This window comes from Trichomycterus rosablanca, chromosome 25 (genome assembly GCF_030014385.1).
Source record: "Trichomycterus rosablanca isolate fTriRos1 chromosome 25, fTriRos1.hap1, whole genome shotgun sequence".
Lineage (NCBI taxonomy): Eukaryota > Metazoa > Chordata > Actinopteri > Siluriformes > Trichomycteridae > Trichomycterus > Trichomycterus rosablanca.
This window is the reverse complement of record NC_086012.1, coordinates 2,100,327-2,171,020: the sequence shown is the minus strand read 5'-3', so window position 1 is coordinate 2,171,020 and position 70,694 is coordinate 2,100,327. Positions and strand designations below refer to the sequence as shown.

At 39.1% G+C, this 70,694-nt stretch overlaps 7 protein-coding genes across 10 annotated transcripts in view; 5 read left to right on the top strand and 2 right to left on the bottom strand.

Moving 5' to 3' along the window:
• The window catches only part of LOC134302665 (SH2B adapter protein 2), a 15,978-nt gene extending 6,047 nt beyond the window's left edge, over positions 1 to 9,931 (top strand). Inside the window, exons 2-9 of the mRNA XM_062987839.1 lie at positions 1 to 327; positions 2,767 to 2,868; positions 3,824 to 3,915; positions 4,858 to 4,958; positions 5,571 to 5,720; positions 5,857 to 6,059; positions 8,113 to 8,284; positions 9,191 to 9,931. The exon at positions 1 to 327 is cut by the window's left edge and continues 568 nt beyond it. Coding sequence (XP_062843909.1) covers positions 1 to 327; positions 2,767 to 2,868; positions 3,824 to 3,915; positions 4,858 to 4,958; positions 5,571 to 5,720; positions 5,857 to 6,059; positions 8,113 to 8,284; positions 9,191 to 9,474 — 1,431 coding nt within the window. The 3' untranslated portion in view covers positions 9,475 to 9,931. The remainder of the gene's footprint in view (positions 328 to 2,766; positions 2,869 to 3,823; positions 3,916 to 4,857; positions 4,959 to 5,570; positions 5,721 to 5,856; positions 6,060 to 8,112; positions 8,285 to 9,190) is intronic.
• A 2,924-nt stretch (positions 9,932 to 12,855) lies between these two features.
• Positions 12,856 to 15,173, top strand: dnajc30b (DnaJ (Hsp40) homolog, subfamily C, member 30b). The gene is made up of 2 exons (XM_062987706.1): positions 12,856 to 13,350; positions 14,053 to 15,173. Exons 1-2 carry the CDS (start codon positions 12,874 to 12,876, stop codon positions 14,566 to 14,568), a joined length of 993 nt encoding a protein of 330 aa, XP_062843776.1. The 5' UTR covers positions 12,856 to 12,873; the 3' UTR covers positions 14,569 to 15,173.
• A 1,048-nt stretch (positions 15,174 to 16,221) lies between these two features.
• On the top strand, positions 16,222 to 21,387 carry bud23 (BUD23 rRNA methyltransferase and ribosome maturation factor). Its single transcript, XM_062987601.1, has 12 exons — positions 16,222 to 16,375; positions 17,221 to 17,258; positions 17,593 to 17,688; positions 17,926 to 18,008; positions 18,099 to 18,195; positions 18,311 to 18,407; positions 18,502 to 18,552; positions 18,633 to 18,718; positions 19,346 to 19,391; positions 19,924 to 19,985; positions 20,434 to 20,523; positions 21,071 to 21,387. Exons 1-12 carry the CDS (start codon positions 16,328 to 16,330, stop codon positions 21,123 to 21,125), a joined length of 849 nt encoding a protein of 282 aa, XP_062843671.1. The 5' UTR covers positions 16,222 to 16,327; the 3' UTR covers positions 21,126 to 21,387.
• A 1,407-nt stretch (positions 21,388 to 22,794) lies between these two features.
• On the top strand, positions 22,795 to 53,965 carry LOC134302372 (syntaxin-1A-like). Of its 3 annotated transcripts, none has more exons than XR_010007521.1 (10): positions 22,795 to 22,939; positions 27,854 to 27,931; positions 34,030 to 34,129; positions 40,370 to 40,444; positions 40,952 to 41,025; positions 41,671 to 41,779; positions 46,730 to 46,803; positions 47,173 to 47,310; positions 49,513 to 49,858; positions 51,069 to 51,159. XR_010007521.1 is itself a non-coding variant. In XM_062987452.1 (10 exons), the coding sequence occupies exons 1-10, from the start codon at positions 22,910 to 22,912 to the stop codon at positions 52,405 to 52,407; spliced, it is 867 nt and encodes a 288-aa protein (XP_062843522.1). In that variant the 5' UTR covers positions 22,795 to 22,909; the 3' UTR covers positions 52,408 to 53,965. The 3 variants fall into 3 exon arrangements, 2 of the variants coding, with proteins under 2 accessions (XP_062843522.1, XP_062843520.1); XM_062987452.1 differs by lacking the exon at positions 51,069 to 51,159 and adding an exon at positions 52,330 to 53,965 and having other exon boundaries at positions 49,748 to 49,858; XM_062987450.1 differs by having other exon boundaries at positions 49,513 to 49,623; positions 51,069 to 53,965.
• Positions 31,786 to 32,531, bottom strand: LOC134302310 (gamma-crystallin M2-like). The gene is made up of 3 exons (XM_062987369.1): positions 32,513 to 32,531; positions 32,177 to 32,427; positions 31,786 to 32,070 (listed from the first exon to the last, which is right to left on the bottom strand). Exons 1-3 carry the CDS (start codon positions 32,529 to 32,531, stop codon positions 31,786 to 31,788), a joined length of 555 nt encoding a protein of 184 aa, XP_062843439.1.
• A 2,563-nt stretch (positions 53,966 to 56,528) lies between the features above and the next one.
• Positions 56,529 to 62,747, bottom strand: dnajc1 (DnaJ (Hsp40) homolog, subfamily C, member 1). Its single transcript, XM_062987869.1, has 12 exons — positions 62,415 to 62,747; positions 61,310 to 61,411; positions 61,140 to 61,186; positions 60,836 to 61,001; positions 60,334 to 60,431; positions 60,026 to 60,116; positions 59,854 to 59,944; positions 59,371 to 59,531; positions 59,147 to 59,266; positions 57,814 to 57,862; positions 57,323 to 57,735; positions 56,529 to 57,237 (listed from the first exon to the last, which is right to left on the bottom strand). Exons 1-12 carry the CDS (start codon positions 62,568 to 62,570, stop codon positions 57,169 to 57,171), a joined length of 1,563 nt encoding a protein of 520 aa, XP_062843939.1. The 5' UTR covers positions 62,571 to 62,747; the 3' UTR covers positions 56,529 to 57,168.
• Positions 62,748 to 69,393: 6,646 nt separating this feature from the next.
• Positions 69,394 to 70,694, top strand: part of bmi1b (bmi1 polycomb ring finger oncogene 1b) — an 11,779-nt gene continuing 10,478 nt past the window's right edge. For both annotated transcript variants that reach the window (XM_062987537.1, XM_062987536.1), the window contains exon 1: positions 69,394 to 69,762. The gene's annotated coding sequence lies outside the window, so the exon portion shown is untranslated. The remainder of the gene's footprint in view (positions 69,763 to 70,694) is intronic.

Genomic DNA, 70,694 nt, shown 5'->3' with positions numbered 1-70,694 from the left:
GTGGTGGATGGCGTGAGGGAGATCTGGCAACGGCGGGCACCGTCTGAGCTGGAACCCGTAGGCACCGGGGTCAGGAAAGTTAACGGAGCGGAGGCCGCTGGAAACGAGCGCTGGAGTCAAAAGTTGAGTTTGACGCGGAGCTTGAAGAGCAACCGTGTCGAGCTGCTGAACATTCAGAGGGAGGGTACGCTGCGCTACATGGTGGCGGATGATACCAACTGTATGGGCGCTGCGCAGTGGCAGAAGTGCAGGTTGCTGCTAAGGAAGAGCAAAAATTGCTTGGAAGGGAGTGAAAAGTTCCTGCTTGAGTTCTATGTACCACCAAAGGTAGGAACAAAGCTACTGTTTCTATAACAAGGGGAGCAGATGCTTAGATATAGCCAATTTATTTACTACAGCGATATGTTCCTGCATCTTTTAATTCATGGCAGACATTTGTACTGGTGGTTCTATTAGGAGGACGTGGCCACAGTTTTCCCATCTGAAGGTTCATATGGTTTAAAAGGTTAATTATTAAATGCTCCATATATTTAGATCCTGTAATAAAAAGTGAGGAATCACACACACACACACACACACACACCAGGTACACAACAAGTACACAAACTGCAGTAATGTGAGAACGGCTTTGCTGAGTGTGTGTAAATCTGCCAGCTGGTTTAAGATCCGGTCGTGAGCCGAGGCCTGGCATTCCTTCAGCTGGCAGGATCGTACCGCAGCATTGCTCCGGATCTGAGTGGGCTGTGCCCAGTCGTCTGAATAAAGGGGGGTAAATAAAGAGCAACACAGAATCAAACACTGAATTTTCCTTCCTTTGTTTATGTCTTCTTTGTTATGTTAAAGTCAGGAAGTTGCGTTATTACCGCTGAGACGGGCTGATTTACAGCATAACACAGGATCACTATATGGCCAAAAGTATGTGGACACCTGACCACGGGCTGGTTGGACATCTTGTAAACCCCTGTGTTTATAAATTTTAGAGTTTGTCTGTAAGAACTTTAAGACTCCATACAGACGACTGGAATTCTTCCACACCAAACTGAAAATTAAACCACGTCTTCATGGACCTTCCTCATTAAGGGCGTTCCTCAAACTGGTGCCTAAAAGTTCTTACATATAATTGATTGTATGCACCGGCAAGCAATATGTGTAACAGAATCCCTGAACTCAGTAATTAAGACGGCTGTCCACTTACATTGTCCACTTGGCCATTTACAGTCTCAGCGGTGTCACCAGCCTATCCGGGCGCTCAGCGGGCACATTTGGTCGTGTCTAGGTGCAGAAAGCTCGACCCAGTTAAACGTGTGAATATTCAGTGGAGGAACAAAACAATGACCTAAATGTAAAACAGTGGCACCTGCTCACTGATCTATTATTCATGAAACATGTTTTTATTCACCTTCATCCACCCGCGCACACACACACACACACACACACACACCATTAATGACTTTAGACATTTATTTATTCATACTGGTATTTTTCCACCTCACCTCAACTCACTTACTCTTTTTGTTGGGTTGTTACCCTCCAAGGGTGCTTTTATACCATTCATGTGGGCTGTTATACTTATAACACTGTTATATTTTGGTTATAAGCGTTGAGGGTGGGAGGAGGAGTAATCGGTCGTGTCTGAGAGACTAAGAGAGCTTATAGTCTGGATTTAGCGCCATCTGGTTTCCACTTTTTTGGACACTCGGAGAAGCTTTAAGGTAATTCCACAGGAGAAATTAATAAATAACAGAGCTATCTTTCTACAGTTAAAGCGCGTTATGTTTTCTTACATCTTGCTGACGCCACATTACCGTAACATTGGTGTGTATTGGGACCACACCCACCAGACAGTGATTGGCACAAAGAGGGACATTTTGTACCTAGTTAGTGGTGCAATTATTTGGGAAGTCTACCCTTTTCCAGATAGATGTTTGTTTGGGGGGTTGTGGTTCGTGGTACGGACGCTGCATGTGACAAATAGCCTACGCTACAACACAATACAAACTAATAGTACAATATGTCCACCCCCAAAGGGTACCATTAATCATTAATCAGATAGATTTTGTGCAGTCAGGTCTGATAAAGCTTTCATAAACATTAAGATAAAACGTCTCTTTGTGTTCAGCTGTTGCTTGTCGTTAAATAATGCACGATCTTGAGAGGCCTGTAGAGTAGTGAGATTTGTCCATTGGTAAAAATAGATGTGTATTAGATCAATAAACTAGGCTAGATGTCATGTTCTCAATCTCTTACACACACACACACACACACACACACACACACACACACACACACACACACACACACACATGCAGAACTCATTACAGGAGTGGAACATGCTCAAATAAATGCTTTCATCTACGCCAGATCGATTTCATTCATCAGCGCACTCCAAAATGTGTCGGAGCATAAACGGCAGCAGACGCTGTAGTGGCTGTATGTTATCTTTTATACCTAGAGTGTGAGTGTGTTTATCTCCTGTCTGTCATAGCAGAGCAGTTTAATACAAAAATCACTTCTACATTTATTCTATAAAGGAAACTGTCGAGTAAATGATGATGTGATAGTTTCTAATGATACAGTCTGAATTTTACACACATGGGTGGTAATAATAATGCACGATTCTGTGCTGTCCATTGTTTGTGTTTTGAATTTAGCTTTTTTCGGATTCTTGTACTGCTAGAGGATAAACCCAGCTTCTTGGCGAAGGAGCCAGATTTTCGTTTAAGGTTTTGTACTAACCTAACCCCCTTAACCTCTCTTGACACCTAGACGTCCAAGCCCAAGGTGAGCGTGCCCCTCTCTGCTGTTGTGGAGGTGAGAACCACGATGCCTCTGGAGATGCCTGACAAGGACAACACATTTGTGCTTAAGGTACAGTAATGCTATCAGTTTTTATTATGTGTAGATTTTAATGACATCGTGATTTCATTATTTGCTTTATATTATTATTATCATTATAATTATGATCATTATATGTTTTTAATATATTGTAGGTGAAAATAAATAAAATGTAATCTGATATATCATGATAATGATTATACAATATATGATATGTAATACAGTATACAGAAGAGCTGCTGTAGCTTTATTTACTACCATGTTGCTGTATATACAGAATATTTTGGCATTTTGTCAATAAGGAGTTTTGCAATCTGCCCATATGTCCATGTGTGTTTTATTTGGGTCCTCCCAACATGCACAGGGTGGGTTGACTGTGCTAAATTTCCCATATGTAAGTCAATGTGTAATGAACTGTGATGGATTAGCCCCATGTAGAGGGCGTATTTGTGCCTGTCCAAGTGGTGCTGGACCCACCACAACCTTGACTGGAACAAAACAGAGAGTAAACCTTCAGTAAATGAAGGTATAAAAAAGATCGATATAGAACAGTAGTTCTGGATAAAATGTGCAGTGTGACAACATTGAAGTATATTTAATTGTTCTGAGTAGGCTCAGGACTTACCGTAACCCTGGTCAGGTAACATGTTTACTAAATATAAATAAATTTGTATTGTGATATTATTTTATAAGATGTTTCTGGTAGGACGCCCACTTCTGACCCAATTTGATGTATGTATGTGCTTCCTCCTGGAACTCTCAAAACATGCCAGCAGGTAAACTGGCTACTAAATTGTCCCTGTGTCAGTCATTCAGTCTGTCTGTGTGTCATGTCACCTACAACCACGCTCACCAGAATGAAGCAGTTAGTGCAGATGAATGAACGGATGAATAAATAAGAGAATAAATAAATGATGGTAACTATGGTAAATAGTTCTGGGATGTGAGCCAGTCCCGTAAACAACTGCGTCTCTGTGCTGTGTTGCAGGTGGAAAATGGTGAGGAGTACATCCTGGAAACCATCGACTCTCTCCAGAAAAACTCCTGGGTCGCTGACATCCAGGACTGCATAGATCCGGGGTAAACAGGATAAATATTTACCTTTGAGTGAAATGAAGGATGGGAGGGGAGGTGAGTGAGGTGGGCACAGTCACAAACATAGGTCGGGAAGGAATTGCTTTTGGCTGCTTTTAGAACAGAACTTGTCTATTCGAGGCATGTTGTGAGGGATGGATGAAGTAAAGCTAAGGTCTGTTTCCAGGAACTGGAACCGCCGTGTTATCAATTACAACAACAAACACAAGCCCTCGGCATAATGTTGTGACTGAATATACATGATTTAAACTGTAAACAGGGAAGTTCATAGTTAAAGTTTCTCATCTGCCTATGCTGTCATTCTGTTGGTAGATTTTGGACTAGCCTCATGGCAGCCATCACACTGTGAGAATAAAAGTTATGAAACCCTTTTTATTTGCTGTCTCATTTTGCAACAATTCTTAATCTAATGAATTAAACTATTTCGGTGTACCAGATTAGATCAGCCACTATACTATATGGTTATTAGTTGTCCATTTATTGTAGAATAAATCACTCATTAGTACCTTATTAGAAGTCTCCAGACTTTTCAACCTGGATGTCCATCATCACGGGTTCCAGCTTCAGCATTACGTCTTCTTTAATCTGTTTTTTGTCTACATCATCTGTGATGTAAATTAGGGGTTTTATATGTAGCTGCAAGTGTGTATTAGTATCTTAGAAGTTGTATTTACAGTATATAACACCTTTCACAAACTCAGTGTCACTTTACTACTGCAGTGCAGTAAGTAATAAACAACTATAAGACAGAAGAAAGACAGAAATCCTGCTGGAAAAGAAATGTCTTCAAAAGAGACTTAAAACATGACACAGGTGTACAGTCAAAGAGGGTTTGGGGTGAGAAATTCAGCTTGGAATTGTAATTTATGCAAATCCATGAAATACTTGCTGTAAGCTCCACTCAGAACGGCGTGTTGTGTGTTGCAGGGACAGCGGCGATGACATTGAGCTTGCATCATGTCCACACGGTCATCCTTCCAAAGAATTCTCCCTGGTGACCTCCTGCAGCTGTGAGCTTCTATCTGAAGGTGGATTTTCAGATTTTTTATGTATTAGAATCTTCATTATCTCCTGACGTTATCACTTCTTTTTGTCACGCACTTCTATTTAGACTAAAGGCTGGAATGGTTGTAGCTCACTTGATGCTGAGACGCTGACTCCAGTCTGATAGAAGCATTGAAACGTGCAGCAAAAAAAACAGTGCTTTCTGTATGTTTGTGTGCAGCCAAATTGCTTAGAAAATTGTAAATATTCAAACTAGGATGATGAAACAGAGGAAGCAATCCAAAACACTTTTAAAAAAGCCCAGAATGCCATGAAGCAGGGTTGAAACTATACTATAATGGTAACGTGTTAAGAAACAGCTTGGACGAACCAAGCATATAAACTCATCACTTGCAAAACAATTCCTGACATTCGAGCTCTGTCGGGTAGACTCGCCAACATCCGATAGCACAAAAGTTCACCTGAGTTCAGAGGGCAGCTCATTAGGAACGATCAGCCCGAACACGGAGCTGAAATCAATGAATATCGCTGCACGAGTACTGCGCATGTCAACAGGTGATTAATGGCAACTCGATGATCCCAGACCAGTTTCATGCCTCAGTTTATCACCGTCTGTGTGTTCACGTTTCTCTCAGGTGTACACCGGGCTCCTGAGAGGTCATGTGCTTCTGCTGGTGATCCTTACAGCGCCCCCACTGTCCGCTGCAGGGAACCGCCGCCCACACAACACCCCTCTCACGTGCCCTTAGAGCGCTTCCTGCAGTCTACAGAGGCTCCATCATCAGGTACACAGAAGCAGTTTGTACAGAATAGTTTTCTATAGGTTCACAAGTTAAAACCAAGTGTCTGAAAAGAAATCAGAGGTAATGCAGAATATAGGAAGAATATTGGTAAAACACAAACCCTCTCTGTGTACCGCAGGTCCTGGTGATCCCCCAGCAGAAGCCGAGGGTGCCGCTACCTTAGTCGGTTACCCGTGGTTCCATGGGACATTATCACGTGTACGGGCAGCTCAGCTGGTACTGGCTGGCGGTGCCCATAGCCACGGCCTGTTCGTGATACGGCAGAGTGAGACACGGCCGGGAGAATACGTCCTCACCTTCAACTTCCAGGGCAAAGCCAAGGTAAAAATGAACCTCTGGGTATAACAACAAAGCCAATCATCAAAGCCAAGCCTCTGTGCCACCTGAACGCCCAAATGCTAAATTAAAAAATATATAAATTATTAATAATACATTGACTGATATACACAAAGAGTTTATGGAATAATAATCTGCCTAGAACTTTAATTAATGGTTTTGTAAATGTCCCTGGCAACACCATCTGCATCTCAGATGACCCCAGGATGGGTCCTGACCTCAAGGATGAAATTTACGTATAATTTAGGTAATAATTTACAGCAGCATCAAGGATGCCAGTGAATCCTTGTTGCTAACTGTGATCCAAAATCTTGAGCAGCAAGTTTTCACTTTACGGTGCTTGCAGAATGAATTTTTAGGCTGAATTGGTAAGTGTATACCGTCTTAAACTGTAATAAAACGTCAGAGGGGATATCGGGTTAGTCTGGAATATCCTGCTGCCTTCCGTGTTAGCATTTATCCCTACCGGTGGCTCTGAGCCACTGCGATCTGGACGAAATTTGATCTTTTCACATCCTGCCATCCAAGATTCCATCTTTCTCCAGTGTCCGTGCTGGAAATGTGAAGCTTTTTCATAGTGCTGCTCTTTCTATCCATCTGAGACCCTTCTCTCTCTCTCTCTCTCTCTCTCTCTCTGGCTTTCTCTGTCTCATTCTATATGTTAACTGATCTCTCCGGGTGTGGAGGCGGAATGTTCCCACTCTGCCCCTATGTCCAGCAGTGATATACTGCATTATCAGTCCTAAAGACCAGAGGTGTGTGTGTGTGTGTGTGTGTGTGTGTGTGTGTGTGTGTGTGTGTGTGTGTGTGTGTGTGTGTGTGTGTGTGGATCTGCTAAATACTCCACCATATTTCACATTTCAAGCATTGCTGCTACAACACCAAGATCTAAAGAGCTCCTGTGACCTGGACTGCTGGATGTGAACTGAAAGGTCATTAGGATTTAAGGCTCTCTTATTACTTCCTAATACACACTGGTCACACTGGTGACAACTTCTGCTCTTGACAGTTGGATGTTCTCGAATTACATTTGCACTATGCAGCAGTTCTACAGCAGTTAGTGAAACTGGAAGTCCAGACCATGATTAACGGTAACTGTGAGTGACGCAGAGTACCGAAGTTCTGATACAGAATGAAACTTAATTTTTTACCAGTCGGGACCAAACAACTTCAGAGAGATATGTTTCAGAAGGACGTTGTTTCCCAATCATAGGTTCTGCTTTCAGTTTTTCCTCACCCAAAAATAGTCCAGTTCCAGGTTCATTGTCCATAGTTCTTTTGTATTTTTGGAAGAAATTCCATTCATACAGGACTGAGCCAAAGGATTTTTAACATGCTACTCAGAACAATATTGTGTGCAGTTAAAACCTATGAATGCTATATCAAATCCAGGGGAAAACGAGGTGCTACTGTAATAAGTGTTGCAACATTTCAGTACTCATTACAGCAATCCGCTATTTAAGCTTGTATGATTCTATGGCCGTTGTTGCTCCTAGAGGTTTCCAGTTTACAGCATTAAAGTTGATTGGTAGAGCTGGGCAATAATTTCATCAAAGGAAACATGTATAGTTGAAAAGGATGTCAGATAAAAATGTCAGATAGTATTGTGTTGAAAGGTCAATTGGATGGAAAAATGTAAAGAACACATAAGCTACAGCCTAAGACGGCAATTTATTTACCTGATCTCCTAATTCATTATTAAACTTCTTATCAAACCATTAAAAAGGAACAATGATGTAAAATACTGTATCTTTAATTCTTTGACCAGCGTTTGTTCATTTTCTGCCTCGTTCCGTTTTTGCTCTGCTAACTGAAAGTAAAACAATCAACAAAATCCTGTTTTGGAATCTGAGCGTCAGCAGGAATCTCCTCACCAGTTCCTCACGAGTTCTCAGATGAAACATCATGTGGTAGCTTTGTGTTATTACCCAACACTCCAGTGCATACTTCTTTAATATGATCAAATGTGATGTGACCACAGGAGCTAAAGCAATTTGCAGCGCTGCAGTTTAATCCTGTGTGTTTTTGTTTTCTGCAGCATCTGAGGTTGTCGGTGAATGAAAACGGTCAGTGCCACGTGCATCACCTGTGGTTCCAGACGGTCTGCGACATGCTCAGGCATTTTCACACCCATCCCATCCCGCTGGAGTCCGGCGGCTCCTCTGATATCACGCTGCGCTCATACGTACAAGTGCAGCGCAGTCCCGCAGGTAATATGAAGAAGTATTTGGACACCTGACCATGAGCTTGTTGGATGTCCCGTTTCAAAAACAAATGCTGTTAAAACAGAGTGACCTCTGCGTGGTCTATTCAGCTAGAACAACAGCCGCTCTGCTGAGAAGGCGTCCCACAAGACTTTAAAGTATGTCTGTGGGAATTTGTGTCCATTCAGCCATATGGCTGATCACTGATTTTGGTCAGGAAAGCCTCAGTTGATGTTCTAGTTCATTCCAAAGCTGTTCAGTGTGTTTGTGATCTGTGCAGGCCACTTTTTAATCTCTACCTAGACTTAACAGGGGCACAGGAAACAGGAAAAGGAAAGGGCCTTCCCTAAAAGTTAGACGCATGTAATTTCCTTTATATGAAAGATTTATTACACCTGTTAGCAATTGTTTAGAGTGTACATATAGACACATCACCTTTACTACAGGGTTTTTATTTGTATTTTATTTCAGTACGGTTGGCTAGCACATGCTTCCTTCACACATGAAGGACGTTCTTACTTCTCTGTGCCAGGCTGGCCAAAGCAGATGAATGCACTCCATTGGGCTCAGATGCAACACAGACCCCCTCTGTTTTCCCACGGGCCTCAGCATACTCCATCTTACACACTAACATTCAGAGCGGTTCGCTGATGCTGCTTCTAAAAGCTCCATTAATATGCTAAGCTGATTAAAAGGGCTGAGGTTGTGTTAACTCAATTTTCCAAACGCAAACAGCAGTGATGTGTCTTCATCCATATGGCTCGTTTTTGGTTTCACAGTCACTCTAAAGCCACTCTACAGTCAGTGTGACAGATTTTTATGAAGGCAGTCAGGAGAGGGGGCAAATACTTTTTCTTCACCAGTGTATCTATTAACCCTTTGCTTGTCTCTATATTTTCATTATTACTGCAGATGTTCCCAACCTCCCCGTTCCTCCACGGGAGCCCAGCTGCCGGAGCGAGACAGGCCAGCCCAGCCTCCATCTCCCCGGGGCCTCTCAGTCTCCAGCGACCCCCGCGCCAGACGCACCTCCGTCCTCCAGCTCCTCCTCCTCTCCCACAGCCCAGGGAGGCCTAGTGAGGAGCAGCAGCTCGGAAAGGCTGCTGGATCCCCCTGCTGGTGCTTCAGAGGAGTACACTGATACCGAGGCCACAAGGAGGACCAGAGCTGTGGAGAATCAGTACTCGTTTTACTGATATCCAGTCAGGATGAACGAACAGTAGTGATGAGACAGGACATGGACAGTTTTCATACACACATATATGGATTTTGATGGATGCTTCTTAGGAAATGGATCAGGCTCTAGATAGGCTTTTAAAACACCCAGCTACCATTAGAAGACCTGAAGTACCCTTCAATACATATTGTGTTTATGTTGACATATGTTTTCAGATGACATGACTGTTGGCATAAATGATCTACAGGAACAGAGAAACATCGAAGCATCAAAAAGTACCATAATACTCAACCAGAAAAATTGAGCTGGAAACCTGAAGCACCCTTTAAACACTAACTACCTCCTTTCATTTAGTTTTTTGTTCTTGTCAAGCACACAGAGAAGGAGCCTCAAATCTTACATTTCTAAGCAGATTTTAGTTGCTGCATAAGGTTTAGTTTCACAGGGCCAGACAAAACCATGTCTTTAGTGAGCAACAAAAATCTTCAAACAGATTTATGTTTCATAGGCCTATCATTTAATTCAATTTTCTCTGAGTTGTTAATCACGTGCTGGTGTTCCTTTCCCCATAGTTTCTCATGGGTGATGGTACAGCGCTTAGCTCTGATTCTATTTCTAGCAGTCATATTTTTATCAATGTAGCTGCAAATTTCTTTTGCATCTATTTACTCTGACTGTATTGCTGTTATTTACTTTTACTCTTTGTACAGAGATTATCTACAGCACCTGAGTAATTTATGCTCTTTCGTAAGTATTTATCTTTTACTACATTTAACATGTTCCTTACACTCTCAAGATGTGAATTCAGACTGAACTAAAAGTTAGTAGTTGATAGTTAATATAATGGACTGTGAAAGCATACATTCATGGTAATGTGGTAATGATAGACAGGCTTTGTTCATGCAGCACACTTGAGTGATTTTATGGCAAGATCCTAAATCCTAAAAAGTCTTGGGACCTTCTACATTTGTGAGCTCAGCCCAGAATTTGAACCCCAGTAGTGTGGTAACCATCACATCACACAAGAATGTCATCTTAAAAAAATCTTATTATTCTAAACTGTTCTTCATTCCCAGCTTCCCATGTTAAAACAGGTAGGTAAAAAGGTCAATTCCACTAACGTTTATGTTCAAATATCTTTAGTGCTTTTAAACTGTGCCAGGTTTAAGTCTGGTGTAATGTATATGATGTATATGGGCTGCAGCCTAATGTAAAACAAAGCGAGGCACAAATGTTAGCGGATAGTAATGCTTGCAAATCGTGGCAAACATTTCAGCACAGACCATGCAATACAAACAGGAGAAAAAAGTTACTAGCTGCTCTTTTACTCCATTTTCAAAATATCATGTTGTATTTATGGTAAATACTTAAAGCTGCCTTTGATCACTCTCGGTTTTTTTCAAATGTTCGTTCATATGTTTGTTCTTGCAGCTGTTACTGTGTGACACTAAAAGCTACAGAGTGAGAAAATGAACATCGGCTCTAAATCCAGTTCAGATTCTGGATATTCAGACTAATCCACATGAAGTCAGTTGAGTCAGTTTATTGTTGTTCTGTTTAATGGCCAATAAAGAGTATTGTTGTTAAACAATACATTCAGCAATGCAGTTTCCCTATAGAACATTTAAAGAAATAATGTAAGCAAATTAATCTTTCAGTTGGTCCTTATTTTTTTAACCCTAGAATTGTTGGTTGGAGTCCTTTCTACTGGCTTTAGGGATTCTGAAGTGCTGTTTCAACCCATTGTTTTCCTTTTGTCAAATACACAAGGCCTTTGGCCTAAAGGAAGTATTGAAATTTTTATTTAAGGAGATGTGAACAAAACAATAAAAGTTTTTTGCAGAAATGTATCCTATGTCTGCTTGTTTTTTTAAAGCCTAAATTATAATTATATATTCAAGAAAACTTAGATTATGGACAGAATAGAATATGAAACACAGTTTTGATTTTAGCCATTAACCTGACCTTTGGTCATTGTAAAGTATAAAAGCAGTTCTTGTTATGTTGTAGGTCTTTTTTTTTTTTTTTGGTCCTTTTTAAACTTCTTTTTAAATTAAAGGCCCCTTCAGAAACTTGAAAGATCTTTTTTTTTTACGTATGTCCACGTGGCCTTTAGCTGCCAGTACAGAGAAGTAGTTGTCTTGAAAGAGATTAAAAAACTACACTCACGTACAAAAACAAAAATGATTGGGCTCATATCTACCAACCTTTAACTGTATACTTTCATTCTGGTTTCTCTTTTCTTAATGCCATGGAGAGTGGGCTGAGCCAGCCCTGGGAATTTTGATATCAAGAATTGCCATTCCAGAGAGGAAGCTGTCGTGGTGAGACATCTGCCAGTGGTTAACCTCCCTTAAGCTATTTCCTGCTGATGCCCCTTGTTTCAACCTATTTTAAAAAGAGATTTTAAGAAGTTTAAACCTCCCTGGCTAATATGTGTTTGTGAAGCGTTGAATAAAACATTCCAGATATCCTGGACCATTAGCTTAGAAGAGATAACGTCCCTGGTTCCCACAAGTCTTAGATAATTGGAGAAGGGTGATATGTAAAAATACTCACGCACTAACATATTACTCTAAATAATTAGTTGTACTGATGTAGTTAAAGTAAATAAAATAAAAAAGTTAAAATAAATAAATATTTTTAGGGGTTGTAACAATGTCAGTCTTTTTACTAATCTAGTCTAATTACTAATTTGGTGGCCTGAACATTTCTACTACTTGTAAGTCAAATTAAGAACAGAGTGAAATTAAATTTTTGTGTTTAACGCTACACAAAGTTCATTTTTATAAAAAAGTGATTAAAAAAATGTAACACATCTGGAGTCATGTTACCTACTATTAATTACCACAGATCTGTTATTACCCAGCTAACTGGGAACGTTCCCTCAACTTTCACTAACGTTATGTAAACGTTCTCCTAATGTTATGAGCAAACGTTCTCACCATAACGTTAATAGAACGTTCTGTAAAAGTTACATGACATTGATAAATATTCAATTCAATGTGTAACGTTATATGAACATTCTTTTAACGTTTTTTGTTTAAACAAAAATGTAAAGGAGTATGTGTGATATTGTTTGGACACATATTAGGCAAAATTTTCATCTTAATTGCTCCAAAACAAGTTGTATTTTATCAAGTGTAACCCACATTACACACTACAACTCTTATACTGACACTTTTACCCTTTATTACATAATAAAAAATAGATTTAGCATTTAAAGTATTCAGCATATTAATAACTTCAATAGCTTTTTACATATTTATCAAATTGCTTTTATTTTATGAAGGGAAAAGCAACTATAACTTTATTAAATATCCCTGGTTGACAGAACTATGACCAGATCCGATCAGAACTAGCAGCGATTGGTTTATAGCCTCATGGGCGGATGTTTCACCTTCTCGCCCGAGCTGCAATGGCGGAGGTCGGTCGTGATTTAAGAGCCGGTGTTTTTGTTTTTAAAAGCTATTATGTTTTAAATGTAACAGAGAATCTGTGTGTGCGGTTCACTCCGACATTAAATAACAAGAGTGTATTTAAAGACGATGAAGAAATAGTTAGGAAACGTTGTTTAGAGGAGCCGGTGAAGCACCGCAGTGACAGTAAACAGAACGAATCAAAACAATCCCCAGTCTTCTATACGTTCGCTCAGGATTCGACTCATTTGAATCGGTTCGGTTCTGTTCGGTTCATCGGTACCAGCAGAAATGCTCCTGTATGCTCCCATCACCCCGGACTGTGCAGGACTTTCAGTACATTACAGTCACCGAGAGAGGAACCGCAGAGTTCTGCTCACACCGTGTTCACAAGCCGGTCTCACAGCTACAGCACGAACGGTAAACCGGACACCCCGCTGTACCGGACCAGAACCGCATATTATGATATTCTACAGGTATAAAAACATCCTAATGTGTTCATTATTTACTGACCATTTTCAAAAGAGTTCAGAGAGCTGGTAGAGTGTGTGCCACGAAACAGCATGGAACCTGGACCCCCCTTTCTGTATGGAGTTTGACATGTTCTCTCCATGTCTTTCATCTGGATCCTCCGGTTTCTTCCCACCTCCTAAAAACATTCAGAAGTTGCAGAATGACTCAGATTGTCGTTTTGATTTTAAATAATTAAAAAAATTCCCTGCTTTAAGTACCACCGCTGTCACGATGCCACTATTGGGCCCCTGAGTAAGATTCTTAGCTGCCAGTTGCTTGCCATGTATTCATAACTAAGTCGATTTAAATAAAGCATCTGCTGAATGCCTTAAATTTAAGCCCTTGCTTCTTGTTACTGTTTGTAATGAGTTTGAATGTGTTCTCCCCTGTCCACATGGGATTCCTTGGGGTGCTTCATAGTGTATTGGTGTGAGTGTGTGTATGTATTTGGGGCTTGCCCTTCTTTTAGTGATTTCCTTCCACCAACAACATATCTGTCGATTTTAAATGACTCAAAGGAGTTCTAAAGATGGTGTTTAAATAAATCAGTACCATCACTCGAGCTTAAAAACTAGTAGAAAGTGACACAGAGATGTTCAAAAGACATAAAAAAGCTTAACACACAACCAGAGGGCTTTAAACAGATCCTATGTTTCATTCTGCAGGTTTCCCCAAACGCCACTCAAGCCCAGATCAAGACTGCGTATTATCGGCAGAGCTTTCGGTACCATCCCGACAAGAACGCAGGCAGCGACGAGGCCGTGCGCCGATTTACAGAGATCAGTGAAGCCTACACAGTTCTGGGCAGTGTAAGCCTGAGGAGAAAGTACGATCGGGGTATACTGAGCCTGTCTGACCTTCAGAGCGCCGGTAGACCCTCGACCCGCAAAGACAAAGCACCTCCTCGAACCACGGCCAGCTCCGAAAAGCACAAGCAGAGATTCTCGGGCACGAACTCGACGACAGGAAGTGGAAAGACGATGTTTGACTTTGATGCATTTTACCGCGCACACTATGGTGAGCAGCTGGAGAGGGAGAAGGTTATGCGCCGGTGGAGAGAGTTACGCAGGCAGAGCCAGCAGGAGAATTTCCAGAAGTGGAAGATGGAGAAGCTGACGGAGATAACGATCACTGCTATGCTTGCTCTAGGGATCGCCATTCTGTTCAGCCTAAAATCCTGAGATTACACTAAACTCCTAACTTATTAATTACACCTAATAAACGTACTACAGCATGTAGCGGACTTACAAATGTGACCATATACAGTCCAAGCAATTGAGGTTTAAGGGCCTTACTCAAGGGCCCGATAGTGGCAACCTGGTAGATGTGGAGCTTGAAGCTAAGCTACCTGTCATTGTTTCCATTTTATGAACTTTGATTGCTCATAGCAGGTACACTTACTACCTAAGTGCACTTTAGAGGTACTCTGTATGGCCAGAAATATTCCAAAACCATGTGCAGCTATAACAGGCTTTACTCTTCTGACAGGGCTTTTCACATGAAATTGGAATGTTTGGAAATTCATGAGGATTTTTCAACTCATCATCAAGGTGTTCAGTGGTGTTGGTCAGCCCACACAAGCTCGCAGAGGAGGACAATCATACTTAAAACAGAAAGACTTCACCCAGCTGTTGCATATCATTAGTTTTAAGTAACTGATTTTATACACCTGTTAGGAATTGGTGTGATTATTAGATGTGTCTACATTTTATTGGCCACATTTGATTTCTGACAGTAACCCATCAGTTTGTGATGAGAACAATAAATTAATCTGAAGGTGCTAGTATTGAGGAGGGTCTCTTGAATGATTCTTGAATTTCTTGAACGATTGGTGGTGGGGTGTTGGAGCTCCCTTTGAGAGTGAATAAAGAAAGTGTAGATCTTATTTACTGTCTGCACTCCATAACTTTCTATAAAGGTTTAATAAGATTACCACACATCCAGGTTTGAAACTCAAAAGCTGTGCTATTGATTGGCCTGGCATCCACACAGACTATGTTTTTTTTTTTTCTTTAAAAAAGACTTCAGAAGGGCAATATGAAGTGAAGATGTTCCTTAATTAGGATTCAATTATTTCTGCAGTTATATGTTGTTGGCCACTTTGAAGTGCCCTTAAATCTGCCTACAGTCATGAAAAAAAATAGAATCAAGGATTAAAAATGAAGGATTTTTACTGTAATGGAAAGTGAAGCCTGATTATGAATGAATGAACTTTACTGATCTATTTATGTAAATATGCAGACAGTGTGAAGAAGTATTTACCAGTAAACCATCAGGTATGTATTAACCTCCAATAAACACCAGAATATAGAATAATAAATATACAGAATAGTCATGGGTGTATGCAGTATATACTTTAGTAGTATGTACTATATATTTGGGTAGAAAATGCTTGAGTATTATGCAGTTTGTACTATATACTTGATCAGTATACAGTATATACTTAAGTACTCTGCCTTATTTACTTGAGTAGTATGTACTATATTCGTGGGTAGTATGCAATGAATACTACAAAAGCCTATTTAGTTCAGTATGGAATTTACCAGTATGGTACCAGTTTAGTGACCAAATAGCGAATATGAATGATAATGGTGACATCTGTTGGTGGGATGGTGGAATTGCACGTTTTTAATTCTGCCATCCACACAAAACACCTCATTGTAATAGATTCTGATTTTATAACAGACCGTTTAATGACACGAAACACGTTAAATTAAATGAACACGATTTTTTATGATCACATTATTAAACCACAGCATTCCTCTTTAAGAAGTACTCATGTCGCGTGGATCTGACGTCATCGCGCAGGCCACGTGGGTGCACAGTGTGTTGTTTTGTGCTTGTTGATTCTATTAAATCAGCCGACAGATTATTAGTGATCCTAACAGATCATTTGGGAGCTTTACTGATCTGGTTTAGTGGAACTTAATCAGAGTAAACATGTCCTCTAGCTGTCGCAGACCGGAGCACATGGCACCTCCAGAGGTGGTGAGTAAATCCTGGGTGTTTTGTGGGCAGATCTGTTGGGATCTTCAGCAGTCTCAGGAGTTCATACAGTCAGGATGGAAGGGTGGAGGTTATAGGGTGACCATATTATGGGGTTTTTGGGTTTGGGTAATCATGCAACCATGTTATTTAAATGTTATAAATGTTATAGGCAGTTGTAGCCTAACGGTTAAGGTACTGGACTAGTAATCAAAAGGTTGCTGGTTCAATCCCCACCACTGCCAGGTTGCCACTGTTGGGCCCTTGAGCAAGGCCCTTAACCCATAATTGCTTAGACCATATATTGTCACAGTACTGTAAATCGCTTTAAATAAAAATAAAAGAGTCCTGCTAACTGCTGAAAATGTAAATAAATAATCTGTCTGTCAACCCAAGACTTAGAACTTTACATTTGTACTTTGTCCTTTATAAATATTAAGGCATAACCTTTTATTTAATTTATAAAATTATTTAATTTCATGGCCATATAATAATCCAAATGTCAAATGAAAAGAGGATGTACGGTTAGACCACATTAAATATTATGATTGTGTGTTGTGAGTTTGTTTTGCTTAGTGCCTTTGCTGATATAAGTTATTATGGTAGATATTAGTAAATAATACAATGCAAATGCATTACAGTACAATTTTTGTGTGTGTAAAGCTGTAAAAACTCACGGTTAACACACTGTTAATGGCATAATTCTAAACAACTTCATGCATTGGTGGAGCGCTCTGGAGCCAGTTTCTTGTAAAAGCTTTTTTGTAACTTAAATCACCCAGCAAACTGCAATTATTCATTCATTAAGAATTTTCCTCTTTGTGTTTGTTTTATCTCTGTATTTACAGTTCTACAATGAGAAAGAAGCAAAGAAATACTCTCAAAAGTAAGTGTTTAATCACATGTAAAAGAATGCAAAAAAATGAATTTAAAATGCCAGTTAAAAGGTCATATCTCAGCTCTGCTATCGTCTGGCTGGGCGCCTACATGCAGACATGATTGGCTAACATCTGCCGGATAGGAGGACAGAACGGATACGGGGTTGCTGGCGCTTGCACAGAGATGGGGAATAATGGAGATCAGTGTGTGACTCTCCGTACTCAATACAGATCCCTGATGTTGTGGAATGATGATTTAGAATAAATATAAATGAAAATAAATTATTTACTGTACTTGTTGCTACGCATGTGGTGGTTTAACACGGTTTTTGTCCTGTAAAGCTCTCGCATGATCGAGATCCAGACTCAGATGTCAGAAAGAGCGCTGGAGCTGCTGAGCCTACCTGAAGATCAGCCGTGCTATTTGCTGGATGTCGGGTATGTACCTGCAGGACACCGGAGTTTCTTTAGATCAAGATTTTCTTCATGTATTTATAGAGTTTGCTTTCTGCACAGGGGCACAGTCATTCTGGGACAGGGAAGGGTTCCCTAAACTGTTGGAAGCATATTGTTACCTTTATATAATTGATTTATTACATCTGTTAGCAACTGTTGTGGAAATGATTGTGTGTTTAATAACTGAGGTGATTTTTACTGTATCCTGTATCTCCTCAGCTGTGGCTCTGGGCTCAGTGGTGATTATTTATCAGAAGAAGGACATTACTGGGTCGGTGTGGACATCAGCACTGCCATGTTAGGTAAGTATGCCAGTATTGAGCAAGCTATAATTGTACACTTTTTTTTTTTTTTTTTTTTTTTTTAACCATTATTTTTCATTTGTTTGTCAGATGTTGCTATAGACAGAGAAGTTGAAGGAGATCTTGTACTAGGAGACATGGGACAAGGAATGCCTTTCCGACCTGGCACTTTCGATGGCTGTATCAGGTAAAAAAAAAACAGACCCTAGAAATAGACCCTGGTGTAAAATGCATATGTATTTTAAATTCACAAGCTGTTGTTTAATAATGAAATAAAAATGATCAATGTCTCATGTTCTCAGTATCTCAGCCTTGCAGTGGCTCTGTAATGCAGATAAAAAGACACACAGTCCACCAAAGAGACTCCACAGCTTCTTCAGCACACTGTACTCCTCACTGGTAAAATCTCTTCTAACTAACATCATAACTAACATTATTTATTATTTTTGCTGGATTGCTTAGTACATTTTGCTTTGTTATTGGATTATTTTAGGTAAGAGGTGCCCGTGCGGTTTTCCAGGTTTATCCTGAAAATTCAGAACAGGTAATCTAATGCAGGTAAACACTAACACATTCTGTTCCGAGTACCGTGCAGGCAGATCTTAAGCTTGTTCTCTCTTTTAGCTGGAGCTGATCACAACTCAGGCCATGAGAGCAGGGTTCACAGGAGGCATGGTGGTCGACTACCCCAACAGCAGCAAAGCCAAAAAGTATGTGCTGTTCATTTTACAGTTCAAGTCACATACACATGGTTTATGGTGGTTTTAAAATGTAAAAAAGAAATATTTTTTATCTGTTGGGTGAGAAACATATACATCATTTAAGGGATGTAATTAGGGCTAGTTTGACTGTTTTTCATTACAGATGACATGACTCTTACCAAGGTTGGAATTGAAAACCTGCTCCTCTTCATAGTCAGGTGTAATCTGAAACCCACCACCAGGTCTGATATGAACATGATTGACACTGTCCACTGTTAAGCTTTTATTTCTGGCATGACAGCCTTTTATCTTAGGTTGATATAAAGCTTGCTTAACTGTGGACAGAGTCACTCATGTTTAAGTATAAGCAGACAATTTGGATTCTTCCTGACTTTGTCAATAGACCACTGCCTTGTGTACTTTTAAATATGTTCAGTCAACCTAGCCTTATTTATACGGGCACAGAGAAGTCACCAGCTTTTAATAAAGTTTATTATTATTTTTGTAATCTCATGCAACTCTTAATAAAGAAGTGCAAATAAAGAAGTACAAAAGCATTGTAATATATACATTTGCCTTTATTAAAACCATTCTAACATAAGTCATGCTTACTTATCTGAGTGACTGTTTTTAAAGATTCTTCCTCTGCCTGTTTGCCGGCGTGTCCGGTGTCCTGCCCAAGGTATGTCATTCATTTCACATTCTGTATAATAGAGATAGTAACGATGAACTAAAACTGATACCGGGGTCGTCGTTTGATTCATGCTGTCTGTTTAAAAAGGTCATTTCAATTAATTTCCTCTCAATATAAATTAAAAACAGAATTGTGTATCACACATTTAAGCAAGGTTGACTGTGACTAGTGCTGAATACTGACTCCATTTGCACACAAGCCTGGGCTCACGGGGAGTCAAACTGAAGTTGATATTATAGGAAATTCCACATATGATGATCTGATAATATTCAGTGGGGGGCAAAATATACTCACTTTAACAAATGGATACATTTATACAAACATAGAGGGATGAATGTAATAACACACCACATCGTTTAGGGTCCCCATAGGTAGAAGTCCAGGGGTGTTAAATCAGGGGAACATGGTGGGATTACTCATTTAAGTGTGTGTCCATTTTTTTTGGCTCCCTTAATAATTAATGGGTTGTTTTTCAGTTAACAGTTAAAGTCAAACTTATAATTTGTTTGCTGTGTTTAAGGGTTTGGGGTCTGAGACTGTGGACAAAGATGTTTCAAATCAGGCCCAGTTCACAGGACAGAGGTACAGTGTTTCACATTCCATTTCTGTTCACTGTGTGTTTCATTTAACAGCATGTAAAGAGCTCCGATTAGTAGAACCTGTGAAAGACGTTCAGCTTTATTGCTGTGATGATGGGTCTTGTCCTCGACTCAGTGCAGGTTTAAAGTCTTGCCTTTTCTGAGTGGACGTGGACCGACAGAGACAGAGGGCAGTAGTTCAGTCGGGCTGTAGACACGCCCTGGCTGATTTTCCTCCCTCTGACATGAATACATCTAACAGTAAAGTTGTTTTGATGAGGTTAAATGACTAAACAAATTAATTACATGTGAAGTCGGAGGCAACCTGACAAACACAAAGAACTCGCGCTCAAAGCTTTTCTGCCCTGGATGTAAGTCATAAGAGAAAAAATGGCATTAAAAAAGTAAATAAATAAATTATTTGAGCAATTTGATCGTGTCTTTCATCATAGGTCTCGCTTCAAAAACATGAAGGGCAAGTCAGCGAAGAAAAGCAAGGACTGGATCAAGGAGAAAAAGGAGAGGAGACGACGCCAGGGCAAGTACGTATTCCAGGTTTTAATGATATTAACCCCTTATAAATGAAAAAATCAACAAGCTTTAATGGTAAAATGTGGCTTATTTGTGTAATATTGAACAGTAAGAGTAGCACGAACATTGTGAACAGATGCAGTTCATTACAAGCGCTGCCTAACATGATCATTATTAATAAAGATGCAGCCAACATCTTAGTGCTTTTCCTGACAGTATTAATGTAGTTATTATTATACAGTATAATAAGCATATGCAAAATATCCACATCACTTAAATAAGATAACTTTATTTTAAAAAATGCATTGTTGGCCTCTAGAGTTCCTCCAAGCTAAACAACATATTAAACCATGTTCTTATGGACCATGCTTTGTGCACATGGGCTGAACCAGGAAAGAGTATTCCTCAACCTGTTCCCACGAACTTAGATGCACCCAACCAGTAGGTGTGGCTGAAACAAATGAATAATTAAGCAGGGTGTCCACATACATCTGAGAATACAGAGTAGATTTGGAAAGTGCTTCATTGTGGCTGTTGACACACACTGTTCTTTTTCAGGGAGGTAAGGGCGGACACGAAATACACCGGACGCCACAGAAGACCTCGATTCTAAAAGCCCCCTGTGGTTTTGGGCTACATCTGGATCAGACCTGTGTGTTCAGATGGACTTGATTTTAGCCGTGTGGATCTGCTCTGGTTCTCTGGCTCATATAAAAGACTTCATACAGCTTTATAAATAAATGTGGCAAAACTAGTCGGGATAAATGAATCATCTGACTGGTTTTATTTACCCTGTAAACAATTTCAGGATGTTTTATTGTAACGTTAAAAGCATAAAATCCTTGTCGTGAAATTAAAATCTCATGCTGCTTTTCTGTTTTGTTTGGTGTTTCCAAGCTAATTATTATTTACTGAAAATGAAGAGTTGGATAATTATGACCGTGTGCTGCTGGTCTGGCTGTAATAGGCTGTGTCTGAGGAACAGAAGGTCAAAAAGGGTTTCCCCTCATTACTGCTTCTACTGCAACTCCCGCTGTCTGGTCAGGGTGCTGACTCAACTTCTGTCTGGTGTAAAGAAGCATCCAGCTACTTCACATGTATAGGGGAATAGGGACTTAAAATGACCAAATTGGAAGAGAAAAGCACACTTAGGTTCAGGATTGAGTCTTAGTTGGTCAACTGATCAAATGGTTGACGATGCAGTGAGGGGTATTGGACATGTTTGGATTATTGGTCTGCATTTAATGCACATTTTTCATTCATTTTAAACACATTTTCATCATCCAATTCATCTTGACAAGGGTTGCAATGAGTCCACCCTCAAAGGAAAACAATGGACCATAAAGTAAAACGGAGCCAATCCATCACTGGGCTTTTCAGATACACTCCGTCACACCTCAGCCAGTCCACCATGTGCTCTGAGTTTCTCCCCATTGTGTTATTATTGATGCGTTGGCGCATCTTTGCATGTGGATTGGCGTCACATTTACCGAAATCCAGACCAATACAAAGCTGTCAGTGGAAATGAGTATAACTGAGCGAATATCGTGCATTTGGGCGGCACAGTGGCGCGGTGGGTAGCACTGTCGCCTCACAGCAAGAAGGTCCAGGGTTCGATTCGCAGGTGGAGCGGTGTGGGTCCTTTCTGTGTGGAGTTTGCATGTTCTCCCCATGTCTGCGTGGGGTTCCTCCCACGTTCCAAAAACATGCAAGTGAGGTGAATTGGAGATACAAAATTGTCCATGACTGTGTTTGACATTAAACTTGAAATTATGAATCTTGTGTAAGCAGTAACTACCTGTCCTGTCATGAAAACATGATGTTAAAATCCTAATAAATAATAAATACATTTACATTTTCGGCTTTTAGCAGTTTTAACGGTTTTATCCAAAGCGACTTACAGTTACAACTGAACATGATTTGAGCAATTGAGGGTTAAGGGCCTTGCTCAGGGGTCCAACAGTGGTAACTTGGTGGTGGTGGGGCTTGAACCTGCAAACTTCTGATTACTAGTCCAGTACCACTGAGCTATCACTGCCCATATGCTGCCCGTATTGTATATTACACGGGTATTATCGCGTAATGGCCTATTAACAGTGAATCACCTGTTGTGACATCTCCACGTTTACTTCAATTACAGGGTTTGAGACACAACCTTGTCCGTGTCCCGCCTTCCTCTCGAACCAGAGCTGAATAAAAAGATCCCACGCTCCTTTGACGCGCCCCCTGCCCACTCCGAACCCACTTAAAGCCCAGTCCCTGCCCACTCCGAACCCACTTTAAGCCCAGTCCCTGCCCGCTCCGAGCCCACTCCCACCCGAAACACACGGTGCGCTCGGATTGTTCTGGGCTGAGCGTGTCTTCTGCACGGAACGCTGCTGGAGGTAGTTCAGAAATATGAAGGACCGCACACAGGAACTGAAGCATGTAAGTACCTGGAATATTTATAACAGGATCTAATGCGACTTTTATTCATGTCTTATGTCGCGTTTGTAGTTGCGCGTCTGGTTCGAGCGCAAGTGGTGCTTAATTATAGGGCGATAATAACGAGTTCTGATGCGATCAGATTTAATTGGAAAATTCAACCTGTTTGTAATCAGATCAGTATGAGACAACGTGACTGATTTATGTGACAGTTTTATACTCCTATTCTCCAGATTTTAACCACATCTATGCGCACATGGCAAAAAAAAAGACCATTTAAAGCAACGTGTGTGATCTGTTTGTCTACAATCTTAATGTGGCTAATTTCGCATTTTGTTCAGTGAGTCGTGCCAAATGACTCGGCTCATTAATAAGAGTCGACACCTTCAGCTCCCAAATTTATTTATTATTTATTTATTAGGATTTTAACATCATGTTTTAAACACTTTGGTTACTCGTAACACAAGATTCATCAGTTTAATGCCACATATTTAATGTCAAACACAGTCCAATTCACCTCATGTGCACATCTTTGGACTGTGGGAGGAAACCGGAGCTCCCGGAGGAAACCCATGCAGACACGGGGAGAACATACAAACTCCACACAGAAACCACATTACCCTCCAGTAAAAAAAATGACACATGCTCCATCTTATTATTATTATGCCCCATGTATTAATTTGTCCCAACCTAAGGGGACGACAAACCCTGGAGAACATTCCCCTACTCCTTTTCATTTATCACTGGTGTGTAAAAATAAATGACAAACCTGCTCAAACAACAGACGTACACTGGTTTATTTACTTATTTATTTTTTTAAATGTAGCCTACCGGAAATGTTAAATCCATCTGGTGTGACCATCTGCTGTGTCTGGACATAAATATGTGCCAGCGTTTTGCATTTGCAGTCACATTTTATTATTATAGCTTTGAAATTTGGCTCAGCAGATCATCTAAGTGTACAGGCATGTTTAAGGTCTGGATCACATTTAAGAGGATCAAATGCAATCATAATGCAAACATTATTTGGCACAGTTTTTATGCCGGATGCCCTTCCTGACACAACCCTCTTATTTCTATCCAGGCTTGGGATCAGCACTGAGAAGTGCCCCTCCCAATGGCTAGGCTGTTTCGGCTGTCAGGAATACACCCCTGAGCCTAGTGTTTAGGTGGTAACGGCCCACTGTGACCCTTATATTAATAAAGGGTAAATGAAAATGAAAAAATATAAATGTTTTTCCATGTTTTAAATAAGTATAATAACTGAATATTGTTTCTGCAATGAATGACCAGTCTAGGTTTATTTCAGATGACCAGATAAAGCTTTGGATACCTCTGTGCTAGAATGATTGCACAGCTCGGAGTGCAGTCTCTGTTTTTGTCTACAGATTTGTAAGATCGTTTGAAAATCATTGACTGTCTGTTTGACTGAACAAATATCAACCATCAGTCCAGTTCTGTCTCACTGATAAGGGGGCAAAAGCAGGTTTCCCTCTGGCCTTTGGAAATCCAAACGGCGCTCTGTTGGCACTGTGACACACATTGATTTTTGAAATGACATCGTGACTGATTTTCCTCGTGGCTGCTGTGTGTTTTTTATGATATTGACTGTTTAGGACAAAAACTATTTGGTCTGTTCCTCCTCGTGATCAAGAGTGTTTGTGTTTTTGTGTTTGTGTGTAAGTGTGTGGGTAGTAGGTGGTAATGTGTAGGCTTTTTGAGTTGGTTAGTGCACTTACTTACATGCACACGAATATTCAAGTATTAAGCAGTAATCTGTGATGTAAAAAAGTAACTGCCCCCTTTCTGATTGCATCTGTTATTGGATATTTGTCATACTGAGAGTTTACAGATTATTTCACAAAATATGGGTTTGCTGTGACCTGGTCTGGACAACTCAAAGTTATTGAGGGAACAATGAGTTTTGCCGTCTACCTAAAATAACCAGTTCATGCTTGAAAACCAGCATCTGTCTGGCTTCTTGTTTTATTTCGTGCAAAAAATAGTGACTGATATGAAAGACTAATATTAAATAACAGATATTTAGTTGCAGTCGGTGCTGTTAAACATGCTGCAAGCATGCAGTCATTAAGGCAATTACATTTTCCACAAGGGTGATTTATGTTTATATGTGTGTACGTGTATGTGTGCTGCTGTCAGAAGCACTGAATGACCTTAGTTCTTGGACGGGACAGAAGTGAGGTGTAGAGGGACCGTGAGACATAGTGACGTGTCTGACAGAAATGGAATGAAGTCATTTAACAGCAGCAATTTATGTAAATTAGTCCCAGGGGGGCAGTTCACTCCTCCTCCCTCATACCACTACAGTTCACTGTAATCTGTCATACTCAGGAGCACAGCAACTACATGATTGTGTCCATTTCTGCTTTCTTCAAACTGTTGCTTTAAAGATGGAAGCTTATAATTTATTTTATATTAATAATTTGTAAACAATTCATCTATTTATTCAAAGCTCCAAATAATTTGGCCTTATAGTGTACAGGTGTCATATGGACTATATTTTTACCCCTTGTAATTGCAGAGCTAGAGAAAATAGCTTGAGTCCAGACGGCTGTTATTTGTAAATACGATATTAATACCATACTGCCGTTTCACAGAGTCTGACCGTCTTTTTGCCAGAATAGCTGTGTAGAGCAATTTCGGATGCAGGATTTAGGATGATTGTAGTAAAGCCTGGTGCCAACTGACAAGTTAATAACAGTTTCATGTCATGCTTCCACACACCACACACCTTTCAGTAGTTGTGATTATTTGCCTTCTAGTGTATTTTTTTTTGCAGGTGGATTCTGATGTGTTTCTTATTCGAGTCGGTGCTGCATTATTTGCATCTAAAATTGTAATTTATAAGCGTGAGCTTTCCTCAAGCCTTAAATGAATTGGTTTAGTGATCCTAGACTAATGGGAGCCATTAGGTGACTGGCGTCCAACTTTACTTGCTGCTGCTTTTTTTGTCTGTTGGTCAGACAAAAAAGTTCTGAGGATGGATGATAGATAGATAGATGGATGGACGGACGGACGGACAGACAGATAGAAATGAATTGTCACAGTCGGTCGGCATTGGTTTGTCTTGTAACTCATTCAAAACGTCTGGCTTATTCAAGTGCCTCTGCCTAAAGTCAAGCGAGCTATTCGCTGGCACTGGCATAATAAACACTTATTTTGATTTGTAAATTTAGAATTTGAAATTAAATAAGAGCTGTGCTGCCTCACATATTCCATGTAGAAAATGTGTGCAGTGTTTTTGTGGTCAGTGTCTGATTCCCTCCATCAGCTGAGCATGAGGCTAAATGTCATACTGTGGAGGGGATGATGGTGATTGATGAAGATGCAAATGCCACAGTCTGGGGTCTTTTTTGCCAGACAATAAGGACGTCAGTGCAGAGTAATTGGATTTGTGTCGCCACACATTTCAGCGCAGGTCTGAGAAACGCTCCATGGAAAATCCAGAGGGAGAGAAAGGAACGGTAAACGACGGAGCATCGCTCTCTCCTCGCCCGCTTTCCATCATTACAGGCCACTACAGGCTTAATGACATTTTCCTCTCAGACTGAAATCTAGTTGCTCCTGTGGGAAAAATAATTCCCTGTTTCCCTGGGCAACTACATTACACGTGCAAAGCGAGATGGCCGAGCTGGTGCAGAGGGACAGGATGGTGAAACACGTTTATCTTATATGTGTGAGGAATTGAAGACGTGACTTTCTAAATCATTTCATGCTTGAGCTGAACACGGCTAATCCTGAACACTCGTCCTGTTGCCTTATCTTTATGGATTTAGCTGATCTGGGTTGAAGGGTGTTGATTGTAGCTAATTCAATTTGCTCTAAGTGAAACAGTCATGACCGCAGGTTTTCGTTTGACCTGTGTGGGCTTGTAGAGGGTCCCAGAGGGTCCCAGAGGGCTTGTAGACGAATGAATCATGTTGCGATCTGTTGGAGATTGGCTCCGCACCACACTTCCCTAGAGCGCTGCAAACAACAGGGAGGGAGTCGATGTCCGCTGGGGCTAAGTGCGGTCTCAGAGCTGCTGAACTACTTTTTCATTAAGACGCAGATAAATGTTCATTCTAGTATGAGCCTAATGATCAGTTAATTACCCTAAGTGGCTGTGTATAGGTTCCAATAAACAGTGATGTAGTGCACTGGCTAATTCAGAAAGTATTTAGATCCCTTGGCTTTTGCACACTTTTACTGTGTTGTGGATTTCTTTTTTAATGAATATAACTGCCACTTGTACCAATCAGACCATATCCCCTTTACTCAACAGTGCCCTTCGTACTCACATGGACTGTTTGCTTCATTCTTACTTCCTTGACCAATGCGACCAATGATCTTGTTGCCCAAAAACCCAATTTGTTTGGACAGCCAACTCTAGCAAGGTTTTACCATTTCCAAATAAATCTATTCCGCTAGAATCTTAGCAGTGCTATTGACAAGACAGGTGTCTATATAGACATGATTGGCTATTTCGGAGGATGACCAAAGCTTTGCGATGGATTGGTGGCTTGTCCCGGTGAAACATGACCCACCATGATCCTGACCAAGTAGAAAATAAAATTTAATAAAAGACAGTTCAATCAAGTAAGAATCATATAGAATACTCAAGGGCCCAACCTATTAGTGGTGGGGCTTGAACCAGCAATCTTCTGATTACTAGTCTAGTACATTAATCGCTGAGCTACCATTGCCTAGAGAAATGTCATTTTGTCATTGTCACACTGAGTCCTGGCACCGCCCAGAAAAGCTTCAGAAAAATGTCACTTCATTCATTTATTTATTTACTTTATTTACTAGCTGGATTCCTGAAGTGTTTGCTGTGTTTAGATGAAGATAAGTGGTGCCCTGTAGAATCAAGAACATAGAAGTAATGTCGTGAATTGGATGTTATTTGTCTCTCAGGGGAAGGACACTGAGGAGGAGGAGGAGGAGGTGGCAGTGGGAATGGAAAAAGGCTTCATGGACGAGTTCTTCGAGCAGGTACAGTTTCAATATTTTAAACACTTTCTTACTTACATCAAGTTATTCTGGTAACTAGAATAAAAGTCAGATAAACGTACACACAGGTGGAGTGAGTGATTGCTGCCATTTCTTTTTCATCTCATAAATAACCAATAAAAATAAACCTGATAAAAATAACTTAGCAGTGCAATACTATTCATACAGAACCACAACCACTTCCTGTTGACTTTTCTTTCATCACCACACAATAAACCAGCGCAGGTTCTTCTGTGAGAACAGTTTACATAATGTGATTATAATGGAGCTGTTTAACAGAGGTGTAAGAGTCTACCTCTAATCTTTATATTGGTAGGTAAAATCTAAATAAACCCGAATTATCAAATTATTATGTTTGATTTTTGGTTCCTGGCCAGGCTTCCAAATATTCAGCATTATTTAACTGTTTTGCATTATCCTGATTTAAATATACCCCCATTTATAGCACTGCATAGGATTCGAACCCAAGAGCTCGAGATCTCAGCCTGGCAACGTACTTTTAAATAGAAACAGTCAAACCAGCCCTATTTATATTACCTTTATAGTACAACAAGTGCATATATGAAATATGCAAAGCCTAGAAATGACTGATAAAGTAACTTGGTATTTTTAGTAGACAGAGAGAACACATGGGTGCCAGTGTGCGCCTGTAGATACGGTTCTTTCGTCAGCTGGGGTCAAACAGTGCATTTATACTGTCCATTCATTCAATGATTCATGGGTAATTGGCAATTCAAGGGTGGATTTGACAGGGTGACAGACAGCAGGCAGACCAGACCAGACTGATCGTCCCTCCCTGATGTTTCCCACAGCTGGAGAACATTTCTGCAATGACGTTTCAAATTAGAATGCTCTCGATTTCAGAAGGGGTTCAGACGAGGCCAGTGCTCGAGAGTTTGTTGTTGTTGTTGAGGGTTTTCTAATTAATGCTCAAGTTGTGTTTACTTTCTACCGAAAGATCTCAGTGTAGGTGCACTCCATGGCTCAGCAATCTGTGTGATGGATGAGAAGCTCAAAGACAAAAATAAACCATTAATTTCTGCGATGGCAGGCTGTTCACTGTAAATACATCTGTTACAGTCAAAAGTTTAGATACAGTTTTATTTGTGGCAATCTCGTAATTCTGCAACTGTTTTTTTTCTGTGACTGAATTGGACTGATTGGACTGCACACTTTTTTACTCAAAATTGTAATGGCAAAATTCTTAAACAATAATTAATTTGGTGGTGTAGAAACTTCTAAAACATTATTACAAAGACTTAGATAGATAGATATTAGATATTAGATGTTATGATTGATAAGGTTGGTGAGTTCTCTTCGCCCATATAAAAAAAAGCTAGTTTGATTGCACCTACAGTCAGGTGAGCTTCATCATGCCTTGAACTTAAATGTGTAGAAACTTCAGCTCCTGCTTTTTTCTTGTCTACATTATAGCAACAAACCTAATGTGCTGATTTTGATGGCGGGGCTTATTTCTTGCATAGCAGTCATTTCAGCTAATGTTTATGTAAAGCTGGCTTGACTGTGAACAGTGTCACCTGTGTCATAGCAGCTTCTTATTTCTGGCAGACCCTGGTAGAACTGTTCTTGGATGACACCCAGCTTTTAGGTTGTACTCAATCTGGGGTTTTACTTTTAGAAGTACAGCTTTATAGAAAGGTAAACAGAAGAGAAATGTTGGCGCTGACCTATTGGTGCCAGCAGGACAGTAAAGCACTTTAATATTGGGAATGCACACACTGCATGCAGAAGAAGACTGCCGTGACTGGTTTGAGTGTTGATTAACTCGCATCGTTCAACGTCTTATTAAATCAGAGCTTTAAGGAGGCACTGGGCTGATAAAAAGATCGATGAGGTGGGCAGATGAGGGCCCGAAGAGTGACTTGCGTGACGGTATGTGTTTATTAGTTCAGGGAAAACTCGATATTAAACCTGGAGTGAGGCAGAAATTTGCGGCTTGGCATATTAAGGGCACAATTTGTGATATTCTCTACACCTGCTCAACACTCACCTCTGTACAATTACCGTTTATTACAGCTGATTTAGCGCTGATTCATTCATCATTTATTTTCATTTAGTTGTGTGTGTGTGTGTGTGTGTGTGTGTGTCTGTAATAACAGGTAATAAAATAATCTCTTTGCGGTTAATTAGCTCACTCTCTCAGTGAAAACTAACCTATTAAGTCTTCTTTTATCATGCCTAATAAATTGGAGAATCCAAAGCAAGAAACTTGAGAATATTACAGAATACAAAACCTCTTCAGATCCTCCAGACGTCCAGGTCTTCTTTTATAGTCTCTTGCTCAAGCTATATATCACCATGGGCTTGAAGGCAGCTGGGCAAGGAAGAAACTTAACACCTTAATGCTTTTTGTTATGTGATCATATATCCTATATGGCCAAAAATATGTGGACACCCGTTCATGAGCTTTTTGGACACTCCATTGCAAAGATGTGGACAATAATATAGAGTTGGCACCCCATTTGGAGCTATGAAAGACTCACCCAGTAGTGATAAGTGTGATTGAGGTCAAGACTTTGTGCAGGCCACTGAAGTTTCTTTGCACCAAACTCATCAAACATGGTACATGTTATTATAGACATTTATTTTTGCACAGGAGTGCAGTCAAGCTGAAACAAAGCTTATAATTTATTTTATATCATTGATATTCAACATCTCTTAACAGTGGGTGAAACTCCTCAACATTTAGTGGATGTCTCAATACATACATATACTGTATATATACTGTATATATATATATATATATATATATAGATGTATAGATACAAAACATGTTAGGTGGATACTGCAACTTGCTTCAAATGCATGCCATGTGTAAATGTCTCTGATATAAAAAATATTGATACTCTACGAGTGCGTTTACGTAATGGCCCATAAAGTACATCAGCTTTCAGATGTTGCTGGAGGCTGGCGTGACGCACCTCCGCATCTCCTTCAGCTCCCAATGGAAACAAACTAATTACCCGTGTATTAGAAATGCAGATGCACTAGGTAGGCTATTAAGAATATCATGAGTGATATTATATGGGGAAGTGACGGTAGGTGAGAAATGGAACGTGATGTGTGTTGCAGGCACACAATAGAAAACTTCCGAAAACTCTATTAAAATCAAAAACTTCCGAAATTTATCTAGTTTGTTTGAATCATTTGCTGGTTAAGCTGGTCCAGTTAGCTGATCTTGTGCTTGTTTAGACTATCTGGTGATGGTTTAGCTCTTCCAGTGCTGGTTTAGACTATCTGGTGCTGGTTTATCTGATCTTTTGCTGGTTTACACTATCTGGTGCTGGTTTAGCTCTTTCAGTGCTGGTTTAGACTATCTGGTGCTGGTTTATCTGATCTTTTGCTGGTTTACACTATCTGGTGCTGGTTTAGGTCTTTCAGTGCTGGTTTAGACTATCTGGGGCTGGTTTAGAGAATCTGATCTGTATTTAGCTGACCCAGTGCTAGTTTAACGAGTATAGGGCTGCATAAGATGGTTTAGTGCTGGTTTATTGGTTACTGGTTTACCTTGTCCAGTTCTGTTTTAGGTGATTCAGTGGTTGGCTCAGCATTTGAGGTACTTCCAGGGTTTTAATTCATCTTAAAAGTCACAGCTTTCCCAGGTCACTGGAGTTCTGCCACACCAAACTCTGACTATGACTTGGCCTTTTATACAGCTTTTAGTAATAGGTGTGGCTTCAACACCTTAAGTGTCATAAAGTGTAGATCTGCATGGTATCACCATGGTACAACCACTTTCACTACCAGAAAAAACTGGACAGAATTTCTTTTTTAACATTTTATTCCACGTTTACACACTAAATGTGAATAATTATTTAATACCAGGAATCCATGATGCGCCTCATGCTCATGAACCTCATGCTACTCATTCCCATCATCTCTCTGAAGCTACGGTACTCTCCTGGTCCAAAGTGCCACATCCTGCCTCGGTGTTGTGGATGTTCATACACGAGCCAGTGCCCGTCCATAACATGGCATGAGTGGCATCCGCTTGACCAGTGGTAGCGATCCATGATGGAGTCGCAGTCGTCACTCACCTCCATCATCTGTCCCATGTAGTTCTCCTTGTCGTAAATCCTCATTCTGTACGAGCCTCTGTGCTGTTAGTGGAAAGAGAACCGTGTAAGAGCATTGGGTATAAACTTTTGACTTTAACTACCGCTATCGTATCGAAAGGCTACGTTAGGACAAAGCTGATCAGCGTACCATAGGAATCATGCGGCAGGACCTGATCCAGTCGTTCATGCCCCAGCCCCACATGCTGTGGTAGTCGGCGTACTCGCCTTTCCTCATAAAATACTGATTCCCCATGAAGTTAGGCCGATCGTACACCATCCAGCAGCCGCTCTCCACCCTGCACGAGTGGCAGCGGCTCATGTAGGACGACATGTCGGAGCAGTCGCTGCTGCACTCATAGGTGCGACCCATGAAGTTCCTGTCCTCGTAAAAGATGACCTGTTCCAACAGACACAAAAAATTCAAAAGAAATAATTAACACACTAAAATATCACATTCTGAAACACGTATTCGGTATGTGAGGTTTGGTACTTACTCTGCCCATGGTGATTCCTGGTTCTGGATTCTTAGAGGCTTCGGTTGTTGGAACAGTTTCCAGCAGATGAGCTGATGCTCTACACCCGGTTTACCCCTGTATTTATACCTGAGCAGAACCAAAACCACAAGCCCCTATTGTATAAAAGCCCTGAGTAAGCAGCATGCCAGAGGCCTATAGACCGCTGAAATGGCTTTCTTATCATTTATACATGCCTCGTTTTTCCAGAAGATTAATTGTTGAATAGATTCTTTCTTTTAAAACACAATTTAAAGTCATTTTACTATTGTTGTAACATGTACAAAGTACTAGTGATAGACATTCTGGATTGCATACAGTGCTTTTTTAAAAGTATCTAGCCCCTGTTTTACAGCAGTACACAGTAGTCACAATGAGTGAGTTGAATCAGTTTGACTAATTTTATGTTATAATTATTTAAAAATATGAACATTCCTAATTGATAATATTTCATACGAATTCTTACATTAGACTAATACCAAATTTAGTGCTTGGCAGCTGTATAACAGCCAATAACCATTTGGTATTTGACATATTTAATTTAATTATTTTTAAAATAAAAATATTTATCGTGCCGCTCAGCTGGCACAGCGGTAAAACACACGCTGAACACCAGAGCTTGGATCTCAAACACATCGTATCGAATCTCAGCTCTGCCTGCCGGCTGGGCTGAGCAGCCACATGAACAACGATTGGCCTATTGTTCAGATATAAATAATATCTTTCCATTTATTTTTTAGTTTTCTGCTTTTTTGCCCAATAGTTCCCTTCAGTGTCAGACCCAGAAGCTCATTTCTTCTTATTTACTGACTAATGATTTGCTGTTTGGACCATTAAAACGAATTTCTAGTTTGGCCTTTTGGCCCAGGAGTGTACATGCTTCCTCAACCCCTTTACAAAGCTATTCCACTCTATTGATTTTAGGTAAACAGCCAAATTTTGAAGTTTTACCATAGAATGGTAAATCATATCTCTCTTGATAGACGGTATAAATACAGTGGCTGAAAATATTGTTACTCTTGCACTCAAGACTGGATGAGAAGAAAACGATCGGATCGAGTCCTGATGTGCTGAATGTGTGAAATATGTGCAGACATGAATACAAGTGTAAGCGCTTTATCTGAACAGTAATATGAATCCTGAAACGATGTTCTTATGTTATTGTAAACAGTGGTACAGGATTAAATAAAAATGTTATTCTGTACACACGTCCACACAGATTTTCAGCCGTCTGAAGCTTACTCTCGCGGCACTTCGTTAAAACGAATTTACAGACGCCGGGCAACGCTGTTTTATCTTTGATATTTGAAAGACGGGGCAGGTGAGCTGGTGTTTTGTAATGCAGGCAGGCAGGATGGTGGGGTCAGATGAAAGAGACAGCTAGACAAATCCATAATGTTTTTATTGGACTCCAAAAAGACATTTCACTTTCAGTTTGACCAATAAATCATAATAATAATAATATTAATAAAAGTTTGTGCTTGTTTAGGTGGAAGAGATCCGCGGCTTCATCGACTCGCTGGCTGAGAAGGTTGAGGAAGTAAAGCGAAAACACAGTGCCATCCTGGCCGCCCCCAACCCAGACGAAAGTAAGATGCTGCCAATTTACATCATTAATGTCTAATTAAGCTCCTGTTTGTCGCAAACGTTTGAAGTCAAATGTTTACATACACTTGTATGACACATGCAATTCATTATTACTCATGTTCCATGTGCTTTCCTGTGGGTGCGATCAACCGTCCCTGTGTGTATGGGCACAGAGAATTTACCAGCTATGGTCATTTATAGTATTTAACAGTATTTAAATGAAGGCCATGCCATGAGTGAGTGTGTGATGCCCTGCAATTAACTAGTGCCCTGTTCAGGGTGTATTCTCACCCTGTGTCCAGTATTTCAGGGTGATGCGGACCCACCAGACCCTGACCAGGATGAAAATGTTAAATAAATAAATTTAAAATGGTGCAATTTGCAATCCTCCTCAAGTCTGCATTCAGGAATATTCCTAAACACACAAATCAAATCCTAAACGACTTCCTGTACACCGCACATCCTCTCTAGATAGGGCTGAAATATTAGTACCTTGTCCTGTATATTTACCCTATCAAGATAATAACATTTAATAAGAATAAAAAATACAATTTAGGCTACGTAATGAATGCAGTAATGTAGAAAAAGTACTTTTAGGTCAAGGTTACTCAAGTCTTCTCTCCAAAACAAATGTAATCAAGTATATGTTGTAAAAAAAAAACTCTCATCTGTAGCGTCTTAATGTTTTCAGTCTCGTTCTGTTCATCTCTGTTTCCCTCTCTGGCTCTCTGGTTGTTACACTTTGTTGTCTCTCACTGCACCTGATCTTTTCTCCTGTGTGGGGTCTGTGTGAGTCAACAACATGTAAACAATTCAACGGAACCTTTCTTTTACACTTTCTGCTCTTATTGATCCAGCCTAAGAGTGCGTGGGCAGTGCCCGCTTCGTACCTCCTGCCTGCCCGTCTATCTTATCCTGCATTGATCGGGTCTTTCACTATCCGTGTTTCTCAGGTTGCACATTTTGTCTCATGCTATTTGTTTTCTTTTCTACGCTGTGCCTGAGGTAAAGAGAGTCCCCTTCTGCTCTGTGAGAGCAGGACGGAGGAAACGGCGCTTCGTTAGCTGCATGTAAAATGTCAGAGTAATTAATTATGCGTGGATGGAATTGGTTACGCTGTGATGTCCTGCCGTGTACGCTGGCATTGAGGAATGTGTCCGGCACGCCTAACTGTGTGAGATGCCATAAGGAATTGTGTGTGTGTGTGTGTGTGTGTGTGTATGTGTGTGTAATTTGTGGGTTATTAGATTAGGGGTTATTCATCAATTTAATCACTTATAATAACCACTACGTCCTAATCATGGTCGAGGTGGCTCTGGCATGATCCATTACAAAGGACCACAATCATAGCAGCCACATTGACTCATTGGCATATTTTTACAAATTGAGAGAACATACCAATGTTCTGAGGTAACATTTGTCTTTTTAAAACAGCAGAATCAGGGAGGTGGAGCGTCATCCAGTCTTATTAAATCAGGGACGCAATTATAAACCAGTCACACGCTATATATAATTAATTTAATGAATACTTTATAAATACTTTGTGCATCAGTGGCCTCCCCAGTTACCAGATCTAAATCCTATAGAGCACCTTATGAGTCTGGGAAGTACCCAGTATTAGTGGCCAATTGATGCACTGGTATGTAAAATAAATAAACAAACTGACATGTAGGACTTGTAATTTAGTTAATGTTGTTGTGCGATGTTTGTGATAATTGTAAATTGCTGCTGCAACACCGCAGTTTCCCTTCGGGGATCAATAAAGTAATCAATCAATCAATCAATATACTGTATTGCTATTTAATAACAACAAAGAAAAAGCAGTCATTTGTAAACTTTATTTTCTTTTTATTCAATGAAAAATAGCGCAAGGAAAATATATTTAATGTTTATTTACTTTATAATGCCTGCAACACATCAAAAAAGTTGGGACGGGGCAAATGAGTCCAGGAATGCTGTTAAATGTTATGAGCAGTTCGAAGTTCGACACGTTTTCAAGCAGTTGGACTATTTACTTAAAATGTTTCTTTATGCACAACTGCAAGGAATTTGGGTGTTTTACCATCTACAGTTCATAAAATTATTAAATAGATTCAGATTTAGAGAATCGAGGGGAGTCTCATTTAATCAGGTTTTGAACATACTGCTGTTACACATTTCTCTCCAGGACTATATTTCTTATCCACTGCACCTTCTACACAGACTAAATCTAATATTCATGTCATATCTGTCTTAATTAAACTAATGAGCAGTAAAATCACACAAACACGTTCACACTTCACACAGAACTCCCCTGATAAAAATAACTGCACTTGAAAACAGCTCTGACTTTTATCAACTTCACATATTTCAGACGAACACGCAGAGCAGCAGTAACGAAGCATCCAAGCAGCACTTTGTTCCTGGTGAAAGAAAAAAGTTGTTGTTGTTGTATTTTTTAAACCCACTCAACTCTGCAGTTTACTGTCAGATTCCGACACCTCATACACACATAATATGTTGCATAACGAACCGAAGGCAAGACGGCATGGTTGTTGGTTTTGTGCCGAGGCGTCTGTGTTTATTGGTACTATCTTTAGACTTCTGTTAGTTCAGGCATTTTGGTGGCTGCTGTTTTTCTGATGCTATTGTTTGGTGCTTATGCAAAAAGACAAGAGAAGGAACACAGTTTTGGGGCACTGATAGTGATGGAGCTCTGGTGGTAAAGACATATAATGTTATAGAAAATTCATAGTATAATAATCATACAGCCCATCTTTGACTGGGTCATTTTAAACTAGTATAAATAATCTCAGTAGAGGAATAACTTGTTTCAAGTTTTATTTTTCATTTAGAAAGTTTATCCGATGTCTTTTTCTATTCAGAATGACAGAAGTTATGTAACATATGTTATGTATAAACAACAGTCCGAGTACTTCAGCAAAGAAAGGTGGACTTGGAAAGGTAAAACTTGACTCTTAATGTTTACACAAGAGTACATTTATCAGAATTTAACATAATTATTTAACATAATAAACCATTTTCAATTTACAACTTTCTTCAACACTAATATAAGTGACCTCATCGGCACAAACTGGGTGGATACCCGGTGTTTGGTAAATGCAAGCCAGCTAATTATGATTATGTCCTTTTTCATTTGTTATAATAATGGCTTTACACCCTGCTCTAATTTTAGTTTATTCATAGATTATGATTTATATGATTTATAACCATTTTCTGTACACATTTCTTCCTTACTGGGGTTCAAATAAGTCTAATTGCACCATCCAGCTAAAGCTTTGTGAAAGGGCACTGCAGAGTTCTGGGTCACAGTTCTATGGAGTGACAAATCAGAACCTGAACTGTTTGATCACATGGATCAGTGGTTTGTCAGGTGAAAGAAAGGCGAGGCTTAAGACCAGGAGGTCGAGCATGAAGGTGGGTCAGTGATGACGTGGAAGTGTATTTTAGCTGCAGGAACTGGCCGTCTTGACCATGTAACTGGCATCATAGAGATACCAGAGCGGTTTGAGAAGGAATGTTTTGCATTCTGTGGTGAAATTGAACCTTGATGATAATTTGATTTTTCAGCAAGACGATGATTCCAAACACACTTCCACGTAAATCAAAGCTTGGTTAATGAATCAGTCCTTTGTGTCCAGATTTAAACCCTGTTGAAAATCTTTGGTCAGATTTATGCAGAATTAAACTGTCAAACCTCAATGAGCTGGAAGCTTCAGCACAAGAATGATGGACAAAGATTCACCAAGAGAGGTTTCAGAAAATTGTTAGCACTTACTGAAATTGCTTATTGGAGGCGATCAAGGCAAAGAGGATGTTCCACCATGTTCTGAGGCTGGGCGTTTATCAAGAGAACTTGATGTTTTTTCTTTTTATATATTGTTAAATAGTCACCATATATACCATAACACCTTTTACTGAGAGGGAACTGAATATTTCTGTTTGCATATGTATATAATAATATCTACTGTATATCTGACGCCTGTGTTGGCATGATTTTCAGACTCCCACACAGACTAAATATTACAAAACTGGAGACTTGTGTGTTAATTAAACTAATAAGCAGTAAAAATACCACATACTTTCAGCCTTCACACAAAAGTGATGAAAATAACTTCAAGAACCAAGATCAGATTCTTCAAGCTTAATAAGCAAAACAGAAACATTAAGTTGTATCTTGCACCCGTGATGTGCACACCTTTTCCTCCAGTGTTTGTGAGTACAACTGTGACACGAGTAAATATGCCGGTCACATCTCACCTTCACTGATGTGAGCTCTGATAAACCTCTTTGAACCGCCTGTTGGATGTCTTTATCCGAAACACCTCAATGTTATCTCGCTCACACAGAGTGTGGACTACTGCGTCGTGTAATGTGAGATACTGATGTTTCCTCATTCATAAAATCAACCCAGTTCCTGCGTCTGGTTAATAAAGATTGGAAGACCCTTTCACACGTGACCTGAATACTTGACTCTGATGCAAGAGCAATTCTGGGCACGTCTGGGGGAGGGTATTATCACTGGAAGTGATGTTCTGAGCTTTTTTATTGCCTTATTTCCCTTAAACAAAAAGGTATATGTCAGTGTTGATCTTAATGTTGTCCCAGTGACATTTAAGAATATTGTGAAGAATTAAAACGTTATTTTACTCTACACACGGGGATGTCAAGTTGCTTTCTGTGACACATAAATGTGCAACCTGGTCTTTTACTCTAAGGGCCTGTTATTTTGTATTTATTGATGCAATTATCTTAAGCCAGAGTGCCATGGATCTGTTAGAATCTGTTATAAATTTAGTGTGATTACACCACACCATGTTCTGGCACTTGACATGAAATGGGCACAAATGAATAATAGAAAGACCACACATTCTTGTAAAAAGCAGTAGAACTAGACGATTGATGGGTCATCGATGTGTAGCAGCGTATCTATAGATGTCAAACAAAATACTGGTCATTTTTTCCCTTTACCACACACACACTCATGTACTCTAACAGCAACACCCTGTCAGAAATGTCAGCTGGCATTTAGAACCCTACACAGACACTCCAATTATATCGTGCTGCCACACTGTGCTACAGCTGATGCCCTTCACCGACGGGCTTATGGGAATTCAGGGCCAAAGCTTTCTGACCTTCAGCAACAGTGAACTCCACTGCACATCTACTATACATTATGAAGCCTTATTTACAGCCGGCAGCTTCTGATAACGAGATTCTAGCACAACTCTGACTGGACCTTTGACTAAGGGCATTTTTCAGTATCTCCAATTAACCTGACTGCATGTCTTTGGACTGTGGGGGAAAACCGGAGTTCCCGGAGGAAACCCACAGTCTTTCTATTGTAATGCCAGTGGCTCAGTTTCAAGGGTGCAAATATGAAAATGCATCTAGGCTAGTGAAATTCTTTTATTTATAGTTAATAATAATCTTTTTTCCCCTGGATAGTGGTTTAACCTGTTGCTTATTCATACAGGAGTGGAAAAATGTCCACCATAAAAAAACAGTAAAGAACCCCACTAGGTTGCTCTGAATAAGAATATTGGCTGAGTGCAATAAACGTAAATGATAGCAGAATAAGAATGAATTTTCAGAGCCATGCTCTCTCTTTCTCTTTCTCTCCCTCTCTCTCTCTCTCTACACTACAATCTATCTGTCTGATCTATTTTTATCTCTGTCTGTCTCCTCCATTTGTTCATCACTTCCTTGTATTTCTTTCCATCGTCTGTAAGTTGATTAACGGCTCTGCTTCGTTCTGTCTGAGCAGTCGGAGTTTTAATTGTCTTTATCTGCCATGCCCATGTCGGTACCCGGCTTCAGGCCAAACCTCGTCCTTCTGTTAGCCTGCATGCTTACTGTGTCGTTCTGCTTTTCTAAAATGAGTGAGAAGATAAAAGACATAAGGAGGAATGCTGGAAATAGGAAGGAAGTTGTGGAGTAGAAGAACTACTTGTGGTTGGTAGGGTGGGGTTTTACTATGGACTGCATTAAGAGAAAGTTTGAGGTACTGAATTGGTGGGGTAATTAGTTAATGACATCTGTATGTCTACAACCTGTATTTGACTACTTTTTTATATTTAATCTACTTCCAGTGCATAAATATAGTCCATAGATATGTTTGAAAACCAGATGTGAGTCCTGACCTAAATGCTACAGAGAATTAAGAGCTAATGCTGTAGAATCATAAACATTTGGTCCCAAACTATTGGTGTTTTAGTATGTTCTCCTTCATTTTTCTTCAGAAACGAAAGCTGAACTGGAAGAACTGATGACGGACATCAAGAAGCTGGCCAACAAAGTGCGCTCCAAGCTGAAGAGTGAGACCTCAGCATTTACATCTACACTTTTTTTCAGTTTTATTGTTGTTTTTTTATACATTTTAGTAACTTGTTGGACAGCCTTGGTCTTTTTTGTTTAAACTCTCATAATGCATCATTTTGTAGATCAACTGGGGGGATTGATATATTGCTAAGTGGTGTTTAAATACGAATTCAAATTAAACAGACCAAAAAATACAGTGATTATACAGATAAATGAACCAAAAGATCAAGAAATGCAGGGCTAACAAAACAGCCAAAAATAATTCCAGTATTATTTGCTAGCTGTGAAATAGTATAGAGTTAGTGTATGTACATGTGATGCCTTCCATTGGTCCATGTTTTTATTAGCAGAATGGCATCTGGATCACCCCAACATCGATCAGTATCAATCAGTTACTAAAAACTAATGAATAAATGTTTATTACGTACACTCAAGGTTCATGTGTTATATTAGGGTAGGATGATAATAATCATGTATTAACCCATCTGTGTTTAACCCCTCAGGTATCCAGCAGACCATCGAGCAGGAGGAAGGACAGAACAGGTCATCAGCTGACCTCAGGATACGGAAGACACAAGTGAGCAAACATAAAATGCTCTGTTCTATTTATGCTGTTTTTGCGTATTTAGGTTAGGAATCAACCTGGGTGGGGCTGGCAACACTGCTTAGTGCTGCTAGATCATACATACTGTGTACACTATGTTATAAAAGTAAATTTACACGCATTGTGAACATAATGTGACCAAAACAGTGTGTATCTATAAGCATAAACAAAAACACGTTTTAAAAACAGACCATATTAGAAATGTAGATATGTAAGAATTACATGATATTATAAAATGATATAAAATAAATAGATTTTTTATACTTTATAATGTTCTTAGTAACACAATTATTAACCAAGACAAATAAAAAAGCTATTAATTAATACCATTAATACACCAAAACAACATTTTTGAATCCTGAACAGCATAAGCAGTATTTTCAGTCTGTTGTTACGTTTTAGACGGATGAAGTTACACAGCTGTCATCAAGAGACCACATAAAGCAAAGCATAGATAAAGCTGTGATGACTATGACTAAAGAATAAAAAAGCTGTTTGTCAAGACCATTGGGATCTGGCTTGATGTCATCCACAAAACTCCACGACAAAACTATTTAACACAGAATAAAGCAAGCGCTAAATAAATCAATAGCTGTATTTCTTTCTTTCTTTTCCCAGCACTCCACACTGTCACGTAAGTTTGTGGAGGTCATGTCAGAGTACAACTCCACACAGTCGAGCTACAGGGAGCGCTGCAAGGGCCGAATCCAGAGACAGCTGGAGATCAGTGAGTACACATGCAATACAAAGAGTGATATGAGGACGCAGACAATAAAGGGGAATTGATGAGAAGATATAACCAGCTTACAAATGAGTCTGTCCTTCTGCAGCCTCCCGTGGCTCGTTGTTAATTCTAAATTGCTCTGGCTTTATGGGTACACTAGTGTTTGCAAATTACATATCAGGGGTGTATCTGTGCAAACAAATAACCTGAGTGATGGAAAACCATTAAGGTCACCTGTAAGTCATCAGCGGTGGTTTCTTGGGCTTTGAATTTGAGCAATTGGTGGCATGATGAAACGCTCCTCTGTTCTACTGTTAATCCAGACAGCATGTGTGTTGGAGTGATCAGCCAATGAAACCTGCACCACGGTGCCTTGATGTCTTTTTGAACAAGCTAGAAAGGAACCAAAATACAAAGGCTTTAATATTTACTCTGTAATTTTATGCAAGAATCCACCTGCCATTAAAATCAGATCATATCATATTCTGTCAGTCTAAACAGAGAGCAAAATACTGACAACAGACTGACCCTTTGATTCCTCAAAAAAGTCCACCACCCCTACAAGACAGGGTAACCTTAAGGCTACTGACACTCCCAGATTTATTTCAAATTTCTACGTTTTTTCCTCTTTGGCTCTTATTAGCATTTTAATGTGACCTACACAGATTTCGCTTTGAACTGGCGCATATAAGCAGAACAGCATTCCACCCGAAATGTCATTAGAGATAATACAGATCCCGAAGCAGCCAGACACATTTAAAAATAATGGTATCTAATAATTACATTTTTGGATTTGTTTAATGTGTGAATAAGTGCAACACCGGTACATAGCCAGCATGTGTGTTAGTCAAGCCAGCATGTAGTCAAGCATTATCAAACCGGATCCACGACCATGCCAATATTAGTGAGTAATGTATTCTGTGGCCTGCTATTCTCCAGATTTAAATACAATAGAGCGCATTTTGGAATTAAATTAACAGCATAAAACTGCAGCTGACATATTATGTTAACTCATGTCATGTTATGGCACGGTAATTTGCAGCAAGAAGGTCCTGGGTTTGATCCCCCAGGCGGGGCGGGCCGGGTCCTTTCTGTGTGGAGTTTACATGTTCTCACCGTGTCTGCGTGGGTTTCCTCCGGGAGCTCCGGTTTCCTCCCACAGTCCAAAAACATGCAAGTGAGGTGAACTGGAGATACAAAATTGTCCATGACTGTGTTTGACATTAAAACTTGTGAACTGATGAACCTTGTGTAACGAGTAACTACCGTTTCTGTCATGAATGTAACCAAAGTGTAAAACATGACATTAAAATCCTAACAAACAGACAAACAAACATGTCATGTTAAGATGGACCAAAATCTTGAGATACTCCCACCACAATGTGGAATCCGTTTACAGACAGCTGAGGTATGAGCAAAGGTATGAGTGTGCTGTGCCTAATAAAGTGGCCAGTAAGTACTTTTTAAAACAACAGTTTCTTAATCTAGAGTGAAAGTGTCTGAATTCATTTCAATACATTTGCATACATGTGTGAAGCTTTTAGAGACAGATTCTACATTCAGACACAGTAAGGACTTTGCCCTCTGGATGAGAATGACCAGAGCTTATAAATAGACCTTTGCATTTATTTGCATAATTTAACCCGATGGGGATTCACAGTCGCTGTCGAGCTGTTTTACCGTGTTAGACATTTTGAGGCAGAATATCTGCGACAAACTGAGATACGGGGATGGTGTGAGTTGAGTTTGCTGAAAGCCTATCACTTTCCCGAAATGACAAGGGTGAGGTGGGGAGGTTCGTTCGGTTTGCGTCTCCATAGCAACACAATGGGTTCTTATTCTCCTAAACAAACACAAATGGAACAAATGAGTGTGATCGTGTGCAGTAGTGTTTTTTAAATGAATAAATACATATAAAACAAATATCACATTATTCTACAATGTTTGCATCTTTCAAAACAAAATTGAAGGTCAAAAGTTTACATACACCTCAGGCATAACATTATGACCACCTTCCTAATATTGTGTTGGTCCCCCTTTTGCTGCCAAAATAGTCCTGACCTGTCGAGGCATGAAGTCTGACACCTTTCTATCAGAACCAGCATGAACTTCTATAGCCTTCTCTCCCCACGTGCATCAATGAGCTTTGGCCGCCCATGACCCTGTCGCCGGTTTACCACTGTTCCTTCCTTGGACCACTTTTGATGGATACTGACCACTGCATACCGGAAACACCCCACAAGGTCTGGAGATGCTCTGAACCAGTTGTCTAGCCATCATAATTTGGTCCTACATCAACTTTGAGGATAAAATGTTCACTTGCTGCCTGATATATCCCCTTCACTAACAGGTGCCGTGATGAAGAGATAATCAGTGTTATTCACTGGTCGGTGTACATTTTTTTCGGCTGCTCCCATATATAGGGGTCGCCCTATATACCCCCTATACCAGACATGGCACAGTTTTTACCTTCCTGATGCAACCCTTATATTTGTATCCGGGCTTGGGACCGACACTGAGAGCGTACTGACAAGTGCACCTGCCATTGGCTCGGCTGTTTCCGCCATCCTACCCTTTCATTAGCCAATCATGTCCATGCAGACGCTTGACCGTTCGGCCGACCCAGGGACTCAGATTCTATTAGCTGTACTACCAAGTGAAATCGAGACGAAACCAAAGTTAATACGTGTCTGGACGAGGGGGGTCATTCCAGTCTTTTGCGTAAAGCCCCTGTCTGCCCCTAAATGTGCATGTGCAGTGATTTTTCCTCCGGCGTGGGCAGCACACAGCCTCCAGCACTAATTGCCGCTCATTTGCTCGTCTCCTCGGAGTCGTGAGGCCTCTCCACCTCTGCACACATCCCCCTTCATTCTCCCTCGCTGCCTCCTTCTATCCTATCCCACACCAGATTGTTCCATTCTAATTATGAAGCATCCTACATGCACTGGTGGTGATAGCCAACAAGCATTTTGGCTCATTGTGGATCATGGTTACCAATTATGGTCACGAGCAACTTCTGCATCCAATAATTTTATTGGTTTACTATATGTGGTACTTTAGGCTCTGTAAGCAGTCAAAAAAACAACTGGAGATGGCACACTAAGTTTGTTCTCAAAAATCATTGTCAGTTCCTTTAATGGTGTGCTATTTTTGGCCCTCAACACCCCTGTGATTGTCTTAACCAGCCCTAGAAGACCCTAGGAAAAGACTGTTCGTGTTTCTCAGGAGATTAGTATAAATACAAACTAAGTGAAAAGTGATGTGATAGTAACTGACAGAAAAAAAATAGAGGACCCATGCCGATCGGCTAGAATAATAGATTGAAAAGGCGTGATTTGTAAAGGCTTGTGGGAATGAGAGGGGGCAATCCAGCCTGGGTTTGACCTCACCGCCCCCCTTGCTCCAGACTCTGGTTATTGTATGCGGTGTGTAATCTAATCAGAACAGCTTGTGTGAAATGGACACATAGATCACGCTGCAGTCGACACTCGCCGAATGTGATAAGTGCTCTAATTTTCGAGCGGTCAAGGGCGCAGTACCCAACACAGCTCCTCTGGCCTGAAGGTTGCCATAACAGAGTCTTATTTTAAATTAGTTAAGCCTCTGAAATAATAATGTTAAAAAGATGAGACAGAAGTGCCTGAAGGTCATTCGAGTGGATGATGAGAGAACATGCCAATTCGCTGACCCACACTACCTGCTGTACCACCGTGTTACCAGTACCTTTTTCTAAACAACCTTTTTCTATCTCTCTCTGTCTCACACACACATTAAATTTGATGTCCACCCCGAGCACCTCGGTGTCCCTCTGCCCTGTATGTGGCATACAGGTCCTCCTCCTCCCTCCTGACCCTAATTTACATGAATTCAGCAGCACTCGCTAATTAACTAAAGCCTGGACAGGTGATAAAAAGATGCAGATGGACCTGTTTAAATATTTAGCACCAGAGAGACAGGGTTGGGGTGAAGCTGGGGGCATTGGCGAGGGGGCAGTGGGACTGAGTGGAATGAGTCAGACCGGTGACTTGAGGCATATTGATTTACTATATGGAGTGATGGGTCCTCCGGCCACTCGTCTGACTATAATTAGTACACTCGGTGTCCTTCGGTTTGAAACAGTATCTCATCTTTTTACATATTCACCCTATAACCATTTGCTCCTTAGACATATCCAACTGTGTCTGTAGGACAGCCAGTCAGGTTCGTAGCACAAGCCGGAGAACTCAAACACTCTGCAGCGGTGAGGTAGCATATTGAATATTTTTTCAAGACACTGTTCGTGGAATGCTGTTTACTTACAGCCCTTCATCTACATGCACACACACATACACACACACACACCATTAGTCAGACATCAGCTGGACGAAGCCCGGTGGTGCCAGCTCTCTCTGCTGGCATGACTGTAGAGGAACAGCTGGCTTCTAGCACTCACTGACCAGCAGGATATCGTCTATTAAAGCTCAGGATATTTCACCAATATGAGTCACCTGTTTCTGTGTGTGAGTGGAGGTGCTTTTGTCCTTTATGTGTTCACCTCAATACTGTAAATGACAATTTTATTGAACACAGTTATACACAAATCCACTTAAAACATCAGGAGAAATATACAAAGCACTTATTTTCCATTGGTAACCAGTAGAGATGTTCAAGCTGAGACCTGGGTTTGAGCCATGTCTAAGGGAGGAAGGGCTGGATTGGGGTTCGACATCAACTCCTACAGTCTGGGAAAGGTGACAGCACGAGTGGTGGAGGAATACGGAGCTGCCACTGTCCAGTAAAAAGAAGTGGTACTATAAATAGACAACATAACATACAGCGAATTACCAATTAAGATACAACAATGGACTATATTTTAATTACAGTGTATGATTTATATATTTTACTGTCCTGTGTGCAGAGGTGCATGGTACCTGATGCTATAATCTTTATCTTTGTTCCTGTGTGTGAGTGCAGCTGGACGGAATACAACAAATGAGGAGCTGGAGAGCATGCTGGAAAGTGACAACCCAGCTATCTTCACTTCAGGGGTGAGTGTTTTTGTGCCCAGATTAATTAATATTAGATAAATATTTTGTAAGTAATTATATTTGGCACTGATCTGATTGTTGATGTCACTTCCAAAATCTGTTTTTTGAAAGGTAGTATGATACCTAAGGTGGTGAACCCACACTTTCACAACACTGATTACCCCCATCCCTAAAATGATATAGGAGCAGATCATATGTATTTCCCTGGCTTCTTGGGGAGGCGTTAAAATTCCAGGCAGACCCAGCGCACCCCTCCTAGCAGAATGCACACATTTCGATTACATCCCTGAGCCATTCTGATCTGATCAGAGGTCACAGAGTTTGCTTAAAACTCAAAGTGAACTGAAGGAACTCTCATTGTTTTTTTAGATCATCATGGACTCCAACATAACCCAGCAGGCCATGAATGAAATCGAAACCCGTCACAACGAGATCATCAAGCTGGAGAACAGCATCCGCGAGCTGCACGACATGTTCATGGACATGGCCATGATGGTGGAGAGCCAGGTGAGAGACCTCCTCCCGTTCTCCTCTTTGTGTCTCGTCCACTGTTTGGTCTGGCAGATGGTCTCCCTATAGGGAAGGGATTTATCACACTGCTGCCCTATTGCTATGGCAGCACCTACAAACACACACACACACACACACACACACACACAGCATGTTTACTAAGGTGTGTGTGTATGTTTTCCTACACAATATATTTCCACTAATTACAGTTACTCCAGATGTTCAAAAAAGCAATAGACGCTTCATGGATATTGTATAAATAGGTGACATATTGTTTGTAAGGTGTTATAAATCACATGTTATAAAGAGCTTCAATGTGTCTATACATGAATACACTTCACTCCAAAATTTCCCAAAGTGGATTGACAGGGTTCAAATCTGATGACTGCACAGGCCATGTCTTCTGATTTGTGTACCACTCATACTCATCAAACCATTCAGTGACCCCTGTGCCCTTTGGACAGGAGCATAGTCATCCTGGAAGACTGATGACATTTAGTATTGATTTGCTGTAAATATTCCTCTAAGCAAGAACATACGGACCTAATCAATGCCTTCAAAAACGCCCCTCACGACATGAAGAACCACCAAACCTTCTCTGTACAGCTCTGAAATATTTGGAAGAAAAGCTTGTAGAGCACTGTTGACAAAATGCTTGCCATAAATAAAGAGTGACCTCTATGCGTTTATATGGCCGGGCACTGATGTTGGTCAAGAAAGCTTTAGTTGATGTTCCAGTTCATCCCAAAGCTGTTCAGTGGGGCTGAAGTCAGGGCTCTGTGCATGACACTGGAGTTTCTTTAAACCCAACTTAATTTGTGCACAAAAAGGACCTTCCCTAAACTATTGCTGCATATAATTTCCTTTATAGTGTTTATTTATTACACCTGATAGCAACTGTTATGGCTGAAACACATGCATTCAGTAATTAAAAGGGGTTTTGCCCATACTTTTGCCCATATGATGTACTTGTGAATCATCTTGGTACTTCTAGTTATAAAGGAACATTTGTAAAAACCCGTCACATGACTTTGTACTTCCTAATCGAATATTTAATCTGTATTTTTTCTATCTATAATAACCTTCGAATTGTGCCATGAAAGCCCGACTGCTTATGTAATATTCTGTCTTAATGATAGATATTCTCCTGAGTAAAAGTCCATTAACACAAATTCATTAAATTAAATAATTAATTCTGACTAACCTGTATTCTCTAACGAACCCTGAGACATGCAGAGTGTTTGGCTTGTTCTTTTCTCTTTCTTGTCTTGTCTCTCTCTCTTTTTCTGTCTGTCTGTCTATCTCACACAGGCCTTTAATAGTGTGCACTGAAGGTCTGCACTAACATCTAACTCAGGTAATTCACCTGCTGACCTGCACTAGATCATTAAACTACATTTGATTATAATTAACATTACCGTAACATTACAGTCACGTGAGGCCAGCAATCACTAACCTGTTTATAGGGCTGGGGAAGGTCATTGTAAAGATTTTTGATAAACAGTTCAGGAGGGCAGTGGTAGTTCAGTGGCTTAGGTAGTGGCCGAGAAATCGGAAAGTCTCTTGTTCAAACCCCACTATTGCCAAACTGCCACTGTTAACCCTTAACCTTAATTGCTTGCATTAAGTTTGACCACAATTGTAAGCTGCTTTGAATAAAAGCATCTGCTAAAATGTAATAAATGTAAATCACAAACTATCAACTTTAATAAACAAGACAGGTCTTGGAAATCAGTATGGTTTTTAAATCTGTCTTTTTGCATTATTTCTTATAGGTGACAGCATAGCATTTAGCTTCAATAATACCTAACAATGCTTATTTAACGTGTTATCTGGTGATTTACACCCATGAATTTAAAATAATGCACATTATGTAGAACACCTGATTTCCTGCTCCCACCAAAACTGGATTTAGTGTGCTCCATAGTAACTTTACCAATATGATTTCACAATTTTTACACAAAGTATTAACCATGTAACTGAGTTTGGTCCTGAAAACCTAATAAACCTTACTGCCTGCTATATTGTTTTACCCACCTTTAAACAAAAATCCTGTACACATTTCTTTAGATGTCAAATCCTGTGATTGCGAGACAATAAAACTGCCAATGATATGAAACACTTTTAAGATACCATAATAAAATCTAGATTATTACTACCTGCAATTCTCAGCTGAAGCATTTTTCTTCTCCTTTGCAGGGAGATCTTATAAACAACATTGAATCAAACGTGCAAGACGCACAGGAGTACACAGAGAAAGCAAAAGAAGACACCAAAGCAGCTATTAAAGTCCAAAAAACAAGCAAGGTGGTGAGTAATGGAATCAGTGCACAGATGATCTCTAAAATCCTCTTTTCTCTCTTTTTGTTCTTCTTTCCTTCTCCTTTCTGTCTCTCCGTCATGCCCACAATGCCTTGCATGCTTGGTCGGTCAGGGTGAGATGATTGACCGTATAGAGTATAATGTGGAGCATGCTGTGGATTACGTGGAGAGGGCCGTGTCAGACACCAAGAAGGCAGTAAAGTACCAGAGTAAAGCACGGAGGGTGAGTCAGACGCCCGTGACCGCCATCGTGTCTCCCTATACCATCGTCCTGTTATCTCGTATCGTATCGTGGTGGTACTTTGTGAACTGTGTACCAGCATAGGCACCAAGCAGAGTTAGAGGAAAAGGAGTGAGGTACAACATGTTTTTGTGAGGAAACCCTGAAAAAGAAATGCATGTGGACATGAGGGAAACATGGCAAAACTATTGCCATGAACTATGGTTCTTCACCTCCGTGGCTTAAACAGTTCAGACTAATTAAATAGCTTTCTCACAGAAATATATATAACAATGATTAATAATACATTTCTTTACCTCTGTCCAAATATTTATGCTTCGTTATTTTAAGTTCTGGGATGTGGTGGTACAGAGGATGTGACTGGTAGACTTGCCTTTAATTACAATATCAGATCTGCCGTCTAGTGGCAGATAAGTGTAATTATTTATTTATTTATTTATTATTATTATTATTATTATTATTATTATTATTATTATTATTATTATTATTATTATTATGAGGCTCCTGGAAATCATATGGATAGTGTTTCTGTAGAACATCCTGTTCTTTAGGTTCTTACTAGCTTGTTGATTGTTCCTCTAATTGTAATTCCTCTTGTTCATGGCCATCCTCTTCCTCTTTTACCTTCAACTCGTCCAAGCACAGTTGTCTTTTCTAATAAAAATGAACTTGCTTTTCTCATAATGTATCCAAATTCACTGGCCAAATAAAATATAAACATATAAATTGTTCTCTTGCATATTTAACCTATTTAGCAATGGTTTAACATTTTGATTAATTACATTTTTAAGATAAAAAGACATTATTATGTTATTAATGACCCTGTCCTTTAAAGTAGGAATGTAATAATGTGCTTATTTATTTTAATATGAGTGTTGTGATTTGTTCTGTGTATTGAACAATGCTATTTAAGCTATGTTCTGATTTCCCTTATGGAACAGACTTTGGTGGCATCACATATATTAAATAAAATACAATTTCAGTTGGAAACATGCTAACCCTGCAGCACGTTCATGTTCGTCTCAGATCTTATCATTGTCCAAAATCATTGCTTTCATTTGACCAATTTTACATTAGAGTGCATATCATTACACTCCTACTTTAAAAGATCATAAAGTGTCTTTAAATGCCAGAATCATGGCCCCTAAAACACCCAAATTTCCATCTTTCTTCCCCCTTGTCACTTTTACAGAAGTTGATCCTGTTAGGTGTTTGTGTTGCAGTCTGTCTGCTCATCCTCATCATCTCTCTCGCTGTTGGACTCAGCTAACAAACCCCAAACCCTGAAAAGTCAGGCCTGGACGAGTGGCGAGTTTGGATTATTAGGGTGTCTGTAGTGCAAAAAATAAAAAAAATAATAATTAGCAGAAATGTATACATAAATAGTATTTATCTGCAAGTTTGTAAAAGTCTGTGAACTCACCTACCTCACTTTCTCCTCTCACTCTTCTGCATGAATGTTGTGATGCAGCTTGTTGTGTGTCTGAGTTCTTAGTACTGTTAGAAATGCTCTCATCCACTCTCCTTTTTCTGGATTTTTATTAAGAATTGTTCATTTTACAATATAATCAAACCAGTATAAGAAAGTTCTACTGTAAGTCGCACAAATGCTTTAACAAAAACTCCTAATATCTTAACCCAACCAAGACTTAACTCCTAAAAGTCTTAGTGGGCAGTGTTTGGGTACAGTTTAAAATACTGGACTATTGATCAGAGGGTCACTGGTTCAAATTTACCACCAAGTTGACAGTGTTTCATCACAGTAGTAAGTCGCGTTTGGATTTTGGAGTGTCTGTTACATGCTGTAAATGTAATGAATGTCAAACAAGACATTACAAGCTCTTGATTCATGATTGTATTTTAAAACAGTACTAAGCACATTTATCTTCTGTGAAGATTTTGTTATTTTTTATGTGATTTACTGTGTTTTGTTGGGCAGAATCTTATTCTTGTCTGAATACAGAATATTCTGCCCTTACTGTATTTAGTAACTGTGTTTTAATACAGAAAAGTTTAATGTATTCAGAAAGCTTTTGACACCAATGAAATGGCTCTTATGAAAGAAAACTGTGTATTGATAGAGGAAGTTCTGGGGGTCCAAGGCTGGCCAGTGACCCTGTGTCAACAAACCTGGAACCCTGGGACACCTAAAATAAAAATTATATTACTTAATCTGTTTTTGCAATTATCAACATAAAGCAGTCATGTTAAATTCCTCTAAAGCAACACCACTAAGATCTGAAGTAAGTGCCTGTTTTAATAATTAACCCTGCTAATTAATTAGACCCGCCACCATTTAAATATGATAAAGTTGCTGTATTTTAAATATTGTTTTTTTTTTGTCTAGTAAACATTTGAATTGTTGTGATAATTGAAGTTATTAGTAATAATAAAATCATTCATTCTTTAATTCTTCTCTTTTTATGCTGCCTGGATTTTTTTTGTCTATTCAGAAGAAAATATTGATTCTGATCTGCTGTGTGGTGCTCGGTATCATTATTGCTTCCATCGTTGGTGGAATGTTGGCCTGAAGCACAAACAGTTATGATGTACAACCGTATCAAACATAAAACCTACACATGCACAGAAAATAATGCAACAACGTGCCGGCCCACGGCAGCATAGAGTCAAATTAATACGAAAGAACTGATTTGTTTCTCGCATGAGGTTCTGTTCTGTATCTGTGCAGTTCTGAAATGTGTTGCTCTGGATGTCATTTGTCATGTTTATGGAAAAAAATATATAAATGAAATTTATTTTTTATTCAATTTTAAACTTGTAAAGGTGGAAAAAGATTTACTGCTATATAGAAGGAAACTTGCTCCTGGAACTTGGAGATATATTTTAAGGAGATATTCTTGCCAGTCTGTGGTGCCCTAAAATCTTTCACCATTTTTAACATTTAATTAGTATCTCTTTTGTCACAACCATCCTTCTTTTTATGCCAAATTCTTCAGTGTTTAATTTTATTATTCAAATTCCAATCAAGATTCCTGTAACATTTAACAAACACCAGAGGCCTACATTTGTGGTTGAATGAAAGTTAGATAAGAGGAAGTACTTTTTATTTGTATGTGTTTTATTTATTTCCATGAAGGCTTTGATTGCCTTGCTTGCCTTAAAGTTCCTTGCTAATGTAAGGTGGGCGAGACCAAGTGCATTGACCTGCCCTGTAAGGTTGCATAAAGAAAACGTGTTGGAATGGTTACATCTAAATTGAAGAGAAATGGTGATAAAAGCCAGATGAAAATCACTGATGTTTCTGATGATTTATTAAATATTATTTAAGCTCTTGACTTATGTGTATGATTTTCGCTGCAACCACACGACTGGCTAACTGGATAATTACATAAAGAAGCAGTTGTACCAGTGTTTCTAATCAGTCCCACTGCAACCTACAAAGTTGTGTACAAGGAAAAGTTTTTGAATGATATGCAAAGAAAAGAGTGCTATTTATTTTTCTGCTTTTTGTCTCATCTTGAGTATTTATTTGGGGGCTGGGGTGGGGTTGTTAACGATTCAGCCAAAATTCATGTGTGTATTAACACCATCATCATCTTGGAGGTGCTTCTTCTTCACAGCTGTAGTTTCTATTCTGCATTTGTGTACTGTACTTGTGAATATGTTGGGGCCAGTGTTTACATGTGTGTGTGTGTGTGTGTGTGTGTGTGTGTGTGTGTGTGTTACGTATGAGTGAACGTTATGTGCATGCCAGTGGGGGACTAAGTTTTCAGTAATTTCACGTCTTCAGTAATCTGTGTGTTTGATCAGAAAGTGGATGGTTGTGTAGTATTGGGATGCTGTCAACAACAAAATGATGATGTATTATATGGCTAAAATATCTATATATGTTTGTTGGTCAAAGGCATACGTTTGTGACCCCACAGTCGTGGCTATTTTTGATAATGAGCATCTAAAAGACCTGGGTAAGACTTGGGTAAGACTTGGGTAAGACGTGTTTGCCTGTTTATCCATTTTAATCAACAGACAAATTTGCTTATGTCACTGCCAATACTTTGTAAGAAATTGTTAAATGTTTGGTTTTTTTTATTTGAGTTTCATTTGGAATTAAATCTTGTCTAAATACCACTTCTCCTGTCTTGTCCTGTTTGCCTGCAACAAAAAAATGCATAAAACTTATTTCTAAGCACAAGTCTGCATTCATTCATACATGAGTGGTTTGTTAAACTAAAGCTTATTTCAAAAACATTTACATTTGTCATCTGGCAAATGCTTTTATACCGAGACTAAAGAAGATCTGTTTTTCTGTGATTTGAGTAATGTTTAAGATGGTCTTTTTATCTGTCGGGTCAAAATATAAGTAAAGTTACTTAAATGATAGAATATACACCACCACCAAATTAATAATCTAACCCTAAAGCGTTTGTGTCAGTCACAGACAGTGAAGAGTTGCAGATTCCCTGAAATCACAAGAGTATGCAAACCTTTGTCAGCTGAACATTCTGAATAAAGATGAACTCTGAGGCATTTTTGTTATTAGAAGGCCTGTCCACAGACAGTTAACTTACCAAGAAGAACTATAAGAACTAAACGGAAGTGAGCATTAGGAAGTGATAGACCACAACATTGAGGCTATTTTTAACCCTTAGTCTCTTTCTTAATTCAGTCTTTAAGAGACTGCAACTGCAAAGACATCAACAAATAATCTGTAAGTATTATCTCTGATCTGTCACTATTAAAATAGTCTAATTAAAATTGTGAACATTCAATCTGAGTGGCCAGTTAGAACAACTTTGGGCACTCGCTCAGCTACACTGGATTACAGTGAATTATTGTTATTACTGTTATTAATCGTTTTTAATTTATTATTGTATTAGGGGAACATGGATGCTACACATTTTGCTGGTAAGTTCTTAGCATGGCATTTGTATAAATAAAAATTTCTAAAACACATTCTTTTTGAGTTTATAAAAATATATACATTCTGCAATGTGGATGATCTTTTTCCTATAATGCCATAATTCCTCCTTTGTTTGTTGTTGTTTTTTTTATATATGGTTTAACTGCACCAATTAAAGTGCATGGAACAGTGGTCTCCTGCCAGGGTCATAGAAAAAACCTAAATGGTCACCTTATGCTCAAATGTAATATGTCCAATCAGTCAGATTGTATTTAGATTTTTTAGTGTTTTATCTTGTCAGCGAGAAACCACAACAGGAAGTGTGAGTCTGCTCAGCTACTTTTGTTAAGACGACTGTGTTATCAGTTAGCATCAAACTGAAGATAGTAACTACATTAATAGTTCATTGAAAAGAAAAGCATCCTCTTCCCCAGTGCTGCAGAGTTGTATTTTTAATTAGAGGTTAAGTCTTATGAAAAAGTCTTAATAAAAAAAACGAATTGCAGATCAGTCCCTCATTGGTACATTACTATTACTATCTAGGCCCAATACATTTTGCAATATTATTTAGATTCCGCCAGTAAATGGTGTCTTTATTAGAGAAAAGCAACTTCAAAAATGCTTCTACCTCTATTACATTTTAAAATCACTGTTACAATGCTTAAACACTGTATTTCATTTGTGATTAATTAAATTGTACTTTGTCTTCTCATCGTGATATAAAATAATAACAACACTTCGTTTGTTAGGCTTATTTGCAGGCTGGTATCGATACTTCTTGTTCTTCCTCTGGACTCTGAATATCACACTGATTTACATGCTGACCTACGTCAAACTGGAAATCATTGCACTGCAGCAGAGGTGTTTAAGCAAAGCTCGAGAAGCTGCAGCAAAGACTGAAAACATTAAAGAAGATGAAGATGTTTATGAAAGCCTGTAAAGTAAACATGTGCAGTCTATCATTTCATAAAAAGTCGTTACCCCACAATCTTTAACAACAATTCTTTTAGAATTTCTTAAGAATATTTATGTGTAGCTGTTGTTCCTGCTAACTTCATGTCATTCTGCAACTCTTCCAAGTTCCTGCTTCTCTAATTAGTCTGAGATTGGCTGCGTTCAGAATAGTAAACAGGTGTTCACTGTGGCTCTGGAGTCATTTCTATTTAAACTTTGTTTAATCATTCATGTTCTTCATAACTTAAAGCTCTTTTATTATTGTTGTGTGAAAATGTTTTCAACTAACAGCAATATTTTTGATCATGTAAACTCAAACATCTTAAGACCACTAGTGAAAATTCCTTTTATTTCCATGAAATGTACTGTTTTACATTACAACTGAGAATTTCTGAAGTTCTCAGTATTTTGGTATGGACATGATCACTTTCACTAAAGTGTCAAGCTGTAAGACATCATTACATGTCTCTTCATTCACATGCTTGAATTTGCTTGTCTTAATTTCACCATGAGTGCAAAACTGAGATGAATATATGCACTTATAGAATATTAAAGAAATATAAAAATATATATACACACAAGTGCCAGTGTGAATTACATTCTATTATTTTAAAGCTTGTATATCCTGCAGCGTAAATCTGTCTGTCTGTGGAAGTTATATGTTTGTCATTCAGAACCAACATGTGATTTTAATTTATTAAAATCTACTGTAAAAGCAACATCCATACCCCCAACAGCACCACATGAACATGATGAACGGCACAACAGTATACTAACTGCTGCTAGTAGAATAAGCATTAGGCCTATGTTTAAGTTCTAGCAAAAATATAGTAGTCATTAGACTCGATTACTTTATTGAGGTTTGTTCAGTGGTGTAGTGGAACCTTGTCATGTCATTACTGGACACCACATAAATTTACACCTGCAACTCATGTAAACCATCGCACCGAGGTTCATCGGCTAACGAAAACATGCATTTCTAATAATCACAGTTTTTCATTTACCCACACCTTAAGGCAAAGTAAAGTTGCCAACACACCTGCTGAAAGGAAATTCAAGCTAAAACACATTATAAGCTGGTGAAAATGCTACTGTGATCATTTTTCTAGTCAGTGCACTGCTTTATCGCACCGTGAGATGTATAAAATGCTGTATGATTTATTAAGAGATTAAAAACACCACTGTGGGTCTCTGAAAACAGAGAAGATACAAGATGTTCAGAAAACACGGGCAAACATCTTAAGACTTTTAGACGTCCTGTTGCTTCAAATTATTTAAAGAAACAGTTCATGAACACTGCAGAAAATAATGAAATAAATAATAAAACCAGTCATTCTGCACATGTGCAGTTGTAGATAATACAGAGTAATGCATTTCTGCAACACTGACGTTTCCTGGTTTAGCAGAACGTTAGGCAGCTGGATGGCATGGGTGGGTGAGGATAAGGCACAGTAAGAGAGAAATGATGACGGAACTGTCAACTCTTTGCTTGCTTCCTTTTCTGCACCAGTTCAGCGAGCAGCTTGTAACGGATCATACACTCCTCCTGTAAATAAGAGTACACATACGATTAGGATCATAAAATAATTATGCATATACATTTTTCCAGCTTAGCCCAGAGTTCAGCTCACCTTGCTTTTCCCAGGCACCACTTTGGAGATCTTGTCCCAGCGTTCTGCAGTGCCTCGTGGGTACTGCTGCAGTGCCAGCTCCAGGAGCCTCTGCTGGTTCTGGGTCCACACATCATCAGCTGATCTGGACTTTTCTTTGGGTACTTTCTTCTCCTCCTCACTGTCCTCATCCACGGCATTAGGATCAAAGTCTTTCTGCCTGCGCCCCTTTACTTTCTCATCTCCAGTTTCGGTACCAACGGTGGATTTTTTGGCTCGCCTTCTGACGTTTTTGCTCTCGGCCTCCTCGGGCACATCAGGCTCGGTGGGTTCTTCTGGCTGCCCAAGCTCCTCACGCTGGGTCATGAGACTGTCCGGGACCGCACTCTTCCCAACCACTGCGCAACTCTTCAGCTCTGAAAGCTTTACCATCCCTGAGAAAGAGCGAGGACCTAGTGAGCTTGTTTGAAAGTTGTTAAGAATAGAAAATGATTTATTTAAAGTCTAGTTACCTGATGTGTTTGATACGTTGTCTTTGATTTGCTTTACTTTAGTTGTAACCTAGGAGAAAAAAGTGCATCCCTTTACATGTAATTCTGATTAAACATTTGAATTATGAACTGTTTACCAAATGTTTAAATACAAAACTGATCAAAATGTAAATTCTTAATAAATATCTTCATATAATTAAACAACTAGTTTAACAAATAAATAAAAGATAAGTCTGGAATCAATCTGTATAAAGTGTTTGCATTATTAATAAGTGTTTAATTATCTGTTAATAATAATACGTTTTATTTATACACAGTAGTGCCTTTCTCATACCCAAGGTCACTTTACGGACGGACGGACGGACGGATGGACGGATACTTTATTAATCCCGAAGAAAATTAAGGCCTCATTAGCAAGTTACATTTATCAGAAAGTCAAAAGTAATAGTACACACTACAGAGATTCACATTATACAAACAAACAAGCAAGTATCTGTATAACAACGGGACCTGGGGGTACATATGGAGATGTTTTTAGTTTACATCGTAGGGTTGTTATAAATTATAAGTAATTGAAAGCTGTAATATATAAATTATAAAGTGAAACTACAGTGCAAAATTTAAGAAAATGTGCAGATTAATGTACAAAATGTGCAGATGTGCCTGTCTGTGCATGTGCATACAATTGTAATATTGTATTACAAATCAAATTAAAAAAGGAAGGACAAAACCCACTTAGGACAGAGGGGGAGAGAAGAAGTACTGAGAGAAAGTTTTGGGGCCATGACACTAAATGATCTACCACCAACAGTATATAATCTCAATTTCGGAGCGGACAAGAGACCAGTAACCGAGGACCTAAGTGTTCGCGAAGGGGAATAGGGGTGTACAAGTTCTGATAAATAGACCAGGGCCAGAACATTTAAGAATTTATATGTTAATGATAGAACTTTATACTGAACACAGAGCAGGATGGGTAGCCAGTGTATGGTAAACAGACTAGAGATACTAAATCCTAAACTATTTAATTAATAATAACGTATGATCGAAAAAAACATTTCAGTGTGACCCCAGAAATATTAATCCCCACACAAGCACAACAGTAACAAAGAATTCATTTAGGTACCCTTAACATTTAAAACCATTAAAGGAGACTAAGCACTTTTTAACCACTAGGTGTCAATAAAGTCCATCATTTGGTCCACAAAAACACTGCTGAGTGGGCTCTGTGCTCTGTGTTCAGGCTTAACACCAACCTAACATTTTAAGTCGTAGCAAACTGAATAAATCAAGCAGATTTATAAAATATTACTAAGCATTAAAGTAGTTAAAAAGACTACTATCGAACACTCACATCAGCAACAGATCTGCACAGCTCGTGTGCAATCTTCTCCCACCGGCCTGGTGTTCCTCCAGGAAACTTCGCCATGCAGCGGGTCAGCAGGCTGTGGTCCTCTTCTGACCAATCTGGGCTCTGAAACCCCCACAGACATGTTACTTAACTTAAAAGAAAATAGTCAAACTAAAAGATCCATCCAATTGTCGGTTCTATTAAAACCTGATAAACTATGGACTGACTTTCTTTTTTTGCTGTTTCCGATCCTCCAGCCAATAGTCCATTTGATCTTCGATGTCCTCGATAGACGTCCCTTGATCATACGCGGGCACACAGGCCGACTCAGTAGGCTCGTAAACCGGAAACTCAACTTTGGGTTTCTTCACCTTGGGTCGTTTCTCTCCTGAACAGGTCAACAAAAACAGATAATAGTTTTTAAATCAGTGAACAAGACATCCTAAAATTACTAGCTGTCATTGTCAAGCACAAAACATCCCAACATCGTTAAGGAATTGTATCATGAGATGTTAAAGATAAGGCAGTTACCAACAGTGACTGCGGGTAAATGAATCATCACTGTCACTGTCGTCAGTCACTGTCTATGTCTATGAATCGGGTAAATGCTTAGACAGTGATGACACTCAGGATCTCCTGCATCAACATTATTGATCGCCATCAAGGTTAACATTTTAAATTAAGCATTTCTTAAATGTAATTTGCCGTACTTTGCTGGGTTTCTTGCTCCATCAGGGCTTCCGCTTGCTCTTTCTCCTGTTGTTTCATTTCTTTGTAATCTTTGTAGTACTGCTTTACATCCTGAAACCCAAACAGCACAACGTAAGCAGCTTGTCTTTTATCACGAATGTGCAGAACAAACTTGGAAAGAAAGACACTCACCTGTATAGCATGAGGAAGAGACTTTATAGAATAGTACAGCCAGATACTCAATTTGAGGGGTAGAATATCATGCCAGTGTGGTTTATCTGATCTGAGGAAAGTAAAATCCTTTTAATCAAGAGGATTTTGAATGTGATTACAAAAAAAAATAGGTTTTAGATCATTTTAGAAAATGATTTTAGAGCAGTTAAGTGTTTGGCATGTTCTCACTATATCTGCTGAGGTTTCCTCTGGGCACTGTCCTTCCACCTCCCACAAGCATGCCCAAGGTAGACTAATAAGGTGTCATGTACTCATATATTTCTTACCTCTCTTGTTTCTCCTCTCCTGTATTTTTCAGTTCCTCGGCTAACTTGCTGCTCTGTTTTTTCTTTTTCTCTTTTTTCTTTTTGCTGAGGAGTTCGTCCTAAAAAAGATTAAATACCACTTACATCATTACACCACACATCAAACTGCTAAATAAAGCCCCCTTTCAATTGCAGGGCAACCTACACATCCAAATCCAGAACTGTTCTGTGCTGTACCTAACGTGCGGTACCAGTAAGGCGGAGAATGCAGTTACTGCGTCACCTTTTTTATGGCACAATTAATCAGTCAGGCTTTAAATATGCCGCTAATATTCTCTCACTTGTGAGGTGATAAGCCACATCAGTACACTTGATCCCTGGTTAAACAGTTAACCAAATTTAGCATTAAATAAGAAGTCACCAATTTAAAAACATACTGTACCATGAGGTACCTGCAATGGAAAAGGGGCATGTGATCAGGAGCACTTAATATTTTAAATGATTCACGTCAAGCATTATTTACCAATTGCTTCTCTAGATAGATGGACCAGATGACTGCATAGTGGCACACAGTGAGAATGAAGAAGAGCAGGAAGCCCAGTTCGCCGTTGCTCATCTTTCTAACACGCCGGTAGTAGAACACAGGCTGTCTCCAGTCAGGCAGCCCGTTGACCAGGATGTCATCATACCTGCAAGAGATATGAGGCCGGAATTATTCACATCTGCATCTAGAGCAGATTCAAACAAATAGATCAACTTTCAACCAAGGTACCATGTGTTTATGTAGAAACATGACAAAGTCACAAAAATTAAAACTATCCCCCTACCTTTGCCTTCTCTCCTCATCCTTAAGAACCTCATAGATGGCAACCAGCTAGAAATGATGAATATAAAGTTAAATACATATCAACAGATGCATTTTAATAAACTGGACACATTAAAATGAAGCAAGAACTCTATGTAGTTTTGTAGCAAATCATCAAGAGTTTTAGTTTACCTGACGAAACTGAGTTTCAGCATTTTCATCTTTGTTTTTATCTGGGTGAAGAACGAGAGAAAGTTTCCTGTAGGCTTTCCTGATCTCTGCTGAAGAAGCATCCTATAAAAGAACAGGACTCTACTAAATGAAATTTAAAAGAAATAGACAATCAGGCTGAGATTTAAGAATATACAAAGTGGCATAATTTGAGGAGCCACAGTTGGGTCTGTGTATTATAGCTATAAAAGTTTTTATTTTATTATTACTTTTGAGTTTTCTGTAAACATGACAATGGATATACATTACACACACCTAATATTTGGTTGTTGTCCCTTCTCAACTGACCCAATCACCTTCAACAACCATCAACAAGCTTCTAGCACTCTGCTTCATAGAACTGGCTCTGCTCAACCAATTATTGACACTTTTCTGGCATTTATAAACTGTTGTGGATTGTGTAACTGTTTAGGTATCGTATATTGTTTATTTTCTGATGCAATGCATCAGTTCAGCTGGCAGCAAAACAGACCCAAAGCATAAAACTAGCAGCACAATGCTTTACATTAGGTACAGTATTGTTGGTATTTAATACTTCATTTAAAACATACCTCTGTCCTTTGTGGCCAAAGAACCAGTTCATTGTTTAATGTAAACAAACTCTCTCACCAAATTTCCATGCACAAATCATTACATTTCCAAGAGACAGGTCATCGTTATACTTCAGTTGTGCATTATTAAAAGCCGATCGTTTCAAATGTTAAAAGCTATATGGGCGCCTGTTAACGCTGTTTACACTGGTTTTGCCTTTAATGTTGACAATACACTAGGCCTCAAAGCCTCGGCGTTTCCTGCATGCTGCACCCGCTTAAGAGTTCTGTAACCGCCTGTGTAGGTGAAAAGCTTTTACCTCAATACATAAAATATTTTTAAAGACAGCTTGAAGGTTCTTTGGAAATTCATTTGTAGGTGTTCATAAGCTTTATGCAATGCGGTAAACATAATACTGATGAATTGTATCAAACAAATAAATGATAAAGTATTGATTTACAACCCGAAACAAGCCACAGATCTGCACTAACAGCAATAAAACGCTTATAAAGAGGAAAACACTGTGAATACTTACCCGACTAACAGACATAAACTCGTAAAAGGTTTGTGGAATTTCTTCCACCAAATCAAACAGCTCCAAATCTGCATCCCACGCAGTTACCGGCCCCGGCTGGATCAGGAAAAACCCGACAACCAACAAAACGCACCTCAAGACACATTTACGAGTCATTGTCGATCTTATTAGCAGCCGTATCGTCGAATATAACCTCAGTCATCCATTCCTGGTGGCTACAGAGTCGGTATCTATGACTTAAAGGGGTCTAGCATGGCTCCCCTTCTTCCCCAGATGAACGTGGCTACTAACGAGACGTGGCTCACTTCAGCTTCTGCGGCTACAGGTTTCACACGCAGCCGCCACACGAGAGACCAATCAGGGCTGAGCCGGACACACACGTCGCTGCGAAGTTCGACAACCACAAGGGTTTTGTCAGAAAGGCCGAGTCCCAAAACGCTCCATTCTCCCTTATTTAAGGGCCCTACATCAAGTGTCAGATAATGACTTCAATACACTATGTAGTGGTCTACATAGCCAGCAGGGAATCATTTGCGATTTATCACAGTCACAAATAGTCATTCACAGCAGGCCTGTAATACCACCAGCAGGGTTTCTTTTCTTTCTTTTCTTTCTTTTTTTTTTTACAAATGGATAAAACTTATTTCTTTCTTTTCATATTTATTTATTTATTTATTTATTTATTTATTTATTTATTTAAGGAACACATTTGTCAGTAAAGTCAGAAACCAGATCTGGACTACAGACAGGCCACAGGCCAGTCAAGCACATGTACTTCATAAAGCCATGCTGTTGTAGTGTGAGCAGGTCTTGATTGTCTTGCTAAAATAATCATGGATTTTTAGGAAAAGACATTGCCTTTATTCCCAATATCCCCATGTTAATGTTTTTTTTTTTACATATAATTTACCCATGCAAGTTAATATTTTCACAACATTATGTATAGTACATGGTGGCATAATCGTCATGTTATGTTGATATATATTCATTTGAAACTGACTGTGACTTCGCTTGGAAAGTTTGGCACAAAGTGGAGAATTGGCAACAGAGGGTATCATTGAGCTTTTGGTGGATCCTCCTTCACCTGCTTATTTTGGAAACTAATTGTAAATTTGTTTATATTGACAAAATATAATAAGAATGGTCAGTGAAAAAAGAGAATAGCTCTAGTCTCTCACTGTACACAACAACACTTAAAAAAAGACTGCTGGTGCACTCCATTTCATTACCATGTTAGTGTCACCGCAGTGATGAAAATGGTCACCACCAAATCATCACCTGGTCAGTGGAGGTCCTACGAGGTCCCTTTCGTACCTTCGTCCCAGTAATTTTTTGTCTAACAAAATTATCAACTTTATTAAACAGTGAATGTACATAGTTGTAACTTAAACTCAACACGAAACCCATTACCATTCTGTCTTTGTACACACTAACAAATAATTAAAATAATTAAAATGTGGGTAGAATGCGCTTACCTTGGCTGTCAGTTACTAGGTCAAAAGATGCTCAAAGGGTAACTGGTCCTAAGGACGTGAGTTTGATGCCTTTGGTTACATTATTCATCATGCTCATACTAATATATCATGTTATAAACTTACATTCTAAATATTTTCAGTTTGAGTTTGTCTTTCTTAAAAAATGGATTAAAAAACCCTTGTTAACCAAAGATGTTCTTTAGCAACGCGTTATATATTTTTATTATAATAAAGGTAAATTTTGGACCCTCAGTCTTTTATTCTTTAGATTCTTAATCTATCAAATGTATTTATACATAATGCGAAACTGATCTGGTTCCCTATAGGTATAACCGAATCCAATCCACATTAAAACTGCAGTTAATGAAAGGTATGTGGTTTAATCCTCTTGCTTTTGCGAGCCCCCACCGAAAACCTTATTGTAGATGTGCGTTAAGATAAATTAGTAATTGTATATATTGCAGCGGATCCAGTGGGTAGTTATTAAGGGTTAACGCGACGCGTTAGAAATAAATTACAAATAAATTATAAAAATACGATTAAAATAAAAATATCGCATCGGTGCCTCATTTTAGTATGATTCTCTAGTCATAAAAAAGAAAACTTTTGCATTTTAAACAATGTTATATTTTTTTTAATAAACCAATTTTTACGCATCGAACGTTAAAATAAAGAGCCTGTGTAAATAATAAGAATTATTATTACTAAAAATAGCCAACGACAACAATTACAACAATGATGAAAACAATTAATCGTCCAAATTTATTTTCTTTGTTACACCATGTGTAAAAGAAAACTGTCACAGTTCAGTGTTTTGCAATATTACAGATATTTGCACTGCGAGTAAAAATAATTTAAGTGAATGTAGTAATGAAAAATGTATTCAAATAAATAAACCGACTTTCAGTGAGTGAACACTTTATAATGTTACATTAATAAAAAATTGTTTTTATTAATTGTACATTATATTATAAATAATAGCATTGATCCTTTATATATCCTTTATAGGTCCTTTATACATAACTACTTATGAGGACGGAGATTGACTCATTAGTAAAATAAATATAATGTAGGTGTTTGATAATAAAATTGTCACTGTCTTGAAAATTCTCGAACTCATCTGTCAATACCACAAAGACTGAAAAACAGAGCAGAAACAGTGCTGTGGAGTGACCATCATCCATCACTCTGGTCACAAATCAACCAACTAACCAATCGATCAATAGATCTCTTAAGCTATTTGTGTCAACACCAGCTTTATAAACACACAACAAACTAACAAAAAGGAAGGTTCCTCACGTGTATTCGGGATGTGCAGCATTACTAGGACTACACTGAATTGAAATATTTATAATATATTTATTTTAAATTCTCAGCAGTGTTTCTGCAATGATATTTATTCGGTATTTACGGTATTGATGGATCATAAAGGCGTCAATATACAAATGGGGCAGACTAACGAAATTAAATGGGCTAATTTATTGTTTGCTGAAATGTTCATGAACTCTTCTCTGATCTCAGACATGAGCTTTTTAATTAATTAATTGCAAAACGCGTTTGATCTGAATAATTTAACCACGTTTCATATAAGTGTACTATAGTATAGGGTGGTTTATCCATGTCGTGCTCTGTCACATTGAGTATCTAACGCATGAACAATCAGCCAAATGAAACCGAGGAGCATTTGTAAGCACGGTGGGGTCGAAATTAAACCTAATACATTCTATTGCTTTGGAAGAGCTGCGAACTAATGCAACCATGTGTTCTAGGCTTATTTAAAACGTTATTAAATCTTAGGGAATCTAAACGCAATGGAAGAAAAATAGCTTTCACGACGTGAGTGTTAGCTTTCTTTGTTTGCTGAATGGCATCCGCTGGCATTAAGGGTTGCCAAGTATTCAGACGCGTTTAAATACAACGTATTAATGTCTGGCTGTAAAATTCTTTCTCTCGGCGTTATGAAATAAAACGCTTTATTATACCGGAGTGTTTTAATAAACATAGATGGAGAGTTATTCGATTTTTAGAATTGCATTCCAAAACGTAATAAGCCATTTCTTTTTAAATCATGTAAAACAGTCCAAGTGTGGGGAACTAAAAGAAATCTGGCAACACAGTTTGCGGTTTCGAGCAAGAGCACCGTGCTGCTGCTCTGGGTGTTGTACATTTATTTATTTATTTATTAGGATTTTAACGTCATGTTTTACACACTTTGGTTACATTAATGACAGAACCGGTAGTTACTCGTTACACAAGATTTATCATTATTTTAACGTCAAACACAGTCATGGACAAAATCTCCAATTCACCTCACTTGCACGTCTTTGGACTGTGGGAGGAAAACCCACGCAGACACGGGGAGAACATGCAAACTCCACATAGAAAGGACCCGGACCGGGCGGTCCTGGGCTGGGGATCGAACCCAGGACCTTCTTTCTGTGAGGCGACAGTGCTACCCACCGAGCCACCGTGTGAGCTTGGGGTCAGTAAAGTGTAAGAAGGTTATCAATACAGACGCCAATCATATAGCTCATGTTTCCCTAACGCTGTACAGCACAACCTAGAGTTAGACACACGTGTAAGTAGGAGAAGCACAAAGTTCCAACATACGGTGACCACACGTTTATAGGCACCCTATCAAAAAGGTACAACTAATAGAGTACATTAAAATTGTGCTACCCAAGCAGAAGTAATATTACTTCCGACATGAGTAACGAAATTCCTTGTGCACATGAATAAAAGCTTTATCGGCGTGTCCACTTTTTATTTGTCTTAATTAGACTAAAACAAGTCCAACATCTGCAGTCGCGGATTATATATTTTGCTGAGTAGAGGGACTGTCCGATGTCAAGCAAGGGTTGGAATATACCAGACTGGTGCTGGTCTGGGTAAAGAAGACTATTCGCTTTTTATTTAATGGTAGACACTTTGAAAATGTTCCAGTAAATATGGGCCTATTAGGTTATCATCCCGGTGGTTCACTAACTGCAGTGGGATGCGTTCAACATCAACTTCTGGTTAACATTATTTAGCCTATATAGTACTTAGAAAAACAGTGGTAATGTTTAGCCATACCACACTGGTTGTACTGGTTGTATGTGCCTCATCTAAATAATTTGTTAAATATGTTCATTTTGCTTGAATACTATAGTCTATAATCGCGTTATTGTTTATCAATATATTTGTTTAAAACACGTATTTAAGAAATCTTTAGTAAGTATTTTAATGAAGATTAGATATAATATAATAATAATAATAATATATATATATATATATATATATATATATATATATATATATATATATATATATATATATATATATATATATATATATATATATAATAATACAACCAGCGGTCCCCCAAATGTATAGGACCGTGAAAGCACACAGTTTGCTTTCAGATATGATTAATCTAATTGGATTTCTCATTGTAAACTGAAGTCGTTAATTAAAAGATCTTGTGGTAAAAATCCAAGCTGACTCTCTGATTCCAAACAGCAATCAATAATAAATATTTAACATTTCTGTTACACATATTAACATTTTAATGACACATTATGAACATTATGAACATCAGTATTTGCATTTTAAATTTATTTAATGGTGAACTTTCTCAGTTTACCTTAAAATATTTTTTAAAATATGGGCAAGCCGTAGCCTAGTGGTTAGGGTACTGGACTTGTAATCAGAAGGTCGCTGGTTCAAGCCTCACCACTGCCAGGTTACTGCTGTTGGGCCCTTGAGCAAGGTCCTTAACCCTCAATAGCTCAGATTCTAATAGTACTATAGTAATTTGGATAAAGGCGTCTGCTAAATGCTAAAAATGAAAATGGAATGAAAAGAGATGATGCGTTAAAGGTGATCACATGTGGGCATCGTCAAGTTGGCATCTCAGTGTGTGGTTTGCAAAATTGTACGAACGATAAATACCACAGTAATAACGACTTGATGTGTAATACAGCGCCTGAGACTGGGCATTTTGTGTAGAATTTTTGGTGCTTACCCAGAGAACATCTTGCTTCCAAAAACGCCTGTTTCTAAAAAGAAATAAAATGTTCCGTGTTCAGAATAAAAAGCAGAATTTAAGAGCAGGCAGGTAGACCTACACATGCATATCCAATCAAACTCTAATATTTCATATATAATCATAAATGGACAAAGTTGAAGTTCATGAAAAATATTTAAACGTGTTCTTAAATGTAAAGCTCAGTCTAGTTAATAACATCCATGTGGCCTTGATAATGAAATTATTTAAATTAATTCAGAGAGCCTCACAGTTTACATGGTAAAACATAATTATTGAAAAAGCTGTACTAAACACAGACACATTTTTTACTGTTTGTCGTGCTGGCTGTGTCCCAAACCACCACAGATAGTGAGTGAAAATGAAATAGAGCTCTGGTATAAGGCAGGGCGAATTCTTCAAATGGAAGTGAAAGTCGAACGAGGTCGAATGAGGTTCATGCTCTGATGTGGGCTGTTATATGTTTGACGTTCGCGTAATAACATTATTATTATTATCATCATTATGAACTGGGAAAATGACGTGTGTGCACGTCGATAGACAGTTTGTGTATAAAAGTACTTAATGAAAACACACAAGGACAAGAACCAAAGAGGTGCCAATATTTTAAATGGCTTTATGTGAAGCCAGTAAAAGGTATAAATTTTTCAAAATTGTAAAACAAGCTAAGAAATAGCTGATAAGGCATAAAAGTCAAATCTAAGTTTGATCACAATTTTGATCGTCCACTGTGTGTTATAGTATGTTGAACCGAGTAGCAAAAATTACAACTGTCCAACGATATTGTTAAGCAATAAAATCCTTCACTTTCTTAAATCCACCAGAAGCAAACCAGTAAGGCCACCAGTATATATTCGTGTACATTCTTTTTTAGAGATGAAATTAGTTTTAAAATCAGTCCTTTTAAATATTGCTCAATAGCACGACTTAAAAAGTGTATAACTTGGTTCATTCTTGGTATTGTATATTTTAAAGCAAAAAAAAACTTAATGAAATGATAGAACATACAGTTGAATTTTTGTAGGAACGAAAGAAGAGTTTTACACACGTCGGGTAACAATCAGTGTTAAATTGGGTAAGTAAACGTGGCTGTTAAAATTAAAACCTCGTGTGTCGTTTTAGTCAGGGACAAAACGTCGTGTTAAACAGATGCTTCATGTTTCGAGGGTGCTGAACTCACGTTTTACTCTGAGAGTAAATGTATGATTCAGTCTTTTGCCGCTAATATGCGGTATGTCTGCTTGCTTTGCATGCGGCTCCTATCAGTCTATGGGGTGGGAATCCCACACAAAGAAAGCTTATACCGGGGGTGGGTGTGTGTGTGTGGGGGGGGGGTCTTCTATTGATAATACCCCCCTTCCAATTCCCAGACCGCCTGTATGGAATGAGACCACGTGACCACGAGCGGGGCGGTCGAACCAAAAGCCATTTTGGGGACGGTGGTGTCAGTTTCCGAGCGATGCAGCAGCACCTAACGCGTTCTACAACCCTGGAGTATAGAAGGCGGACTGTACCGGGATTTACCGTCCACGTTTTGTTCGCGGGCTGGCTGGGTGTTGCTCGGCTCTCCGGACTGTAGCTGATCTGATCTGATCTGATTGGTTTGGATCGGATCGCTCCGTGTATGTAGTTGTTTTGTCTGGGTGTGAAAGGCGCACGGAGGCTGTTGTGTGTGTGTGGATGAGCGCGGCGGCTGTGCTACATTAGAACCGCTGCGACTGACAGCCAGTCTGCACTTCACTCCAAGATGGCCGCTTGGTGGGTAGCTTTCGTATTTTGCTGATCCACTCTCAAGTTTCGACGGGTTCCCAAAAACTGAGGAGGTATTATCACGGAAAACGAGCAGGTATGTTTGTGTGTGCTCGACGGTTCAAGAGTACACGGTTCAGACCGAGCATGGTCGTGTGCGAGCGCCTTCTGTTGCACAATGTGACTCGATGTTGTCTCATCGTGCGATTCCGTGAATCTCATCCTACGTGAAAGATTCATTTAAACACGACAAATTGTTTACCCAAAGCATAACTGTGTTACCAAATATTGCAGTTTGTGTTCTAGCCTATGTCGTTATTACGATCGTGTAAGTCGTTTATAGGCTCAGCTTTGTGTGCTTTACGTTGGACCGCTTCACCGTAAGAGCCGAGCAGTTGCGTAGCACCACTTTCTTCTATTTGTTTCTGGTAAGACATAAAAATTCTGATCGGATTGTACATTACTGTGTCCTCCTAACGGTGCAGATTTAAAAAAAAATAATAAACACACCTATGTTTTCTTTAAGCTGTTTTATTTAATTAATTAACTTATCTTCACGATGTGGTTCAGGTTCTTGCACCAGCTGTGATGGCTAAACTCTACATGAACTGTGCGGCCTGCTTATGATTATTGCTGAAATATTGTTTAATTAGTGTCGTTTTTGCCTCTCAGAATAGTTTTGTGTCCCTGATGATCTGTGTAGCTTTTTTTCTAATAATTAAACTTGAATGACGGAACAGCGGACTTAACCGGTGTTTAGATTTTCTCATTGTGATCTGCGTTAATTTAAGTTTGTAAAATTATTAACAGGCTATATAGTGGGTAAATAGGCCTAGTGTTTGTCAATAACAAGTCAAGATATGTTGATCCACTCCTAATATGTCCACGCTATTAAAAATAATGAGTTACAGTTCAGAAATAAAACAGCGGATTAAATGTCGCATCGTTAAATTATGCGACTTTGTTGGAAAAAAAACAACCGCAAAGCTAACGCCAAGTAAAGGCAGAAATACACGAATTTTACATGTT

Coding starts and splice junctions, on each gene's coding strand:
- LOC134302310 (XM_062987369.1), bottom strand. Junction 32,071..32,176: donor CCTGCCGCATGATTCCTATG/GTACGCTGATCA, acceptor TTCCACTAACAG/CACAGAGGCTCGTACAGAAT.
- dnajc30b (XM_062987706.1), top strand. CDS start 12,874: ATGGCGGAGGTCGGTCGTGATTTAAGAGCCGGTGTTTTTGTTTTTAAA. Junction 13,351..14,052: donor CATATTATGATATTCTACAG/GTATAAAAACAT, acceptor TTCATTCTGCAG/GTTTCCCCAAACGCCACTCA.
- dnajc1 (XM_062987869.1), bottom strand. CDS start 62,570: ATGACTCGTAAATGTGTCTTGAGGTGCGTTTTGTTGGTTGTCGGGTTT. Junction 61,412..62,414: donor AGTTTATGTCTGTTAGTCGG/GTAAGTATTCAC, acceptor GTTCTTTTATAG/GATGCTTCTTCAGCAGAGAT. Junction 61,187..61,309: donor CTGAAACTCAGTTTCGTCAG/GTAAACTAAAAC, acceptor CATCATTTCTAG/CTGGTTGCCATCTATGAGGT.
- bud23 (XM_062987601.1), top strand. CDS start 16,328: ATGTCCTCTAGCTGTCGCAGACCGGAGCACATGGCACCTCCAGAGGTG. Junction 18,009..18,098: donor CATCAGCACTGCCATGTTAG/GTAAGTATGCCA, acceptor TTTGTTTGTCAG/ATGTTGCTATAGACAGAGAA. Junction 18,196..18,310: donor ACTTTCGATGGCTGTATCAG/GTAAAAAAAAAA, acceptor TCATGTTCTCAG/TATCTCAGCCTTGCAGTGGC.
- LOC134302372 (XM_062987452.1), top strand. CDS start 22,910: ATGAAGGACCGCACACAGGAACTGAAGCAT. Junction 47,311..49,747: donor CCATGATGGTGGAGAGCCAG/GTGAGAGACCTC, acceptor TTGGTCGGTCAG/GGTGAGATGATTGACCGTAT. Junction 49,859..52,329: donor ACCAGAGTAAAGCACGGAGG/GTGAGTCAGACG, acceptor TTGTCTATTCAG/AAGAAAATATTGATTCTGAT.